At 37.3% G+C, this 59226-nt stretch overlaps 1 protein-coding gene across 1 annotated transcript; it reads left to right on the top strand.

Moving 5' to 3' along the window:
- The first annotated feature begins 3476 nt into the window (after window positions 1–3476).
- RPGR (retinitis pigmentosa GTPase regulator) lies at window positions 3477–56765 on the top strand. The gene is made up of 17 exons (XM_030457679.1): window positions 3477–3671; window positions 5448–5573; window positions 12197–12289; window positions 13755–13817; window positions 15420–15578; window positions 17074–17223; window positions 21621–21779; window positions 28622–28777; window positions 29263–29387; window positions 30491–30673; window positions 32366–32531; window positions 33831–33937; window positions 35753–35818; window positions 53011–53253; window positions 53473–53512; window positions 54821–54909; window positions 56513–56765. Exons 1-17 carry the CDS (start codon window positions 3596–3598, stop codon window positions 56732–56734), a joined length of 2223 nt encoding a protein of 740 aa, XP_030313539.1. The 5' UTR covers window positions 3477–3595; the 3' UTR covers window positions 56735–56765.
- The last annotated feature ends 2461 nt before the right edge of the window (window positions 56766–59226 follow it).

The raw sequence follows: 59226 nt of genomic DNA on the forward strand, positions 1-59226 counted from the left end.
CGAAGCAATTTAATGCTTGTTAAATATTTGTGCAGGAGCACATGGGAGCAGAAGAAGGCAAAAGATTTGTCAGGGTACAGGATGAGTGGGACTTCCCATCCCCGGCATGACCTGGGCAGGGACTGGTGGCCCCAATCTGAGGTTCTGGGCCCATGGGCAGGGCCATTAGAGTTTATTTGTGCCCTCAAGGCCCTGACAAGAATGGAGAAGAAGCACAATTAAAAATGTGTATTTTCCTGGTGGGTTTTTGGACCAAGTTTTCAATTGTGCTATGAGAGCATTAAACAGCCCTCAGTGAGTGAGGCCCAGGAACTGAAATATTGAAAACTGTGTACGTCCTTACGCTAGATTGCTTCCTGTATAATCTGATGTTGGTCAAATGCTAAATACTAAAGTCATTTAATTTGAATTTCTACCTTCAAATATAATTGCCAGATAAGACTTTATGCCACATGTGCTGTAGGTGGTTTTGAAATATGTCCATTATTTTCCCATTTCCTCCTCTGTGTGAGGAGACATGTATTTCTGTAAATCAAGGTGATGGCATATCTGTCAGAGTAGGCAATATTATTGAAATTGCAATGTGAGGATCATATAATTAAAACACATAGAAAAAAACTTCTATAGCCCCTGAAAGAGAGGCTGGTGTGCAAACTCATGTCAGGTGATAGCTCCTGTTGGGATTTGTTCAGGACCCCTGATGCCAAAGCAAACCTGAGATCTTGGAAAAGTGCAGCAGCCTCCAGAGGAAATGTCAGGCATAAGAAAAATCCCACAGAAATTAATGGGAAGGAAATAGAACAGCTAGAAGAACTGCACACAGAGAAGAAAACTGGGTCATGGTTTCCCTCTTGGTTGCCCTTCTCTGGAAAATGATTCCCACGGCCTTCAAGCTCAGCCCCTGGGGAATGTATGTGTCACTAGTGGTACACAGGAGAAAAAAGGAAAGGGGACCAAAGTGTCCAGGCTCCCAGTCTCATCCTGCAGCCCCACAAGGAGCAGACAGTGCCACTTTGTCAGGTCAGCCCTGGACAGGGACTGCCCAGCCTTAGTTCCCATATGGACCATTTCCTTTGTAAGTTCCTCTGAGCCAGCAGTGGCACCAGGCGTGGGAGGAGACTTGGACCAGTAGTGGCATCACTGTTGAAACGATGCAGTTTTCTTGCATTTTGGGTCACAGCAGCACCTCTAGGTGCAGAGCCTTGAGCCCCTTCTTGTTCCTGCTAGCTGCCCTGGGGCTGCCAGGACTCAGTGTGCTACCATGTGAAAAACTGACTCATTCATTTCAACACCATAAAGTGCTTCACCTTTGAAAGCAGGAATGAACTGGTTTGGCACATTTCTATATTCCAAGGCTTTGTTATTAAAAATTAAGTTATAGCAGAACATAGGTTGAGACGCACTGGTGAAGGGAGAATAATGTACTGTAAGGGAAAAGTAGATGAATATAAAGCAATTATATCCATCTAACCATATAATAAAACATAAGGCCTGTTTCCTCTTTAAGCTGGCAGAAGGCTGACCCTTTGTTGAGGGGAAACAGCCCTCATGATGAGTGAAGGCAAGAACTGCATTCACACAGCAGTGGCTGTAGGATCATATACTGAGTACCCAATGCTGCTTCCTTTCAACCTGAAAGAAATACCTTGGGAGGCCAATATTATTTCACAGCTTATCTACTCTCCAGCCTCCTACCCCAAGAAAGGGCCTGGCTTTGGTACCTCCGAGAAGTGTAGGCTCCGAGAGGGAGCAGCTCCCAACCTACTGCATCCCACCATGCCCACAGCTGCATTATCCAGTGGTGCTTCTGCCTGAACCAGTGGGACAAAGTAGTGGAACTGGATCCCTACCAGACTGACCTCTGCTTCATCTGCATGCAGCAGTAGTCCAGAAATAAACCCAATTGCCCACTGTATAAGAAGTTTTTCCCATCCATCCTGCACTCAGTGGTGGTCAGTGAAGACTTCCAGGTTCCCAGGCTGCTTTCTGATGCTGATGCAACTCTGTCAGTAACTCTGTCCTTTCCCTGTCATTCCTTGTTCAAAGACCTTACAAGGTCAACTATCCTGCCAGCAGAGATACTTTTGTCCCATTTTGTGAGGTGGCTCCCATGTCTTCCAACCAGATGTTGATCCTCAAACAGGATACCACAGTCACTGAAAGCAAAACCCTACTGCAGACACCTTCTTCCCATTAATCTTCCTAATTGTTTTGCAGCCAATTTATATACTTGGCAACCACAGTATCTGTTAACTACAGTCTCAGGCTTCACTTAATTGAACAATGTTTTTTCAGTTTTATTTTGGACAGCTTTTGTTGGGCATCCCCTTGCTCCAGATTTAGGAGAGGGACAGGTAACGAGGGCAGAAAGCAATCAGAGGAAAACTGGGGTTCAAAGAGATGAAATCCCTGCCTCGGATAGAGGCAAAAATCAGAAGCACTTTTCTGTTCCCTGTTGAAAACATGGCCACCTTTCTCTGTGTGGCCTTCCATGGGCACCTCATCTTATGCACCAGCAACTGTATTGATTAAAGTCTGCATGAAACATGGCTTAAATTGGTTGTCCAGATGCAGCCTCTGTTGCAGTACATCATCCTGAAAGCAAGACCTTTTTATTTCAGCAGGAGATGACCTGGCATATCTGAAACACACAGGAACAGCTAGAAAATGGAAATCCATAAAATGACCATAGATTTTTTTTTGAGGAAGGCAAAAGCTCCGCCAGGAGTTTGGAACTGCACATTAAATACAGTTTAAAGGCTGTAAGCCCCTGGACTTACTCCAGCAGGGTCTGCACAATGGCCATCACCTCAGTCTCTCTACCTGTGTAAACGATTGAATGTCCTCTTGTGCACCCAATCAGACCATTTTACAAGGATAATCTGGTGCAAGAGAGACCATCAGAGGAAACTTGTCTTTTTAAGAACAGCAGAATCCCAGTGGACGACATAAAATTTCTGAGCTATCTGCTTTCCTTTCACCCGGCTGAGGCGAGGCAGATCCTCTGATCGCTCAGCAAAGCCAGCAGACGTACCAGGAGTCTGGCTCGGCTGCGCTGGGAGCATCTCAAGGCAGAGCCCCAGTGCGAGTTCCGCTGCTTTGGGAGCAAGGGACAAGGCGACAGAGCAGGGAGACGTGACACCCAGGCACGGAGGGACAGCGCCAGGAAAGCTAACTCCTGCTGGGGACAGACACCCAAGGGGCTTCAGGGAAAACGATGCTCCCTCTTTTCAGCCCCGGTGAGCCCCGCTGGGCGCCCTGCGAATATTTTGTGCTTCCCGTAGATGGGCGTAGGGGGGAGAGGGGAGACAGAAACCACCGCCAGGCGCGGGGAGCTGTAAGATGGCGCGGAGTGGGGGCAGCGGGGAGAGAGCAGCCGGGAGGGAGCCGCGGGGAGGGAGCCGCCGGGAGGGAGCAGCCGCCAGGGGGCGATCCGACTCCTCCCCGGAGGGCCACCCGCCAGGGCCGGGCCTCCAGCCGGTGGCGGTCTCGGCGGCGGGAGCTTTGCCGGCGCCGCTCAACTCCACTCCGCTCTCTATGTCGGTTGCCCGTGGCAGGCCCTGTGTTTACTTCCGGCGGCCCGGAGCCGCGCTGCATGGGGCGTGGGGGCGGCAGCCCGCCGCCAGCTGCCATGGCCGACCCCGCCGAGGAGGACGAGCTGCCGGTGCCCGGTGAGTGGTGCCGGTACCTCGCAGCTTCGGGGCGGGTGGGCGGGATGTCGTCCGCCCCCGTGGCGGTCCTTGCCCGCTTCTCCCACCGCGGCGGGGCTGAGCGCCATCACCGGCGCCTCAGCCGGCGCCTCCTTGCTCCGGCGGGCGGGCGGGCGGACGCGGCTCCTGGTCGCCTCGCTCGGCTCTTGGCGGCCTCCCCCGGATCCCTCCGGCTTGCGGCTGCCCGGCGGCGGGCTCCGGGCCGGTGTCTCCCGGCGTCTGGGCAGAAATAGGTGCGGTGTCGTCAGAGATCAGGCGGGGGCAACTTTGCTGGCACGGTGGAGCGCTGCAGGGCTAAGCAGGCAGCATCTTCAATTGATAAAGTTCTGGTCCGTGGTTTAAACTACGGTGATAAAAAAAAAAAAAAAAAAAAAAAAAAAAAAGGTGGAAAAGCTCATTTATGATCTGTGAGATATAATTTTATGAGTTGATAGGGTCTGTAGGGGTGGTGAGATGCTGGAAGAGGTTGCCCAGGGAAGTTGTGGCTGCCCTCTCCCCCCGGCAGTGTTCAAGGCCAGGCTGGATGTGGCTGTGAGCAACCTGGTCTGGTGGGAGGTGTCCCTGCCCATGGCAGGGGGGTTGGAACTGGGTGAACTTTAAGGTCCCTTCTAACCCAAATTGGGGGTTGGAATCTATGATTCTATGGTTCTAATTTTGACACTGACATCTTAGGTTTTAGTTGTGAAATGAATGGGGTATGAAGGATGTTTGTGAATTAAATCGTCTGCTTTTTTTATACAATGAATTAAGAATATATATAAATATACATATTCATATTAACACTTCTGAAAGAAAAGGAAACTAACCAAAGAGCTCTACTTTGGTGAGAATGCCAAAGATGTCACTGTAAGTGTGTTTGGATATTCAGCATGACTGTCTGGTTGGAGAGTAAAACTTTAAAAATAGAGGTTTAGGTTGCCTTTTAGCATGTCTGTGGGTGTAGGTGTGTCTACATAAAATGAGGAAAAACACAACCCTTTCTCTGAAAAGCTTGAGTTTGTCTGTTTGTTTTTAATAAAAAAGTGAAAGTAAATCACATCAAGAGAGAGTTGGTAAATGCATCACCCAAACCTGATGCTTAAAATAGCATGTAATTTCCAAATAGGGGAAACTTGCATTTACTAATTTCAAAATGAATAGCAAGTTTACAGTTTAAGAGGGAACTTTGGGGTTTGCTGCTAGCATACAAACTTTTGGTGATACTGTTTTCATCGAAAGTAAATACATGAAGATATTTCAGTGTTTCTATCAAATGATATGTAATTTTACAAAAGCAGCGTGTGTATTTGTGTTGTCGCAGCTTACTTGTTAACTAAAAGTCTGCAAGGAAAAGGTTTGTTTTTTCCTTGTGTTTTCTTCTTAAAAAAATTATTCTATGCTTAGAGCACAAGGTTTGACATTCTTTCATTTTTAAGACAGAAGGCCTAATTATGCTTTGCCACACTGTCTACATGGCTTTAGCAAATTTTTTGAATTTTAAGTTAAGGTGAGGCTACACCTCAAGTACTTTGAAGGACTAAAGTTTGAACCTGAAAATCAAATGGTCTTGATGTAACAGAATGGAACACAATGCTTCAGTCATTTAAAAAAAAAGAAAAAAAAACCCACCCAAAACCACCACCAACAAAACTATATGAAACTACAATGTGCAACCAAATTAATAGGAAATTACCATTTCAAAATGTATAATATGGCAAAATTTGTTTTCACTAAAATTGACATCCTCTTGTGTTTCAGAATCAGGTGCTATTTTCACATTTGGAAAAAGCAGATTTGCAGAAGATATTCCTAGCAAGTTCTGGTTCAAAAATGATACGCCTGTACTTATATCATGTGGAGATGAACATACTGCTATTGTTACAGGTCAGTACTGCAAATGGAGTATATGATAAAAGGTTATGTATTTGGACAGCTTGTAAGTTATGATTTTTATTTGAATCCCAAGGTAATATATCAAATGAGGTTGTGGAGAGGAGAGAGTACTGTTCTGTAGGGAACTACTGGATGTCTTTGAAGTTAGCATGAGATTATTGAAATTTTCACAAAACATTGCCATGAAATATCATGAGGGAATCTGTAGTATCTGAATGTATCACAGGATTTAAAGTTGACATGACTGTTCAGCCTGAATGTTTCTTATGAATCAGGCAGTGTTTAGTAAGCCATCTTAAATATAGAGGTTTGTATCTTGGAAGTTAGCAGTATCTTTTGAACACAGTCAACAAGTTCACTAGGAATCTGCCTGAAGGAATAAATAAAATTGTACCTCTAAAAGTCTGTATTATTGTTAACTGCCAACTGATAATAAACCTTGAAAGAGTAATTCAAAACCTTCAGAAAATCCTACTAAAAGCAGAAATAAATTGTATAGGCCTTCAAATAAGATCAGATGCAATACAGTGGGCAGTATTAATGTTAGTTCTCATTGCTTTGAAATGATGGAAACAATACTCATTGAAGAATTTGTTTAATTTATTTTACATGTAAAGGACTACTCTTCTGTTGACAAGCATGAGTGTCAATTGTATTGACAATCAACTTCAAATAGAAAAAAAGACTTTGTTGTTATGAAATTTACAGGAATATTTTCAGGAATTTTTTCATTGGAGTGTATTAATTTCTCACCAATGCCCAACTGGTTGTTGCTCACTGAATGATTCTTGATGGTTTCTTGCTATGTTCCCAAGTGTTGAAGACACTGGATTTTGAGAATGAACTATTCCAGGCATGATAAAAAAGTATTGATTAATGGACTGCAAAATATCTTGAGGTGAAATTATACAATTAATTTTTCAAGTCTAAATTAATCGAAGATAAATCATCCATTTGTTTATTTTGAACAAAAGTTCACACTTTTGCTTGGATCAAGTCAGTTCTATTAAATTGACTGTTGCATAAAATTGATCAGAATGTAACCTGGAGAACTTTGTAGTACTTTTTTTGAATTTTATATCTATATATCTATCTTTTTGTATGCCCACACCCAGTTTGAAATAGCACTAGTAAACCTCAGTTTAGACCAGCCAGTTTAAATTACCCCCTTGAGTTCCCTCAGCACAGTGTGCCAACACTTTTACATTAATTAGCAACAGGCCACTGGTTCCTCTGTCACTGTAGTAGCGGCCACTTGGTTAAAGCTTTTGAAGAAGCCAACGTGCATAGGTTTGCATGCAGCACCATTTCCATACTATTTCCCCTTCTCCCTCTTATTTTAGTCTATGCAGCACATTTTAAAAATGTCTCTGTAGCTGGCCTTTGCTGTTGTAGTGTACAGATACATCACCAGGAAAACTTACAGATAATTGGATCTCAATTTTCTCAAAGCTTTTGAGGAGAAGGAACTGTAGAAGCACAGTATAAGAATTGAGTACAAGATTTCTTTGATAGGAAAAGTTTTCTTTTGGACATTGTAAAGTAGAGGCAAAAGTGAGGGTAAAATACTGATCAACGAGCAAAGGCAGAGAAACTGCAGGACTCATACAAAAAAGAGAAGAAGGGAGAGAGAAAATCTTTGTCCCTCATTTGTTCTTCACACCTGTGCATGCCCGTGTGCACCTCGCATTTCTGCTGTTAGATGGAGCTGGATGAAAGTGGAATTACAGCCCTTGGTGAATGACATTGAGCTGCAGTAACACCTGGAATTAAAGCTCCAGAAGTACATGCCAATAATGAGTTTACTGAGAAAGGTACAATCCTTGTGAGAAACCAGGAGCTTCTTGAAATCCAGCTGAACTTGACCTGGAAGAGGTAAAAGGCAAACATCACAGAGGAAGGAAAAGTATCTCAAACAGGTGTGTGTTAATGCATGCTTCATTTTATTTTTAGTCTATATTTACGTGTCACAAAATTCCTCTCTCCTTTTTACATAACCCCCTGGAAGAGGTAGTGGGACCTATGAGGGTAGGGTACAGTGGGAATATGAGGCAGATTAAAAACTAAATAAATTAATCAGTATTACAGTAATACACCTCAACAATTGCACGTAAAAAGTCACCCAAACTGATAACAGAGATTCTTCAAAGCTGGTTTTGGGCAGGAGCAACAGTTTATGTAGCACTGATTCTTGTCTGAATGTGAATGAAGAAAACATACAGGAACAGTTAGCATTCAAAGAAAATAATCAGAAATTTTCATCTAATCCATTATCAGTATGCCCATAAGAAAAGTGTAAAGTAAATATAAACCACTCTGTTCTTCAGCTCTCTGACCAGTGGAAGGACCAGTGATAGCTACTTGCTGACTTTGAGTTAGCTGACTAGCTAGTCAGAGAAACATTTTGTTTTCCAGTTTTAGAGTTTGGGTTGAAATTTCTGTTTATTCATTTGCTCACTATCTTTTGCTCCATCTCCATTCAAATGTTCAAGAAGTAATCTTTTTAAGCAGTTGTCTTCTTTAGTTCTTTAATACAGTCATGAGCACTATATTCTTTTTTTATTATTCTTTTATGTATTTATTAATATAAGGCTGGAAGGGAGCTTGAAGATGATCAAGATCCAAACCCCCTGCATGGGCAGGGAACTTCCCACCAGACCTCAAGGCCTCATTCAGCCTGGTCTTAAACACTTCCAGGGGAGGGGCATCAACAGCCTCCTCAGGCACCCTATTGTTACTATTCTTACCCAGTATCTTACTACTCTCATGGTAGTATCTCATCTTCCAGTATCACTTGTAATATGTTTAATAATGTTTCTTGCCCCATTTCTGTATTTTTTTGGCCCAAGAATACTGACAGTCTACTCCCTGCATCCTCTATAACTGCAGGCTTTGGAAAGCAATTTGTTCATCCTGTTGGGAGCTGGTGTGAAGTAAGTTATGCTACATGTATTTTCCAGAATGTCCTCCCAGTATCTTTCTATTGATTTTTCTTTCCCACAAAATTCTTGAAGCTAACAGCTGTCTTATTGTTTATTTGCCTTAATTAGAGTATCCTAGGCAGCTTGCCCACATTTGATCAGAAAGACTCATCCTGTTCCCAGGGGGGAAAATGGAGATGACAGAAGACACATTTTCTGAACTCAGAGCTTGAGAGAGAATTGAAGGCCCCAATGCAAGAGGGTAGAAGGAAAGAAAAAAGTATCAAATGTAAAAGTAGAAGTGAAAAGAGGTGCCTGTGGAACCACAACGAGATAGGACGCTCATAATTTTAAGTTTTGTTTGGGGATTAAACATTCAACAATTTACACCAAAGAGACCTTGGAATCTTTCCAGGTCTTTCAGCACCAAAGTCCTTCTATTTTTTCCTGCCTACCAGTGGGCAATCAACTGCAGGTGGAAAATGAGAAAGATGAGTACACATTTGTGTTGATATTTTGGTATGTGTAATAGCAAGCAACATACTGTGCTTGTTTTGCTTGTGTGATGCTGAATGTCCTAAGTGTGACTGTTCTTACTGCTCAATAAAGCTTTCATTTTGATAATATCATGACTTGCCTGACAAAACTGATGTCATTCCTGTTTTCATGAGATGTACTTGAATTGTATATGAATTTTAAATTAACTTTTAACACAGTCATTCACAAAATAGCACAATAAAAATCAAACAATCAAACAAAAAAACCATGGCACTTGGCATATCATACTCTGTCCAAAATACTGCCTTTTACATTTTCTCAGATCTAGCTTCTCAATAGAATCTTGTAATAAGTGCTCAAAGTCTGTATATCATCTCCCCATTTGATTTCTTTCCCACATTAATTGATAAAGCAGGAAGGAGAATATGTAAAACATACCCTTAAACATAGGTGGTGGGAATACTTGGCTGCCTGCTTATCCTGAAGGATTAATACTCTGTTGAGGAATTCAGTTGGTATTTCCCAGCTGCTGAATGAATGCCTTTAGTAGCAGTTCATGGAGCAGGGCACAGATGACAGATAGAGTTCCTAGGAAACAGTTGTGGTAGCAGCTACACCTATGAGAAGTGTACTGTTTAGGAAGCACTCTCTTGCTGAAGTCCCTCACAAAACCTCTGTTCCTAAAGTTGTAAACATCTTGTGGTTTACCCAGTAGTCCTGAATTAATGCTGGTGAAGCGTCAGCTGGTGATAAGCCAATGCATGTATGCTTTGGGGAAGTACCCCAGTCTTGCGTCAGGGTGATGGAAGTTCATCTCTGAACAGTCCTAGCAGTCCCTTTCTTCATATCCTGTTGTTTCCTAGCTGCTTCGCAGAATAATAATCTTATTCTTCTGCCTTCTTTGGCTAACCATTCCATCTGGCATGTGGTCACAATCTTTGTATGTCAGCACCAAAGTGGAGGCAAAAAGACAAGTGCAATCTGAGTTTGCAAAGTTTTGAAATACGATCCTTACTTATTTTTCTTCTGTTGAATCAGTTCTCACATCAGTGCTTTGGCAATGATGACTGAAGATATCTCAGTAAGCAATTATGAAAACAGGGCCATTTGCATGCAAAATTCTGTCATGTTTCCTGGCCAGCTTTGATTCTATCATGTCTGTTCCAAAACCTGATTTGCTGTACCCAGAAATGTTGCTTCATTGCAGGCATTTGTTTAGGTTCCTTTATAGTGCCTATTAGTTTTCATTCACTGTCTGAATTACCTACTTCCTGTTTTCCATATTTGCTACACAGCCAAGTGTTGGAAGCATGAAATCATAAAAGGCTTCTGTCACTCAGTTGTAAAAAAAAATTTAAAAATTCCTCTCATGTATTAAGCTTCTTGACTTACAAAGCAATGCCTGAGAATTGAAAGACTGGTATAAGAAACAGCAGCTTATAGGATGAAAGGCATGACCTGTTGGAATTTTGAATGGATAAAAGCGAATGTGCTTAAATTGAATTACAGCAGCATGACATCATGTTCAAATGAGAGTACTACTTATAAAAGCAGTTAGAAGTATAAATCAAGCATACAGGGAAGAATCCTATACCAATATAGGATGCTGTTTGCTAATAAAAATTCTTTCTGTTAATGTGTTTTTTGCTGTCAGTGACAGATAGCTCTGCATGTGTTTTGACATGATTGCATTATGAAAATCAGGATGGTGATGGGGATTTAGATTCTGTTCATAAAATACCACCCAGCTAGAGTTGACCTCAGACTTCCTTTCAACTTTGTTATAAAGACATATAGCCACAGCTTCCAAAAATTGTCAAATCTAACAATTTGATTATACTCTAGACACTAGTTATTATTAGTTGTGGGTAGTTGTTTGGGTTTTTTAAATTCTGTTCTTAGATTTAAGAAAACACATTTCAATATAATATTTCAAAGTGTCTGTAAGTTGCATTCAGAATCTTCACTGGGGGCTGACACCAGTGAAGTACAACCAACTATAATATTTTGGCATTATTATATGGAATTGCTGTCATGCATTGTGATCATGTGATAATTGTTGATGGGTAGGTTGACAGTTTATGTAGCAACCTTGTGACTGAGTCTAGCTCACAAAGACCTTTATCAAAAGTAAAAACCCCCTCCTTTTAACAGCTGAAGAAAGTTGGGTTTTTTGTTTTGTTTTGTTTTGACTTACCAGTCTCCATTGTTCTGCAAAGATTTCTGTTGGAACAAGGGTTTTATCTTTGGATGTGAACTTCACAGGTTTATAAAAGGAAATAGTTTAAAAATTAAATGAAATTAATTAATTTTAAGGTATTGCTAGTAGTCAGTTTGGGTTGTCTAGTTTGCGTACCTGATGACAAAATTTTCATCTGTTCATCACCATGCTCCTAAAAAACCACTGGTTATTTGGAATTGCAACAGTTGATTGTTTTTAATGGTCAAAGCTGCAGGTTGAATGACACATAATACCAGTTTCTGAAGTATAGTTGTAGCATTGCTTCTGCTGAAGATTTGTAAGCTAACGTTTCCATTTAGGTTTACAAAACTCCCTGAATATATGGTGATTTTATGCATTCCCTCTTCCTAATGCAGAGTAACAAGTTAATACAATTTGTAAACACATTTGAAAATTATTAGAATCTATGTTTTGTAGAAGTGCAAATTTGTAAATAATTTTCAGAGAAGACATGTATGTCAGTAAAAGAAATAGTCCCACCTCCCAGCAATAAATTAAGCTGAATATTACAAATTCGTGTTTGTATTAATTATATAGCTGCATTATTTGTTCCTGTCTTTGGGGTAAAAGATGTGAGTGCTCAGTTAAATGTAGGCCTATAGCTACTGTGATTTCTGAACTGCAGGGTCTGTCCAGCAGTATATATTATTTTCTGCAAAGCACTTTATCTGTGCTGTAATTAAAGGAGAGAAAATTTGTTCTGCTTTCTGTTGCTCTTCTGGAATTTCTTACTTAAACAGTGCAATTGCTACTTTTGTACTGAAAAATCACAGAAACATTGATTATTGCTACAGGCACATTAATTATTGCTTATACTGAAGAATTAAATTGGATAATCGTATATCTTACATTAAAAAAGGAAGTAAAAAATAGCATAGTGTGTAAATTACCATCTTGTCTTATATAAGGTATGGAAACACTTGAATGGATTCTGACTGTGCATTTCTTTTCAGGGAATGGTAAACTATACATGTTCGGCAGTAACAACTGGGGCCAATTAGGGCTAGGATCAAAGAATACTGTCAGCAAACCAACATGTGTTAAAGGTTTGTTTAATTTTTATTTTTTTTTATCTTTTTGAAAGGAGTCCCTCGTGAAGGTACTTTGCAAGATGCAGTTTCAAAAATAACTGATTCTGCTGCTTTACTGTTCATTTGTTGCGTCGAACTGTGCAAGTTCATAAAGGTAGCTTAAAAGGATCTCTGGTTGATTGTCCATCAGTGCCAGGTTCTGGGTCATTTTGCCTCTGAAGATTACTTCAGATGTGTAGGATCCTGTCATTTTGGGAGAATTACATTTCATATAATATTTGCATTTTTTGAAAAACTACATCCTCATTGTGACTGCAAAAACATCAGATGCTTGGTCTTTGCAGCCTTGTCTAAGAGTTAGAAATCAGAATTACAACATCGTTGTTTAACCTTTGTATCACTTTTGTCTTAACACCTTTATGAATGAAAAAAAAAAATGTATCAGGAACTTTCTGCAAGTACCACTACGTTTTTAACAAGTGTAAGAGGTACCTGAGAGGTCATAAATGTTCATATAGTTGTACGAAGCAGTAAAATAAATGCCTGTATTCTTTCATGTGTTGTAAAATGTGTGTTTGTTCCGCTGTTATAATCTTGATCTTTCCTAGCCCATTTGATCTTGTCAAACAAAATTAAGTCTATACTTTGCCCCTGTCCCCTTGCTTATGTCAAGTTAGATCCATCCCATCACTGTCACTGGTCAGTAATTGGAGAGAGGATGGAAAATTCAGTGAGAATATTTTTCCTCTGTTTCTGAAATGGAGTTTCTTGTTATGGCAGAAAAGGTACCTCTGTAGTCTCTCTTTTCCACCAAAATAACTATTAATTCCTCTTGCGTACTTCCCTGTCTTTGCATCTCTCTGCAGAGACCAGACTGCAGAGAAGTACATGCGGTGGATGGGTGCACTGAAATTGAGATAGGATGGTATATACAAAAACTTGGGAAACTTCCCTTAGCAATTTAATTTAGTGATCACTAAGAGGGCAGTGCAGAGCAGAGGTCTAGCAAGAAAGGCAGCTGTGCATGTAGAAGGAAGAGGGGGATGATGAAGCAAAAGCATGGGAGGATTTTGAAGATATAACATAGTAGAAAAAGCATAAGAGGGAGTTAAGAATAGTACTGCTAATGAAAACTGAAGACAGCTTCAAGCATGCATTTTTCCCTGCAACTCCATATATTCTTTAAGTCATATCATGTAAATGGTATATTCTGGGGAATGTGGCATTGGGATGAAGTAGCCATCATGATGTTAACCCGAGTTTCATCTGTAAGTATTTAAGGTTCTCTGTATCTTTGTTTTTGAGGGGAATTCTGATTTAACATAATGTGCTAGGTTCAAGCAGGCAACAAATCTTGTAATTGTTCTGTTGGTAAAAATATGAAAAATTCAGAGCTCCCTCTAGAGCACAGAATATTTTGTTGTTGAACCAGCTGTCAGCTTGTTTATAACTTTTCCCCCCCTTTTGTTTTAATTAATAGCTTTAAAACCAGAAAAAACAAAACTTGCTGTTTGTGGAAGAAACCACACTTTAGTTTACACAGGTATGTAACTTACATTATAGGCATATGAAAGATAGATTTCTTTCTGTGCTTTTGTGCAAAATTACATTAGGAATCCCAGGAGTACTGATGAAGCAAAAATAAATTAAAATGGGACTATAAAAACCTGGGATTCTGATATCCAGTTCTTTGAATGCTTCATTTATTCTGAGCCAATGCATTTATAAAATAAAGTTATATAGGCATTTCCTAGAATAGAGAGATGAAAAAAACCAGCTTGATGGCATTTGAGATGTGGTTAACAATTATCAATATTTCATTTACACCCTGTAGAGATATATTAGTAATTTTTAATATATCTGTACTCAAATTTACCTTTGACAAGTAATTTAACTTTAATAGTGTGAAGTTATATATTTGAGTAAATACAGTAAACCTGAATGTTTTCAAGTTTTCAAATTTTGTTGCATTTTGGTTAGACAAGATAGTCTGCTATTTCAATGACAAGTTGCTTTATTAAGCTATAAATAAATAAATTGTAAACATAAACTAAAAATTAAATTTTTAGAGAGACATTATACAGAGAATTGATGCAAATTCTTGCTGTGCTTTTTATTTTATTTTATTTTTATTTATTTATCTTGCTGTGCAATTTATGTATTGGAATAACCATCTTTGTGCTTTCAACTATTTAGCTTGCAGTAATGTTATAAAGAGGACTATTTGATTATTAGGCAGTTTATATATGTGGAGACACTAAGCACTGTATTAGAATAAAACTGCGTATTTTAATAACAATTGAGTATGCAAAAATGCGCAGTGTAAGTATTAGTCACCTTTAGTGTACACCCTAGCTAGATAATTTGTGGCCATTTATATAGAAAGGTCCATTTATTAATTGTTTGTCAGTTGCTTATCACCTTTGTGTCTGGATTTTTGTTATGAACGGACCTTATCTTTTTCATCATAGATGAGCACTTTAAATGGGAAACATACTAAAATTAAAAATATAAATCTTCAAATTCTCTTAAGTTGAAGATATCTATTAGTTTACCTTCAATTCTGAGATTCTAAAACAAAATAAAGTCCTATTCAATTAAAGAAAAACTGATTAAAATATCAAAATGAGTAAAACATTTCTAATAAAAACCTAAGTAAAAATATATTTTATTCACAGTAATCAAAATTCTCAACTTACACATCCATTAACTTATGTAATAATACAACTTCAGTTTTCTTGCCTGTGACATCATCCATGTTTTTAATTTGCATTTATCTTAAAATATACGTTATGTGGAAAAGGAGCTTATTCTGGCTGCCAGAGCTACTAGTAGTCATTTTCTCAGAACTCTTGCAGAACTTAAAATTATGTTTACTTATTAGGTCAGTCTTCAGTATGGTGGAAAATGCAGCCAAAATACATTTAAAATATTTAGAAAGTTCTGATCCAAGCATGTGCTGGAAAGCCTCCTTGCTAGTTCCAGCTAGTGTTAGCTTGAGGATATCTTGGGACAGTTGACTCCAACTTTGCTGCAATGTTTTTCCTCTGAAAATTAAATTACTTGCTCCAGTTTCTCTGACTTTTTACCACTGATGAGAATGTCTTTTTTTTTTTCTGTTTATTACATGTTTTTCTGTCTGCAGAAAAAGGAAATGTGTATGCTGCTGGAGGTAACAGTGAAGGCCAGTTGGGATTAGGTGACACAGAGGAAAGAACCACATTTCATGTAATTAGTTTTTTTACCAACCAGCACAAGATCAAACAGCTAGCAGCTGGATCATACACCTCAGCAGCAGTAACTGGTGAGAGCAATTGCTGATGAAATCTGTGTGTGTCCAGCCTGGTGGTCCAGGCAAACATTAATTCCAGCATTCTGTCTGCATATGTTGGTATATTTTCTATGTCTCCCTGTCTTCTTTTGCTAGCAACCATAGTGATTTTTTGCTAGGCAATTGCCTATTTCAGCAGTTTGGTAATGGGTAGTAGTTTCATTAACTTCCTAGGATTTTTGTTACAGTCGACTTTTTCCATGATTGATGGCCTGCAACAGAAGCTCAACCTGTATTCATTTAGTGGGAGTGCTTGCAAGGAAGACAAGTGTGAATACCCTCAAAATGGGAAAAATCTTCAGCTCATTTCCAGGGAAGCCAACTGCAAAGCATGAATCTTATGCAAACTAAATTTTTCTAATTTACTGCAGCTGTTTTGGTCTGCTGGTACAGACTGTGCAGCTGTGTTATTACTAATTCTGAGAGAGGCCTAAACTCCCTGGTTTTTCCGATGGCAGAACTATACAGTTGCAACATGTTGAAGTCCACAGAGTTCTTACATTTTCAGCCACTGGATGGGTGGTCCTTTATTACCCTATAATCTAATAACTCAATTTTTCCTGTAAAGCATCTGTTTCTGTACATGTTTAGGGTAAGTTACTGAGGCTGCCATTTCGGAATGTGGCAGAGAACGTAAGAGTGTATGAGAGACATGCTAGCCTGCTCGTTTGGTTTGTATTTTTTTGTAACAATTGCTTTCTCCTTTGATTTTTAAGTCAATATTGAATGATTATAGTTCCCAACAGCATCTCAGTAGCACTATAAATGTTACATTTTTTTAATTCACAACTAATTTGCCATCAGATAGAAATAAGTAGAAGAAGACCTCATGTCTTCTTTAAAACTCTAGAATTTTTCATGTTGTTCACTACCTTTGTGTTTTTCACTGTTGCCATTGGTCTTTGTGTCACCAGAGGCTGGCTTTAGTAAACCTGGAACAGTTATTGTGGTAGTTTAAAGAAAACAAAAGGATGTTTGGTAATACGAGAAGTGAAAGATAAGCCAAGAATAAGTGGGACATATACCAAAGTCAGAACAGAGGATAAGAAAATGTTGACCTGCTACTAGAAATGACAAGATGCCTTGAATTCTCAGTACTATTTTCATACTGACCTCTGGCAACTGAATTGTTCTGTATGCTCAATCTTCCTCTTTTTGAAGGAATGCTTTTCCGTTTTACAAAAAGTGCAGGAAAAGTACTGTTGCTACTTATATTCTAATATCAGTTGATGACTAATTGTTCTATGTCCCTTTAAATTTCTTTTAAGTTCTATGTCCCTAAAATTTAAAGGATGCTCTCTTACTTGAGACTGTTCAGATGCATTGTGTTAAATACCATTTTATGTCCCTTACAACATGACAGCTAGTAGTATCACACATAGATTTTATGAAATACTCTTAAATTACTATATTAACTTTTTATTAGTTTTGGTAGTAAATCTGCTAACGATTTGTGTCTTCATTTTAGAGGATGGGCAGCTTTTTGTCTGGGGTGACAATTCAGAAGGCCAGATTGGCTTGGCTGGTGAAGCCTATGTCAGCATCCCTTGTCAAGTGGATGTTGGTAAACCTGTTGCCTCTATATCCTGTGGATATTATCACTCTGCCTTGGTAACAGGTAAGAGAATGGGAATATCAGTTAGAGGAGACAGGCTAGTGGTTCTTAAACTGGTGTCTCTGTGAGGCATTCATTACTTTTGAAACTAGATATGACATAGTTGTTTAAAACTGCCCTGTATCAGAAAGCCAAATATGTCATTGTGTGTCACATTGGGAGATTTTACCAGAGATGGGTTTGGTAATATATGATAATAAGTGATTTATTTGGGAAACTTGCATGTAGTCTTATATGTAGATGTATATTATTCTTGAACTAACAATATTGTGAGAAAAAACTCTATTTGACTCTCTTCATTTTCACATTGTTGTGCAAAAGTATATTTGAAAGACTTACTATCTTGCTACACTTTATTTATTCATGAAGGTTATGACAAATCCAATAAGTTTTTTTGATTATTTCTTTTTCTGGTGATCAAATAATCATCTTCATCTTCTCTAGAAATGTAAATTTTTAATAGACTTACTATGTTTTGAGGGAAAATTAATCTCTTTTGCTGGCAGTGCAAGAGTGTTGTCAAAGTTTGATGTTATATCTTTAAGTTTTGCAGTCAGTTAAGCAGGCAGTATATAATATGAGGAGAAGCATATCCTAGAGTAAGTTGGTGTCTGATCTCTAACCCAGTTTTCTTGCTTCTCACCTCTCTGTTGATTTCCAAAGTGATGATGCCCTGCATTTTTTATAATGCCAGTGTGGGTGAATATATTAGTCAGTATGGTGCCATTAGATATGAACATCCATTAATTCCTCTCTGCCATATAGATCTACTTTATTAAGTTTTACAGTTTAGTCCCCACAGAATAAGTAAAGATTTCAAAGGATCGTATAGTTTTAATTGTAAGGCTTTTAATGAGTACCCAATAACTCTTTAGTCAGGTACTTTTCTTAGGTTTATTAATAGATGTTACTTTTCCACGTACAGTATCTATACAGCTCTCTGAGAATATGATGTTAAGAGAAAGAGAGCTTGTGGACAAATGCTTATTAGGTGTTATGCTGCTAGTGTGCAATTTTTATTACAGGTGTTTCATTACAGTAAATGAATGAAGCTTGTGAGTGATCAGGGGCTCAGCACCTGTTAGGAAATCTACAACATAGCAAGACAGATAATTGTGGAGCATTTGGAACATGCATATTACAGGGATAGGATTTTTTTCCCCAGATTGCCCATTGGACATGGAATTATACCTTCAAGTATGTTTAAAAGTTTGCCTAGCGTAGTAAGTTTTACATGTACTTTTATTGTATGGTTTTATTTTGTATAATACAGAGTGATTAGTGTTAGTTTTAGTAAATATTTTTGGAAGAAATATCTGGAAAAAAAAAATGAAATTGGAACTGTTCATGTGAGTGTATAATCTGTATTAGTTCCCCTCAATAAAGTAAACCAAAACTTTTTTTAGATTGTGGTTGTTGTTACTATATAAGAAATTAGAGAAACAATGTTAATGGAAAGCTTTCAACACCAGTAACTTATCAGTTATTAGAATACTGCAGAATTACTGTATTTTGACTTTTTAAATATGACTTGTACATAAAAATCATCAAATAATGTACTATCCTTATTATAAAAATATTAATTAATAGAGCTGCAGGATGTAAGACTTGATACATGTTGCCAGGCTGAACTGCTGAGTATGGCACTGTATGGTTCCCTTTCTTAATATTTATGTTTGGCATAAGCTGGATACTGCCTACAATAACTTTTAGGATCACAGGGATATGGGGGTTAAAACTAAAAGTTGGTTAATGGAGATACTAGAATACATGGTGTGGTCACAGAGTGCCCTCTCCAGGGCAAGGATGTTCATTAATAAGAGATTGTTGAGAAAAAAAAACTGGTGAAATACAGATTTTAGCTCTTGTTTCTTTGAAATAGCTGATTTTATTTAGGTTTTTTTAGCAGTCATTTGTGTTTAAGGAATTTAACCACTGTAAAGCCAAGTGCAATGATAGTTAAAATGGAGTGGAATCTTGACGCAAAACTTTAGCACATAAAACCATGTTTTTTGGAAATTGCACAGTATTCAGTCACCTGAATTTTTACTTCAGTTCTGCATTCCTCCCTTGGCCCCCAAAGTTCCTCAAATCTAGTAACTCCAAAAAGATGATTTGCCACTTTTTTTGCTGCCACTTTTTAGAATGCCTTCCTTGCAGATGATAAATCAACAAGTAAGCATGTCAGTTACCTGACAGGTATGTGTTGGCCTCACTGATGGCAAAAGCGGTTGTAGAACAGAAGAAGAGAATATTAATATTTTAAATAAAGAACACTTTTGAAATTTAGACTGGGCACAAGGACAGGCAATGGCTAATTCATTTCTGTACACAAATTTGGAAGCTGGCCTGGTTGCTCAAAATGCATTTGAAAGATGATTGTTCCCTCCGTTTTCTTCTGACTTTATTTTCATCAATGAATTCAACCAAAAAGAAGTTTCTAATTTCTATTTTCCGGACTTCCTGTGGGCTTTTTCCCAGTATCTGTTTCCTTTCTTTTTGGAAACTTGGGACCTTGGGTCCCAAACTGGAGGTATGCCTTAAACAAAGGAACAAAGTAAAAAAGAGCTGAAAATCTGTAGCAAGTATTTTGAGACTGTATATGTATCTATATATCTTGACTAATCTTTGACTGCACTCACTTAGGAGGGTACAGTTTTTCAGAAAGCATTAATCCTGGCAAACATATACAGCTCATTTGTCCTCTGGAGGAGGCGTTTTCAACCAATTTGGTCTTGATTAAATACTCCTAATTTTTTTCTTCATTTATCTGAGGGATTATAGAGTGATTCTTCTGTCTACTGCCCTCATTTTACATTAGCCAGGTCTTCTGTCTTCTCTCATCTGCAGTACACACATTTATTTGCCCATGAGGGGCAAAGATAGTTTTCCATTTGCTTGCTCATTTCTTTGACTTGCTCCTGTGACCTAGAGTTTATAGCAATACAGAAAATGTGCCAAACTAGGGAAGGCTGAACATGTGAAAATATGACTCTCATGAGAGAAGAAAATGCAATAACCAGGCTTCATTGTGAACAGAATGTCCCTAAAATACAGATGTACTGCATGCATACTGCACTCAAAATGGATCTGGACTTGACTGGATTCTTTAATGCTTGATAGCTATTCTTCATATTGTTTGCCTTAAAGGGATGTGTAATGTATTCAAAAATTGCTTTAATAAGTGGGTTTATCTTTGTTAGCTAGATTATTAAGTTGAAAAAATGTAATAAACTTGATTAGTTTGGGAAGTCTGTGGAAGCTTGGCCATTTGAATCTCTAATCCTATTAATTAGATTGTGATTGGATTAATATTTGCAGTGCAGCAGTGTTTAAAAAGAAATGCTTGTCTCTTCAAAGAGAACTGCATAAGCAGTTAACTCCCAAGTGCTTTGGGGGATTTATCAGCTCGTTTCTAGAAATATATGGCAGATCCAAGAGTACTTACGTTCCAAAAAATGTAGTTCTTTTTTTTATTGGGTTTTTTTTCTTTTCACTTAGAACCCCTAATAAAGTATCTTTTTGTCAATTGAATGTTTTGGTTACAGAAAGTCTCACATTGTAGTTGAATTTTTTGTCACTTGGGCTACTATTTTCGAATAGAAAATTGATGCTGCTGCAGATAACCATTAAGTATCAGCCTGTCAGAGTATTTCTACAAGAAGTATAAGAATAAAGATCATAATTAAAACAGTAAAACAAACTGAGCAAAGAAGCCTAAACATAGTCTACAGTTTAGATATGAAAGGCAAAATACTTTGCAAAGGCAAAATACAGTGGAGATAATTTGCTATTTCTTGAAAAACACAGAGATTGCAATTATTCCAAAGCACTGCTTGGAAAAGAAGTGTAGAAGAATGCAAGGTGGTGATACATACAAGTAAACGAAGTTACAATATTACTGGTGTAGTTTGTGTGCACAGGAAAGAAAATTTCAGAATGAGAGAAAAAAGTAACAGCATCTGGGAAGAAGAGCTTACACCTCTGATGATGATAGCTGGAAAACACAGCCACTGTCCTGTTCCATCATCTTACTGAGGAGAATGTGGCTCTCTGAATAAACTGTGGATGGCAACTCTTAATAACCTGAGCCCTGTGAAACCCTGCAGGAAGCTCAATATTAAGTAAGATTACGTTGTCATTCCCTGGTTGCTTCTCTGTGCAGTTAGGGCATTCAGTTAAGATACCAAGTCTGGCTGGTAGCCTTAATGGCCCAGGAGCCTGGTACTTGGAGAACCTGTGCTGTTGTGAGGGGGAGAAGTGATCTTGGAAAATACAGAAACCATATGCAGTAGTCTGATTAAGGCTGTCCTACTGGTTTGTGTCTGCAGCAGTCTTAACATCTCAGCCCTGCCTCTGAGCACATGCTGGAAGTCCCTCTCTCTTCTGTATTTTCACAGGAGATGGTGAGCTCTACACGTTTGGAGAAGCTGAGAATGGGAAACTGGGATTATTGCCTGAACAACTGAAGAACAATAGAGTCCCACAGCCTGTACTTGGAATTATGGAAAAAGTTAATAAGGTTGCTTGTGGTGGAGAGCACACAGTGGTGCTGACGGGTACGCAATTTATTTTAACCACACCTTAATCAGTAAAATTAATTTACTTTAATTTTTTTTTAAATTAATTTACTTTAAATAATTTACATCCCACTGAAATGTAAGATGTTTTAGTGATCCCAACTGGAGAACCGATGTCCACAAAGGAGGTAGGAATCTATGTAACAGTTAACCTAAATGCAGGCCTGTGCTGTGTCATGCTGTGCTGCACAAATGGTTTGACACTGACTGATGCCTGGGCTGCACATAAGCCTTTGCTGCAGGATAAACTTTGCCAGCTAGTTGTAACAGAGGAGCTTACAGACAACTTCCAGTGGTACCAGTGGTTACACCACCTGTATGTCCTTGTCTTTATCTCAGACTTCATCAGCAAGTTCCCATGCGAATGTCCTTTTTCTTTGACAGTAAAAATGAGGAATAGAGTTGTTTTGCTTGTAAGAAAATCCTCTAAGAGCTAAAGTGACTAAAATAGGGTAGCCTTCCATGGTTGGGATCTGTGTTACACGCTGTGGATGGCTGAAGACCTATTCTATTCCACACAGCACAGAATTCCCATCTTCTGAAGGGATGTAATATTATTGATACCATCTCTCTTTTTATAGTGTTAGCTCCAGTAAATCACATTTTAAGATATACTTGACAGAGCCTGAGTGCCTTTCTTACTGGGACTGTAACAAGCCAGTGCCTACTAAAGCAACAGAGATGATTTATGTTCCCTTGGAGGAGCTTGAAAGTTGTACTGTATTTAGAGAAAATCTTCCATTCTGTAGTAAATGTAGATGATCCCAATTCATCTGTCTGTTAATAGCGATGGAGATACACAATCTACTGGAGACATGAAGGAATTCAGTATCTTTTTTGTGATGCATAATTTGCCTGTGATTTGAAGCAGAATCTTTTACATCCATGTAAAGCTGATAGCAATACAGGCATTCAACATATTATACAAGTTATAAAATTCAGCAAATACAGCTGTTAAGTATTAGTTCATGGGTTTGTATGTATAGTACTTGGAAGATGATATACGGTGTATATTACTGCACTATTAAATAATTGTGTTCCAATAGTAAATTTGCTTTTCAAAGAGATACATGCAAAGTATTGTTAGCTATTAATTTCCACAACTTCTATCCTGAACTCCTGTACTGTAGAAGCAGGAAAGGGAATTTGACTTTGTTCATAGATGTTTTTAAAAATACCATCTTTAGCTTGTAAAGAATTCCACAGCTGTATAATATGCCTCTAATAATCTCCTACCACATGGAAAAATTATAAAACCAAAGAGGTTGTATAGGTAGAATTCTTTAATCTGTATTTTGAAAATGCTGAACTCATCTGTTGTCAGTCTGGAGGAGTGCCTTTAAGCTTACATAGTCAAAATTACTAAAATAGAAATTGAAAATCTAACAGATATTTTAAGTAATAGGATGGTGTGTTATACTGTGAGCTGCTAGAGAGAATAAAGGTTGAAGTGATGTTTTGGGAAGGTTATGTGTACCGACTAGTCAAGCTGCAAGATTCTTGGGTAGGTTAAAATATCTTTGGGAGAAGTGTGAAGAGGAAATAACAGTGCTGATCCAGGAAATAACTGCAAACATTTGTACATGTTTTAATGCCTTTGTGTCTTCTGCCACCGACATACAATATTACTCTGTCAGTGTCCTATGTCATAAAATAAGTTTCTTTATATGAAATCAGATTATCATTATTCAGGAAAAAATTACCATAAGTTTGGGGGGCAACAAATGTATAAATTGTATCATTATTTTATGGGTTATAAAATTAAGTTCTGCAGAAAATGTGATTATCATTATTGCTTATTTTTCTAACCATAAATCTGAAGCCAACCAATAGATATTTTGTTTTAATGGTATTTCATGTGATAAAATTTCATTGTAACAAATTACTGCTACAGAGATTTAGTAGGAAGATGTAGACATGAATGACATGAGCATTATAGTGAAATAGGTAGAAGAGCTGGAACAAAGAGGCAAAATATGAATGCCAGAACCCAAATACACTGGAGAAAACACCATAATAAATCAGTGTCTTAGTGTTTAAGATTTATTTGCCAATAGAAACAGATTCTGTAGTAGATAGCAATTAAGATATTCAGTCTTGGCATAGCTGACAGTCCATGATCCAAGTGCTGAATATGAGAATATCGAGTTGAGTCAAGAGAAGAGGAATACAATATCCTCCAACAAAATACATTTTCCTAAAGATTGCTGAAGTGAAGGATCAGATTGGTATTTTTTTCATGTAATTCAGCTATTATTAAGTAGACCACAAGTGTGCACTTCTGGTGCACCTAAGATATTCTGAACAAAAGAGTAGAGGATAATGGAAATACTGTCTCAGATAAAAAACACTTTCAGGAGTGTTAACATACAGAAATGTTTTTGACCCCAAACAAAATTGGGAAAAGAATTGGGAAAAGAAAGAGATTTGGACATGTAATAATTTGAAAAAGTGAGCGTATCATACATGCATTATAGGCTTGGCTCTCAATTTTAATCCAATACTGAAGTGTGTATTGCATATTGTGATGAAGTGGCATGACCACAAATTAAGAATCCTGATCAGGAGTATGTCATTAAAGAGGAGCAGAAACCCTTAACACCTTTTAAGCTTATTTTTCTAAAAAAAGAATGTAGTACAACTTTGAAGAAATTATGAATTTAATGTATAATCTTCCATGACAATGCGTAACAGTATATAACAAAGTGGTTTCCATCTTTTCAGGGTCTTCCCAGTTTTTCAGGGTCTGCCATTTAAGTCATAAAAACTAAAAGTGAGTGACTATCATATATTACCCTATTTAATTTATGTCATTTAACATAGGAATAAGATAGGAGAAAATGTTACATGGACAAGTTGCACGTCTTGGCTCATTTCTTATAATCATTTCTATTTAAGGCTTATCAAATTAGAAGAAAGAGTAATCCAGTTATCTAACTGAGTACAAGGCAAGTTTCTTCCTGACTCTCATACATAATTAATCTATTCCAAAGCACTAAATTTGATTTCTTTCTTATAACTTTTCTATCTATCTATCTATCTATTTATTTTTGAGGGTGGTGAGACACTGGCACAGGTTGCCCAAGGAAGCTGTGGCTGCCCCCTCCCTGGCAGTGTTCAAGGCCAGGCTGGATGGAGCTGTGAGCAACCTGGTCTGGTGGGAGGTGTCCCTGCCCATACAGAGGGGTTGGAACTGGATGATCTTAAAGATCCCTTCCAACCCAAATCATTCTGTGATTCTATATTATATTGGCAATTTTTTAATGGTAAGAACTACTGTTATCTGGGTTATTAAATTAAACTCCTGTTTAGAATGGCACTAGCAAGTACTAGAGTAAATGGTAGAAAGTATATGTTGAAATAATTTTTTTTCCTCTGAAACTTCAAAATAGGAAACTCAGATTTTTTTTCCAGAGAGCACAAAAAGTAACAGCAATGGCAGCAATGATTAGGCATAGAACATTTTAAAGGTGAAGGGTTTTAGAAATATTGAATATGGTGTTGGAAACCCTTCACAAGTCATTGCTACTTCTGCCTTTAATGTTTGTAGAATGAGTTAAAAATTATATCATACAAAAGCTTTTGCTCGCGACCTGTTCATTCCATGACAGTCTACCAGTGAGTTCACAAGGATTGTATCCTAATACCAGATGACTTCTCTCCAGCAAAAAAAAACCTGCATCTGATGCCTATAATTCTTCCAAATGTTTACAACTGAAAAATAGTCTGAAGCAATCCCAATTTGGTTACTTTTTCAATAAAGCTTTTTAAAAGATTGAATAACAAGAAATTGTGAACCTAGAAACTGGAGAAGAAACAGATGGTTAGGAGTGGTCTTAATATCTTCCATTTTTTCAGATGATAGTTCCTCTGGGAATAGTCCTCCCTGTGAAAGGATATATTACCTTCTTTATTCTCTGAAGGAAGGGAAAGCAAAGATATGCCTTCAAAGGAAAAGTGAAGCAGTCTTTTGAGAATAGATCATCTGACATAAAAATACAGGACATCGATGTGTCAGTATGTAAAATGTTATATTTTTCATCTTCTTTCTCAAGATCTTTTAAAAGAAAAGAAAGACAAGATAGCCTTTAGACAGAGAATGAAAAGGATGAAAAAGGTCTACCTTTTCATGACAGAACTGACTATTCAAACCACACAGGATTCTCTGGATTTTTCAAGCCATTTTTAAGTCTGCATGCTATTTGTACTGAAATCCCCAAATCCAGTTACTGGCTCTGGTAAAACCGATTATTGCGTCAACAGCTTATTTTTACAGTAACATTTTTCAATATGAACTGTTTAAAAATAAAGCTATAGTAAGCATGAATAGTCTATTGATGTAACAGTAGAAGTAGTATTGCTAACTAATAATAATATTTATAACAACAACAACAATACTAATGTTGAAGGGAAAGGAATCTATGTGGAGAGAAACAAGCATACCTCTCTGTTTCTTGTTTTCTTCTGTGGGTTTTTAAATTTGTCTTAAGCCTTAATTAAATACGTAGCAAGAATGCATGAGTCTTAAAAACACTCTTAGAGATCACTCAGTTCTTTCAGCAAAGAGCATGTATTAAAAAAAAATCTGAAAGTTATATAGAGTTTTGCCAAGAACTATTTTATTGATAGTAAGAACAGTTCTGGAGATGAAAGAGCTGTTATATACTCCAGAAGATGCCTACAAAAGTGGAAGATAGGAAGTTACAGGGAAATATGCCTGTTCATATGAAAAAGAAAATGTAGGAAGGGGAAGCAGTCCCAGCTCTCAGGTGCTGGAATTCACTTGGAACAGTGTAGCCATTGGTTTCTGTGCAAGCTTTGAAACCACTTCTCTTCATCCTCCAAGAGTTTTTCTTAGGAACTTCCTTCCTGGAAGCCAAGGCAGGACTTTTCTTCAGGTTCCTCTGAGTGCTGTTGATGTCTGAGCCTTCCTCGTGACTGACTGATGCTCTGGAGGCAGCTCTGCTTCCCTCGTGCTGCTACAGCCATCTCTTTCCTCTCCCCACGGACCACTCTGGTGCTGACTTCACCATTCTACAGGAAGCTAATATCAGAAAAAAACCCAAAATACAGCTTACTGAGCTTATCTGGATCAGCAAGTAGCCAGGTTGACAAAAGAGACAGTGCAAATGAGGACTGAAGAGGAAAAATGGGCGAACAAAATCTGCCCTTTTGCAAGCAGAGTGTTTTATTTGTTTCACTCAAAAATATCATTGCTGGGACTGAAGACAGTAAGAGAAAGGTGACTTTAATTTGCCCAAAGAAAACTCTTTTAGGAATAGTTTCTTGATTTTTGTGCAAAAAGTCTAGATTGTAAAAAAATTTCTTACCATTTTCCTTTCCAAAGATTTCGAGAAGGTTTTGGTTTCAAGCTCTGAAGTTTCCAGTAGAGGGAGCTTTACTAAAGCATTTAATAATAATAAACAAAACAGCTTTTCTCAGTATTTTTCATCTACCATGAAAACGTGTGAGACCATTGGGTGTTTTTTTTTTTATGGCATGAATTCGTGACATCTTAATATGTAACATTTGAAAAGGGGCAGAAAGGGCCTGTCCTAGGAGGAACATTTCCATACGTCGTGTTACAGCATTTTATTATGGTTCCTCTGAAATAAAAATTCAATGTAAGTTAGTATGTGTACTTTGGTAGGAATAAGGAATCTGGTCTGTTCTCTGATTTCTTTTTCCTTGATAGTAGGGAAGGATTTTTTTCAGGGAATGGTAATGCTATTGGATTTTAATACCTCTCCAGTTTGTGGCTCCTCTGAGAACTTGTTGGCAAGTTCTGAAACCATTATAACTACTAAATAAGCTACTTCTGTAGCACTAAAACTTACTTTGGTGTTCCAGTGACCTGCTTTCCTTTACACAAAGAGGTTCTCAAAAATCAAAGATTCTCCATTCATTGTTATTCCACACATTCAGCTGCAGATACCCACTCCTTTCTTGCTTTAGAAGGTGGTGAGATTCTTGATCTGATGGCATCTGTGCAGCAAGAGCAAGCATGCTCTGCACCCATATAAATGACAATGATATAATGACATTGCTCCCAAGTCTCAGTCCTTTTTGCTTGTTGTAGAGTATTTTTTGTCCCTGAATCTTTTACCAGAAAAGAGGACAGGGAATAAAATTCCAGGAAAACTTGTCCTTTCCCCCAAAGAGTATAAATCTTTGAATTTCCCTATTTAAGCACGATCTCATCAAGATTTCCAAGTCTTCCCCTGTTGTGGTAGAGTGCCAGGGATGGACATACCAAGAATCTTTATTGCTTTGGGCAAGTTCTCATTCTTTTTCCTGGCAAAAAACCCACAATCCATTAAATGAACAAAATATAAATGTGGAAATATTATTCTGTCAGAAGATAACAATTGCTTTGTGTTGTCTGTATTTAATGCAGGGGCTGGTTTGTTAGCTGAACAGAATACTGAAACCTATTCTGTTATTCTTCCAATCTCTTCTTGCACACAAATTGAAAACACACAAATATAGAAATATTGCAGTCTTGTGTTAATTGCTGTAAACTCCCATCTATTTTTTGTTTGTTGATATTTTGTGAACATGTGATCAGTGGATTATTTTGTCATTATGTTACATAATTTATTGCACAATGAACCATTCAGAATTATTTTCTGTATACATTTTAGTGTCCCATTTTCTAGTTTTTATTTTGTTATGAATTGATAAATTTAAGTTGGTAAATTTTTTAATTGATAAAATACTGCTTTTTGATGTGATGTCATTTGACTTTTACTCGGCTAATAGAAAGCAGATTATAATGTACATATCAGCATATTTGTTGTTAACTGCCTGTACCTTTTCAGAAAGAGATGTGTATACTTTTGGACTTGGACAGTATGGGCAGCTGGGACATGGTACTTTTATTTTTGAAACTTCAGTACCAAAGTCTGTGAAACACTTGAGGAAGCACAGAATACGTAACATTACATGTGGGGAAAATCATACTGCTGTAATTGCAGGTATGTAAGTGAAAAAACCTGAAATGCAATTCCAATAACTCTGTTATACTCTAAAAACTTTTCACTTAAAAAGAGCAGTAGAAGAAGACATATGCAGACTTACTAGTTCTAAAGGTTAAGTGAGCTCCTGAGAAAGCCAGATTTGACATTCGGAGTTTTTTATTCACAGCCCTCCCATGCATAGTTCTGCCTCTCTAACAAGTATTGTTGTTTAGAAGCCTTTGTTTTGCTATACTATTTCAATCTTAATGTTTTCTTGTCATTTTTTCCTCCAAATTTTCTGGACTAACTCTTAACACTCAAAAGTATGTTGTCTGAAGATACACATATTTTCAGATCATAATGTCTGCTGAAAATTCGAAATTAAGTATTCAGATTTTACTTCAGGAAGAGAAATATTCCTTACTTACATGGCCTGTTACTTTGTAAGGGTTTTGTGCTGAGTCTTTGTTATTAATAGCATCCTTTTTTTTTCCTTTATACAGAGAATGGCCTCATGTTTACTTTTGGAGATGGGCGACATGGCAAGTTAGGTCTTGGAGAAGAGAATTTTACCAATCAGTTTGATCCCACTCTGTGTTATAATTTCTTGAGGTTCACAGTCCTTTTGGTAAAACCTCTGTTTATGCTTTTCAGACATCAAAATGTTGATATATTTATGAAATTAAATACTGATTAATGTGTTATTAATGAGAGTAGAGATCTTACTATAGGATTATTTTTTCCTACAACGTTTAGTTAATAGACAACACAAAAGAAAAACAAACTGTATTTACTTATCACATTGTTAGTTCAGTTTAAATGTACTTGGCATGGACTAAACATATAGACTGCTTTTTAGTGTTTTATTCAGTAGCACTGTGCTGTAGAATTGGTAGTAGCTTGTAAAATAGAATGTGTGTTGCTTTTAGCTTGTTGACAGTTGGTGGAAGCTAATAACTTATTCTGTAAACACTGGAGTGACATCCTTTTTATTTTGACCATTATTTGTACAGTGAGATATTTGTAAAATCTTAGTTTGAAGAGCTGCTTTTTGTAATCCAACTTAGATCAGAAAGGATAATACAGTTGTCTTTTATGGGCATCGTTTTCATCTGTTGCCTGTGGTGTACAAGAAGTAAATATCACAGACTTGCCAGCATAAAAAAATGCAAACAAGACTCAGGACTGAGCAAAATCTGGGACAAAAGCCTGTGGCTCACTTCTGTTTGTTTACTGGACTTGGAGTTTAAGGGAGTTTTATCAGAAGTGGTGAACAATTTACACTTTGTATAAAGTGAAATCTCTGATCTTCACGTAATTATGCTTTGTCTATTGGAGGGTGTAGGACTTTGCCTAGCATTTTGTGATAAAATACCTGGGCTTATATTACTGAAGTTATCAGTGTTGCCTGCATTTGACTTGCATCAAAATAATTAGCTCCAGTCCCTTCAAAATCAGCTGAAATATCTTTGCTTTCTCCTGTATCTATAATTTGATAGACATATCCTGTGTTCTGTTCAATACAATATATTGAACAATAACATATGTTGTATTTAAGTAAGAAAAATTAATATAGATCACTAGATCACTAGTCATTAATAACTGTAACTATGTACTTTTTATCATGCTGACACAATTAGGAGCTAAACTTTAAGCCATTTAACATCTTTACTATGTTTTTCTTGTAGTTTAAGTCCCTAGAAATAAGCAGACCTTTTTTTGGTGTTGTAGGTTGCTTGTGGTGGTTGTCATATGCTAGTTTTTGCTGCTCCAAGAACGAAAGGAGCTGAAGAAGTACTCTTAGAAGATTTACATGAGAGCCATTTGACTTCTACTATCTCTAAAATGAGTGAAGACTCCCAGATAACAAACACATTACAACTCACATCAGCACGACTTCGACGTCGGGAGAGGGTAAATCCAGAACTGTTTTAGAGTTGTTAGCCTTGTTTTAGGAAAGAAAATAACTGTTTTAACTAAAATTATAGGAAATAACCAGCAGATAAATAGATATATATATTGGAGAGGAGATGGACAATCCTTGTGTCTTTCTAAAGTTGCTCCTTCCTTTGCTTTAAAGTATAGTTAATGGAGAGTGCTGACTTGGCTGCCTTTCTTATCAAATGTGGGATATAGGTCAAGGCTATATTGAAACAATCAACTAATGAAATTTCTTCCATTTCATTTACATGTATCTGAAAGTAGAACCTGAACCTTTTCTTTCTACAAATTACATATTTTCTTTTTATTTTTTTTTTATTTTGGAGTGAAAAGTGTATCACTAGTGTTTAAGAGTTCTTTTATTGCCAACATAGAGACTACAGTAGGCCGTATCATAATTCATGTGTCCCCTTACCATACCTTTTGCAGCCCCAGTGTCCCAGGACCTGGAGGCTTTGTGGCTCCCTGAACCCCAAACTTAACCCTATTTGGAATTTGGGGCTGAGGGCAGGTCCCTAGCCCCATGGTTGGTCCAGATTAGAACTGTGTGGCAGGAGCAATGTTGGTCCAGTCCCATGCTCTCTGAGGCATTTCTTTTGCAACACCAGTGGACCTGGAACTGTACACTTTGTGGCTCCCTGAACCCTAACCGTAACCCTACTAGGATTTTGGGGTTGAGTCACCTACACCATGGCTGGTGTAGATTAGAAAGGTCCGGCAGGAGCTCTGTTGGTGCAGTGCCGTGCTCCCCTTAGGATACATTTGTCAGCTGTATGGTCCATGGAGCTGAGAACTTTGTGGGTCTCTCTAATCCTAATCCTTGCCATAATTCATAAATAGAAGTATGGGTATCTACCCTCATCCCAAAATTGATGCAGGGAAAATATAGATATTGCTCAGATTTCAGTTATTTATTTTTGTGGAGAAGTCTCGGGGGTTTTTTGTGTGTTTTTTCTTTGTTTGTTTTGAGGTTTCTTGTGGGGGTTTTTGTTTCTTTTGGTTTGGGGTTGGTTTTGTTCTTTATTTTTCAGTTTTCTTTTTTTGTTCTTTTTTATATAGAACCTTTTCTGTTTTATTTTTGAAAAATGTCTTGGAAATTTTTTTTAAAGTGCAACATACTCTTCTTGATGTTCCCTCTGTGTCCTTGAATAGGTTAAGCAAGTTCATAGTTTATAAAAGCAAAAAGTTTCCCCAATAACCTTAAAATGATCCTTTGATTCTGTAGCTACTGAAAATAGTAGTTTCTTCTCCTTGATTTCCACTACACATTCCTTGTAATTTCTTTAGCAGCACAATGGGTTGGATCGTTTTACTTACCCTTCTGAAAATTAACTTCCACAAAACCACATCTGTTTTATACAAATGTATATTTGAAAAACTAGCATTTTAATTTTAATTAAAAATCAAAATTCTTTTTATCCTTTGTTTGTATTTTAAAAGACATCCTTACGTCTGTTACATAGAAATGTCCTAAAATGCACCCCTATTTGTCTCCACTTTTTACAATTAATTAAAATACTCCCTAACTTTGGCTTGTGCTTTGCATACTAAGTTTAAACATTGTATCATTAACTAAAGGACAATGCTATTCCTAAGTTAAAGAGCTAGCTTACATTTTATTCTTTTACTCTTACTCTTAATTTTTTGTTTTTTAATTTTCTAAAGGAAAAGTCACCAGAACAGTTTATTCGAATGGCACAAACTCTGCCTCCACTGGGAAAAAGCTTCTTAAAGTCTTCGTTGCCTGTGACTAGCAACACTACCCCATTTAGTTTTTCTGCAATAAGTGTCCCTAAACCTGGACCTGTGGAGAACAGAGACCATGAAAAAGGTGAAGTGTCCTTACATGTTGTAGCTGTTTTCTGAGAATTATTTAGCTTGCCTCACATAATTCATTAATAAATGCTCAGTTTGAACATGCAAAATACTTTAAGTTCAGTCTTCCCTCAAGAGATTTTGGTAGAACACAGAAATGAAATTTGAGAAATGCATACAAGAATTTGCCTCACACGTGGTTCATGTTTGAAAAGCATGCTTAAAGATTTAGAGGAGAACTGAAAAGAAAAACAACTTCATTGTACCTGAGTTTCCTCAAGCCTGTAAAAATCATACTTCACAAAAATACTATAACACTAGTAATTATTTTCTCCACTTTCACAAAAAAAAAAAAAAATACAGAAAAATAATAGGAATAGTTGTAAAGAGACAGGAAGTCATACAGAAGACCTTGAATAAAAAGGATTCTTGTAATTCTTATAGGAGTTTCCATCTTCTTTTGGAATTACAAAAGTACTCTTCACTCTCTGTTATCTATGATAATAAGGATTTGCAGTGTTCTAGCTAATGCAAAAGCCTGGATATCAGTGATAGTAATACCGTGCTGGCCTTCTGCACAGATTCGCTGGAGCAGTTCATTCAAACCCTCCATTTGGGTTCCTGGGTGTGAATGATTTCCTGGGAAGAGCAATGCTGTGTTAAAGTTAGCTCAGATTTATTGGACAGTCAAATCCAATTTGAAAGTAATTAATTCAGTTAGAATGGTGATGATTATTTGTAAAGCTGCCAGCATGCATGTCCATTAGCATTTCTGGTTCGATGAAAGCGATGCAGTGAAATTTTAATTGCTTTACAGTCTTCTGAGGCCTAAAACTTCAGGGGTATTGCCATATGAAGCTGGTGATATACCTGATGAACCTGAGGTGAACCTGAAAATTATGTAGGTACATATTTATAGTGCTGCCTTGGAGTTAAGCCTACTGTCTCTCCAACCATTCCACAGATAATGTGCAATGTACAAAATATGACTGCAACAAATTTAGTCTATTTGGTACACTGTTACTAAAGAGATTATAGAATAATAAGTATGTCCCCATTTGTACTTAGAAAGCCTGCAAAAATGGTCAGAGATCTACAATGCACTAAGGCCAGGTTGCTAAGTTACCTCATAATGTAATTAATGTAATGTTAATTCTGACAAAAAGGAGGTGGAATTCTGTCTCTTAGTCTGAAGGATTAAGGAATCTCAGGACTCAGTCCTGTGTCAGTACAATTGAGATTGTCTTTTTTACAGGATTGAGATGTTCTCTTTGCTTGCTCCTATTTCATTTACTTCCCCCATTTTACCTTACAGAAGAGAATAATCAAAAAGATAAACCTGGTGAAAGCTCTGCAGAAGAAGATTCAGATAATGAAAATGATGACAGAAACCTTGGGGATACTACTGACGTCTTAAATATGGTAATATATTCCACTAATGAATCTGTGATTCCATTTTTTTTTTTCAGGAGGAGAGTAAAGCAGGTAAATCTTGTTTAAAGTTCTAGTACGGAACTCCTTTACAGAAGTCCTATCCCAGAACATCATATGTGGCATGAAGAAATGTTGACATACTGTTAAATGAGCATGCATTTCATATCATCACTTGTAATGTTTATTTTCATTTTCCAAATATTGGTGTAATATCAGATTGAAGCAGTCCACATAGTGCAGCCCCTCCCCACACTTCAGCTTTGCATATGCGAAAGCAAAGGAGAAGGATGCTGGATGCCACATGGTGATCTTTGTCTCTGACCTTCCTCATCTTGATGATTTCCAAGAGAAGAACTGCAGGAAATGAAACAGAGAGCTGTCTTTTCCTGTTCGTTGAAGAGTTTTTTTAGTACAGGTGGATCATATTAAAGGGAAAACCAGAATGCAGACATTTTTATTATTTGGTGATCCCCAAGCATGTTCCTACGTATTTCTTTTATTTAAGAAGTATGTTCACCTTATCACTTGTGCACCTTTCCAAAATATCTTTTTCTCTTGGCAGATAGGGTATGTCCTGGCCTTAATGCAGTGTTCTTTTGTTTTCTGTCTTGTCTTTTTCTTGTTTTTTGTCTTTTTTTTAAAAACTTCAACGGAATGGAAACAAATTAGTTCCTTACTGCTGACTCAGCTCAGGATATGTTGTCACTTGTGCCAGAGGGATTGCAAAGATTGCAGGAACTGTTACTTGTTTTTACTTAACAGAACTTAGTAATTTCACCAGCTGTTTGTGCGTACTATGTAAAACTTTTTTTCATTCATAGGAAAAAATGTTCTTTCAGACGTGACACGCATGGCCTTCATTAATTTACTGACTTGTTATTTACAACATATTGAACACTTTCTGTGCTAGACTTACTTCTTTCTGTTTTAGTACCCGTTACAAATTGGTTTTAGAACACTTACCCGAGTGAAACAGCAAATTTGAGAAAAATCTGTCGAGCAAACCTGTCAAAATACAAATTAAAAATTATTACTCTTCTTGAATCTGAATATAAATAATGTTACAGCATGGTTTCAGTTTTTCTACCCTGTGACAACATAAATCTTATTGACAAATATGACAAGAGGAGGAGAAATTTTTAGTGTCATATTGATGATACAAGTTCTTGGGAGTCAGAAACCAGAACTGTTGAGAAAGAGTTTGGTGGTCACACTATAAGCAGTTAAAAAACAGAAGCAGAGAAGATTAACTTGTCATTTTCAGTATATGAGGAGGGTTGGCCAAAATCTCACTGCTTGCCCAGCTAATAGTATTTTACATTGCTTTGCCTTTTCTTTTTTTGATTTACGTAGAAGAGATACAGGCATTAGACTCCAATTAAAATTTGTGCTGTACAATGTTTCAATGAACATGTTCTTTCAGGTCTGTGGAATTAAAATGGATGTTGAGGGTAGGGATGATAATAGAGTAAGGTGTTACATTTGTAGCAACAACTTCAGGGTGAGTGTAAGGTGGATCTAAAATGTGCTTGTGGGCTGTACTAGGAGGAGGAATGTAGCTTTGAGTCTTTACAGGCAGTGTAGATGTTGATATCTAAGCTGGTTACCATCATTTACTGTAAGAAGTAAATGAGGGAGTGGAAGTGAATTAGAGGATTTAAATGATCATACAGATTTATCTCAACCTAACTGCAATAGTATTAATATGTTCATATAATTTGTAATAGCTCTGTTTAGTTGGTCTTTGCTGCTGCTTTCCCTATTATTTTTTTTAATGTATAACAGAGATCTTATTCTTTGCAGACACATGTGATGAAACTGAATCCCAGTGACCAATCCTTAAAATTGTCACCGCTCCAAAAACAAAAGGTACTGTAACTAATTATATATGCATGTATACTTATATTGGTGTTTAAAAGATCTACAATTCTTGTATTATCCTTGAATTTGATTTTTTTTGCTTTGAGTTCTAAAAAAGCTCAGCAAATTTTATCTGTCTTCTCTTGCTAATTTTCTGAGTATCCATGAGGTAAAATTCTAAGAAACAGACAAAAGTCAGAGTGAATTTCTTCAAGCTCATAGAACTCGTCATATCCAACATAGCTTGAAATGAGAATATATAGTACTTCACCATTGTAAGAAAAAAGGCTATCATATTCACTTTGTAACTTATGCTGATAACATACATTTCTACTAGTTTATTGGTATTAAAATATCTTCATTGGCTTTGGGGACACAGTGTAAATATTTTATTTACAGAAATTCACCGTGGATTATATTTAAAGTATATTTAATACTGGTTTTAATGTTGAAATTAATATGCTTTTTATTACCTTTTCTATTTCACTCCTAAAGTAATATGAGCATTTCAACATGTTGGTATTTTTCATTATAACTTTATTTTATATTTTAAAAAATGTAAAATATTTTTCAGGATTTATTTAATAAGTAACAAATTTAAAGCAGAGAGGCAACAGATTTTCAGACTTACAGAAAAGGTATAACAGTGAGTGCATCAGAACACCTCCCAAGGGGAAAGGTGGAGGAAGGTGTAGTTCTTTCCTTCTTTTGGCACAGCCTCACACAGTCCATGTTCATGAGCTTATGGGACATGATATTGGCTGCATAGTTCTTCTTGCATTCACTTCGAGTGCTTGGATAGTGACAAAGGAGTTATAGTACATTTATCACCAACAGAAAGTTACGTTCTTCTAATTTATGCACTTCTTAACTCATGTTTCATGTGAAAGACTGTAGCTTTTATTCTGTCTTTTAGTCTCCTCATACAAATAGTTTCTTTTCTTGTTTAGATGTTTTTGTAACCTTTTTCTTTTGTTGTCATTTGTCCTTAATGCTTTCCTTCTCTCTTTTTAATTTTCTGCTTCTCATGTGGAATAGAAGAACAATAAAAATGTGAAACTGAAAAGAGATGGTAAGGGTGGGATAAAAAACAAGGATTCTGATTCCGTGAAGAAGGGCTCAGATTTAGACTTTGACTCTTTACAAAAGCAGCCTTCACTTTCAGAATTACTGGGACAAGATTTAGAAAAAAGTAGTGCCTTTCTAGAGAAGCCTGTAACCAAAAGAATTACAATAAAAGCAAAATCTGACCGAGCACAAAATGTCAACACTTTGAAAAGGGATGTTCAGCAGATTACTAGGGACAAATGTGGATCAGTGAAAAGGGAAGAATCATATGTGCAAACCCCTCAATTTTTCAGAGAGGAAGTATCTTACAATCTTCCCACTGAAAACCAAATTCTGACTGAGAAGGCAAATTCTTCCGATAAAAAGGCAAAAACTGTTAAATTTAAGCAGTCCCTTAAAATACAAGTACTTCCTTCTGCATCCAGGGATCAGCCCCAGACAGAGTCATTAATTGTACAAAATTACAGTCCTGTTAAAAATCAAGGAAGTCAAGAAACAATAGAATGTCAAAACATAATAAAGGATGTTGAAAAATCTGATAAATGTGGAAAAAAATGCATTGGAGGAGAAGAAAGTAGTCAAGAGCAGAGGGGGGTTAAAAAAAAGGATCATTTTTTTAAACAAGTAGCTTTAACTATGTCTTCATTTTCATCTGAGGAAAATAGTAATGGTCTTGGAAAATACATACACAAGATTAGGGAAAAAGAAGAGGACTACTGTGAAGACAGAGAGATCCAGAAAGCAATGAAAACTGAAAATGTGAAAGATTTGGACCTAAAAAGAGAAGAGAGTGAGATTGAGGAGATGCAAGCTACAAACAGTGAGAGAGGATATATAGAAGAGAGTGATATAAAAAGTCTGAATGAGGGAGAAACAAACTCTGAAGCTAAATCTGATGGCAACAGGCAGTTAGAAATTAAGAATGAGGAGGAATCTAATCAAGAGCAGGAGAGTGAAGGCAGTGAAAAGGGTGAAAGTCAAAAGGAAAAACTAGATGGAAATATTGCCAGTGAAGGTGAGCTAGGGGAGGAAGAAGAAAGTGAGATTAAAGATAGAGGTGAAATTTCAGGAGAAAGAGGTGATGATGAAGAGGAAAAAGAAAATGAGGAAGAAAATGAAGAGGAATCAAAGACTGAAAGAGACAGTGAGAATGAGGGTGGAGAAAAGACTGGAGAGATTAATCAGGAAGATAGCAAAGAGCAAGGAGCTGAGGAAGGCAGGTTAATGGAGGAAGAAGAAATGCTGAGTGAGGGAGAAGAGGATGTGCAGGAGGAAGAGGAATATGCAAAAGGTGAAGACATGGAAATAGAAAAGGAGCAACAGGTTAAAAGTGGGGGAAATGAGAGTGAAGAAGGAGGTGAAGCTGGAGAAAGGGAGGAAGAAAAAGAGGTAGAGGTAGAGGTAGAGGCAGAGGAAGAAGGAGAAGGAGAAGATGAAAAGGAAAGTCAAGAAAAAGAAAGAGAGAGTGAAAAAGACCAAGAGGGTGAGAGGGAGGAAGAAGATGAGGTTGAGGCAGAGGAGGAAGGAGAAGATGAAAAGGAAAGTGAAGAAAAAGAAAGGAAGAATGCAAAAGACGAAGAGGGTGAGAGGGAGGAAGAAAATGAGGTTGAGGCAGAGGAAGAAGGAGAAGATGAAAAGGAAAGTGAAGAAAACAAAGAAAGCAAGAATGAAAAAGACAAAGAGGGTGAGAAGGAGGAAGAAAAAGGGGTTGAGGCAGAGGAGGAAGGAGGAGATGAAAAGGAAAATGAAGAAAAAGAAAGCAAGAATGAAAAAGACAAAGAGGGTGAAGAGGAGTTTGAACAATCATTGACAGAGGAGGAAGAAGAAGAGATGTCTGCAGAAGAACAGGAGGAGAAAGATGCAAATAGAACTAAGGAGGTGGGGGACGTTGGAGTCGAAGAGGGGGAGGCTGGGTTGGAAGAAGAAGAAGAGGGGGAGGCTGAAGCAGAAGAAAAAAGTGAAGAGGGTGCAGCTGGAGTGAAAGGAGAAGAGGAGGAAGACAGAATGGAAGAAGAAGGAGAAGAGGGGGAGACTGGAGTGCAAGAAGAGGAGGAGGACAGAGTGGAAGAAGAGGAGAAGGCTGAAATGGAGGAGGAAAGAGATGAGGAGGAGGAAGAGGAAGGAGCAGAGTCAGAGGCAGAAGAAGAAGGGGAGGATTGGGAGGAAGATGAACAAAAGGAAGAAGAGTGGGAAAATGAAGAAGAGAAAGAAGAACAACAAGATGAAGTAGAGGGAGAAGGGGTGGAAGAGGAGGAAGAAGAAGAGGGAGAAGATGGAGAAAAAGAAGAGGAAGAAGAGACAGTTGATGAAGAAGAGGGAGAAGAGGGAATAGAAGGAGAAGAGGAAGAAGAAGAGGGAGAACAGGGAGTGGAAGAAGAAGAGGGAGTAGAGGAAGAAGAGGAGGAAGAGGGAGGGGAAGAAGAAGAGGAGGAAGAGGGAGGGGAAGAAGAAGAGGAAAAAGAGGAAGGGGAAGAAGAAGAGGAAGAGGGAGGGGAAGAAGAAGAAGGGGAAGAGGTAGAAGAAGCAAAACAGGAGGAGGAAGAGGAGGAAGGGGACATTGGAGAGGAGGAAGAGAATGAGGAAGAGGAGGAAGGAGAGGAAGAGGAAAAAACAAAAAGTAAAAGAAAAAATAATAAGCTTCCACAAAAGAAAAGCAAGACCAGGAAGCCAGAGAAGACAGAAAGTACTGCTTTACCAAACAGTTCTAAACAAAAAATTAAGTCCAAACAGCACATAGGAAATGGTTTACATAATTCAGAACAGTTTTGGAACAATGTACTACCTCATTATTTAACACTGAAGTAGCCTAGACTACTGGAGATAATTTTAATCCTATTCAGCAAACTTTGGAACTATGGTAAATTGATTTTTATTACTTAAAAGAATTGTTTTTAATGTAGTCAAACTGTAGTATTACGCATACACTTTAAGTGCCAATTTCTTAAAAAAAAGAAATTAAGAAAATGTTTAGATTTGGGAAGCTTTTATGAGAGGAATGTTATAAATTGTTGATAAAGTCATTTACACGATCATCTTTATCATGGATGACACAGTTAAAAAAATAATTGCTCAACAGGTAAAGTGTTTTCCTCTAAAATTATAATGTCATGCTGACAACTTGAATTATACATTCTAACTGTAATCTTCTTTGCCTTTGAATCAGACTTCACAAGGTAATGCATCAATTTCAGCTGCACAATAACTTATAAATGTGCCTTATATGTGAAAGAAGTGTCAGTAAATCATCAAAGGTACACATTTGTTAAATTTTGGTATCACTCTGTATTCATTCTCCCCTACTCATCTTCTGCTCTTGTATTCATAAAATGTTTGTGTACTCAGTGTAAATTAACAAGTTGCCAAATTTGTTGGTAGGTGGGAAGTAAATAGAAATGCAGGCCTGGCTAAATGTTGGGTTGGGCTTTTTTGAAGGCCTTAAGGCTGTCTTCTTATTTTGGTGCCAGCACACAAATATGTGCAAAAAGACAAATACAAGTCTCAGAATCTGGCATGGTTTACATTAGTGACAGACTGCATCTGCTTAGGGTTAATTTTTGACTGCCACATTTGGTGATTAGAAATAATGAAGAATTTGGAAATACACATATGTAAAGAATTAATTATTTGTGTATATTGTGCAATAAGCACAAGATTCAGTATGTACTAGCAAGAGACTAAATTAGTCATCTAGCTCCAAGGTTCTCAAGGGTGGGAATACACTTTGTTGCAGTGTGAAGTAAATGTATGTTTTCAGGGTCAGAGTCTAAGCTTCTTTTCATTAGAGAAGATTTGTAGTTTTCTCTCCTAAAAATTACCTCTGTGATCTCCAGAAAGAGGATGATGTAATAAACTAAGAAGCAGATGGAATAGTAGAGAACATGGCATGAAAATATGAATTCTTTTTGTAGAAGTATGTTAATGCTTCTGGAGTTTACTTAAGATATACAAACAAATCTTGCAAATTATTTTTGTGACTCTGTAAAATATTGCATTACTTTTTCAACTATTAATGGTTAAACAAGCAAAAGAAGGGACAGGGACTCATCAAACAGCATTTTTATTTAAATTCTATGGGTGGGCTGAGAAGTTTTTGTAAACAGATCTGAGTATTGACATTCTCTAGAAAGTTACTTAAATCCTATTTGAAAATGAGTATGGGAGAAGAAGCGAATCAAAATTAATAAATGTCATTCAATAAAAATGTTAATGGAATTAATATTTATGTTGAGAATATGAAACATTTTAAATGTTGTTTTGTAAGATTAAATTACCTTTGACACAATGTTTCCAGAATTTATTTTCTAAAAAGGCTGTGGTAGATTAATAGTTTGCCAGTAGATTGTAGTTTAATTTGATCCTTCTTAACTCAGTCACCCCTTGCATATACCACATTTGGAGGTAAGGTCTCTTTCAGTCATGTGCCATATACCCAGCTGTAACAAACATTCAGTCCATTGACTATATTTTGTCTCTGTGAACTTTGTTTCAAGCTTTGGGATTTTCTGGAATACAATGACTTTGCATCAGCACGTGTAAGTCTTTGAAAAAGGGTAAATATCCTCATGTTCTGATAGAGTGGAACATTTTAACCATTAAATGCAGGTCACAAGAAAACAGCACTCTATACCAATGAAGTCCTCAGTTATTTAGCAGAAAACACTGCATTATCACAGAGTGCCATGAAAATACTCTTGGAAGTAGATGGAGCTCAGCTGTGTTATTTTATCTTTCTTAGGAAACATTAGGATTTTACTGTAATTAAACTTAGGGTTACATTGAAAAGTATTTTGTAGACCTAAAACCATATTTCTTGGGTATGACCTGTTTAGTTAGGATTCTAGAATTCAGCTTTAGAAAAAAAAAATAGTGCCGCGAAAAAAAATGTGTTGTTTCTTATGAAAAACATTCTAGAGGGAAGGGGGAAAAGTGAGAGCACTTTGAAGCAAGTGATTTCTGTTTTCATATAGGAATGGTTCTTCATTTAGCATTTGGCTGTAGCTTTTAATGCTTGGGCACATGGGTATCATTTGCTGTTCCTCTCTTAACATGCGCTGATAGCATAAGGATTCCTGGGAAAGTAAAGGAAGCCAAGTTATGGGCATCTCCCCTTCTTTGTTTTGTCTGGATGAAAATTCATTGAATTGAGGGCTAATTTTACATTGTTTTGTGGATCATTCCTGTGGCAGGGGAAAAGCAGAGCATAACTGCAGGACTTTGAAGGGTTTTCCATTGAATCATTACATAAATTGTGCACTGTGCCAATGTTTCTGGGTTTAGGGGGGATTTTGGAACTCCATTAGCATAACGAGTGGAATTTTATTTAGTTTGACTCATACTGGTTTATGAAGTATGGTACTTGTGGTTTTGTGGAAATTCAGTATGTCCTTGGTATTTATTATGGGATACAAAAAGATTTATGTGCAGTACTTAAGCAACATGGCAGAAGTACTCCTGAACTGGTTTTTAGTAGAGAAAAATAATTCTGCAATAGAGAAAACAACAGACAGCTGCTCAGATTAAAGATCTGTCTAGTTCAGTATCTTATTTCCTACCAGTGGCTACTGGTGAATACCCATTTAGCATATTCTTAGCTTATTTTACACATTGTCTGAAAAAGTAACTCCTTTTTTTTTTGTCATGAATCTGTTTTTTGGTTCCTTCATTTGATGTCTCTGTGGTTTTTGCATTAGAAAAAAAAAGAGAGCATTTATTCCTTTTCATGGTGTATTCCCTCATGATTGTCACATGGAAAAGCTGTTCAGCTATGTGGTTTAAATCCAATCAAGATCGAACTGTTTCATTGATTTATTAATAACAGTTAACCAGCAATCAACCACAACACATTCAAGATCAAGAGTGGCAGTACAGAAGCTAACAACAGCACTAGACATCCATAAAACCTTAAGAAGACCCTGGAACTTTGTAAGCATCCACAAACTTTTAAGCAACCTTCTGTAGCTAATCTCAGAAGTTTTAATCCCCCTGCCCACTCTCACATGACCACAGAATGACATAGGCACACACTGCCTTTTATAACAGGCATGAATTACAAGCAAATACTGTCAAGGGGCAGACTGCAAGTTCCTGTAAGAGATGAAGGTGCTCTATATTCCTCCTGAATATGCTGTAGCACAACTTTTTTCTTATGCCTGTAAAATTTCAGCAGGTAAATTTTCTATTGTATCTGAAAATATTTATTCATATAATAGTCCTCTTTGTATGATTAATGCTGAGTAACAAAAAATTCCAGGTTTTCATTCAGTTTTTTTGTCCCCGTGTCTTATCTAGATAGGTATATGGTTATTCTTTAGAATAGTGCCCTTAAGAAACACACAGAAGATGATATTTAGGTTTTTTTTCCATTGCTTTTAGGTTTTTTCCTCGTCTTTAGTCATCCTTCAAAGATAAACCTTTTAGATTTACCTCTTGGCATAGCAAGCAGTCTTATTATTAACTGGATTTGTGGTGTCAATCTAGTCATCTGACAAATACTCTAAAACAAAGAACAGTGATTAAAGGCAAGTACACTTAATCACTGTCTTAAGGATTTATGATAGTGCCCATTTCTTTCCTTGGCAACCTCAGGCTATAATAATTAAAAAAAAAATACTAATACCCTTACCTCAGAACCCCATACTTACAAAAATATTTATTATCAGGGCTTTGAAACATTAACTGTAAAGATTATTACCAGTCTGGCTTTCATAAATGTCCCAATGCTGAAAAATCAGACAGGACTCTGCTCTTTTCTGCCTGAGGTGAGTTGCAGGGCAATCTGCTGGAATGTCCCAAGTTCAGAGTAGTGCATTTACAGCTTTATAATGACTCGTTTGTACCCCACCTTTCACAGGTGTTAAATGTTATGACTTTGTGGTTTCATACTGAGAATGTGAGAGAGAGAGCTAAACAAAAGTAGCTCTAAGAAGAATTTTCTATCAAGCAAATCCTTTATCTGCACCTATGCCTGTGAGGACGTCGACCACAGTAGTACTGAAGAGTTATATTTCCTTCCCCTGTGTACCAAGAAGAATATAAGAGACTGTGCTGTTCAACTGGCAACTCAAAAATAATCACCAGTCTGATATGAGTTTGGTATTCGGAGCCAGCCCAGCAGAGACTGTTTTGGTTTTTTTTCACAGGAAGTTTAAAATAGTTTCACTATAGAAAGCCAGGGCACAAAATTACTCTCATAATTAAAAACACAGTATCAGAACATCTGCAAAATTTAATCTGCTTTAATAGGGAATTCATTGTTATCTCTGAGGCGACAAAAGAATGAAGCAAACTTGCGTGTGTCTCGTATCAAAAGAACAACAACAAAAAAAGTTAAGCAGCATTTTAAAGCCAAGCTTGCAGTAACTGGGGTAGAACTTCCCTAAGTGCCAGCATGACATGGAGAAACAACAGAGTGGGGAAACTGGTGGGACTTGTGTTATTAAGGTGGGTTGAAAAATCTACCCATTCATGATGAGAATGGGTTTAAATATTCTTGATGGTTCTACAGAAATTGCCTTATCTACATCGGAGTATTTTGAAAAAGGGGATCCCGCTTGAGAGACCCAGTCTTGCAGGATGTGGAGATTTCAGCAGTGTGTCACAGGGCATCCTTTTTAGGAATGTATGGAGAAAAGACTGTTGTGAAGAACCTACCTGCCTACTGTGCTGTTACTGGTGAAAATTTGCCTTTGCCCACACTTTTATCTGTGTACTGAATAATGATTAGCGTGACTAAGGCAGGATTTAAACAGAAAGAATAGAATTTTGGAGAGACATGCAATGCTCCAAGCTATGTGGCACAATAAAAGTAGAAAGAGCTTGTGTTCACTTGCAAATACATGGGAGTTGGATGACAAACTCTAGACATTCAATATTTGTTTTATAAAAAATCAGAAAAAATGCACAAACTGTATGCAAGTATAGGCTAACATTCCCTAGTTAGTTTTTCTCTCTGTCCATTAGCATTAAGAATTCATTTTGCATGCAGCATAACACCTTCCAGAGACACATTGAGTTTTTGAGATAAGAACAACATATTCTGATATCTGGGGTTTCTCATTATATTTCATCTGTTTTGCTTAAGTACCAAGGAGTTATTTTAGTATGGTGTTTCCAAGGGACTGACTCTTAGAGGGTGGTTCTGTTGACGTAAATAGCCTTCAACTTGTTTTGTGATTCTTCATTAAAAAATTCTCTATAGTTACAGGAACACCCTATAGATGGCTTTATTTTGAAAGTTAAAATTTCAAACGTGAATGCAGAGGCGTATCTTTCTCCAAGTAGAACTACAGCAGCAAGCTGGACACAGAATAGTTGCACCAAAGCCAACTGAAATAATCTTTAAAAATCAAAAGCCTTAATCCTTAATTGCAAGTGTAATGTTTACCACCATGTAATAAATATCAGTGTACTACCTCTGAATGACACCTGAGTTCTCAATTAATAAGTGTAATCATAGTAATTCTCTTAATGCAAGGTATGTGCTTGGCCAGCTTGTGACAGAAGTGCAGAGATCTAAACTTTTAGATCCTTATGGTAGGCTTTTGATAAAGAAAATACATTGTGTGGTAAAGTACTGGCAGAAAAAGACTTATGAGGACAACAATGAAAAGTGAGTGTTCAGTTTCTAACTCTATTATTTACACATGTGTATTCACTGTTCTGACACCATGCTGTTGAAGGATGCAACTTTAGTATCACAAGTACTATTGTGGTAATCAGTCATCATATAGTCAGGGTAATCAGTGTATCACTGTGGTGCCATTTATTACTTTGAAACATTTTGTTCCATCATATTTCCACAGAGGAATGACTACCTTTGAGGTTCAATTTTTGCTTGACATGTAGCAATGGAAACTTATGCCAGCCATAAAAATTACTTCAGATTGTTTCACTGTCTGCATAGTGTGCTGGAAATTATGAGTTCAGCATTGCATTAGTACTCTAGGATACTTAAATGACAGATGCATCAAGGGACTGTTATAAGTATCAGGTAATACATCTCAAGTGCTCTTGACATCAAATTGTACAATTAAGGAACCAGAATAGCCTAGTGGAAGCCTAGATGTTAACTTTCAGACAAGGTATGGTGATGGGCTTGTCCTTTTACTGAAGATTCCCTTAAGTGTATTCAGCTCAGCTCTTCTGTTTTTCTCCGTTATAATATCTAAGGAAAACCCAGTTTGTCTTGTTGAGCACCTTGTAATTGAAAGAATAAGCTTTTAAATCTCATTTGAATACTTACGTCTTTGAATTTGTCAGTCATCAACCTGGACAGCTCTTTGTCTAGCAAGATTTAGAGTAGCTAAGGTAGTAATTTTTCTGTATTAATAGCTACAAAATTAGAGCCTAGTTTAAATTCCCAATGACAAATAGCTAGTTAAGATGTTAAACTTTCACTGTAACAGCTATATAAGAGAGCAAAATGATAGTGGAGGATATGATTCTTCCTCCTCTTTTCCTCTTCAGTCCTGCATCAAAACTGAAGGATGGTCTGTAGAAATGCATTTTGTAGTTGTCTTTACCACTACTCTACAAAGGTAATGTTGTTTTGGTCCCACATTACATAATTCTGTACTGTGACTCATTGACCAACCTTGGACCTGATACTCACCTCCTAAGAGTCTTCTACTTCATAGTGAAACTCCTACTTTGTATGAATTCCATTCAGTTTTTTTTACAGGCATGTATGAGAGCCATGGGGTGCTTTGGGGCATCTGAAGGCAATGAGCTGGACACATAATGGGAAAAACCTGTTCCTCAAATGATTAGTAACTCTTCTAAGCCATTGCTGTTTTATGGATGCTTGGCAGAGCAACGCCAAGGAAGAAGCATGTAGCTAACTCCCTCATTCACAGTTCTCATTAATAGTCTTCTCTGTGGATTTTAACAGTTTCCAGAGCAACGAGAAATGGAAATACATATTTTCTGTTAACCAGAGCTTCCCAGAATTCTTCATTTCCAAGTGGCACACATAGTAACTAGAGACTTCTCTTAATCACTGAGTTTTCACGAGATTTGTAAAAGATCTGCCACTAAGTTTGTTTAATTGGTGGTTTTGCGATTTTTCTAACCTAGAAACATAAAACTGTGGTGGCAAACAAAAAATATTTTGACTTCTCAGGGAAGCTTGGAAGGATACCATAAGCTTTCCCTCTCAAAATGCTAATTATGATCATTCTGGCTGCCAGAGCTCAGTTTCCATAAACTACTCAGGCGGGATCCACAATGAAACAGTTAATGCAATATAGAGAAATCTGGTTCCCAGTTGTCATTTGAGCAGTGTCCACCACGAGACATGTCTGCAGTTTTCAGTCAGACTGTCTTCCAGGAAGAGCGTAACACCAGGTATGGGACAGAGTAAAAACTTTTCCCCTCTCTTCTGTAGACATAAGACCTCATTTGTATAGAGCATTTAGAAAAGAAATGTCTTTATTCTGTATTAGTCTTCCAGAAGAAAAGCCAGGTGCAGACATCTTAGCTGGAGAAAACATTTATAGCCAGTGAGGCAGTATTTTTGCCAAAATTGTAAGGTCATTTGTCCCCTAAAGCCCGAGACAGCAAATTTATCTTTAAGAATGTCTCGTTATGAAGGTCTGAGTTTACAGGGAAACCAGTGTAACTTTGCAAAACAACTGAACAAATAAAATCTGTATAGTGTGTTAAGTCTGCAAGGTCTTTTGAATTTTTCAAGACTGCTGTTTTGCTGTACAGATTAATCATACTAGAGATACAAAATGTTTGATGTTTCATAGTCAGCTTCTCTGCTATCTTTAGAGGTGAAACTATGGAACGTATTCCTACAGCATTCTCTTTCTATGACTTGAGAATTAAATGAGAAAATAAATCTAAAGCATGATAAAAGAGAATAATGCAGACTTCATATATATATAAATATATACATATAATATATATGCATATATTATACATATAGTACACACGCATGCATATTTGCTTTAATTTAGTAGCCTGAGATTCTTCAGATACTGTTTTTAATAGCCAGATGATAAATCTTTAAAAATGAAAAACTTTTTTATTTCTTGTTTACTACTATTAGTAAAACCCCTCCAGAACATGCCTATGAATTGGCAAGTGACAATAATAAAACTGTGCTATCAGATTTATCTTTCAAACTGGTTTAATATAGGAGTTGAACAGATAAGGTGACAGCCAGAGACACCTGTGCCAAGAGGGAAGGATAATTAGTCTGGGAAGCTGTTCTGTTTAGAATCATAGAATCATAGAATTGGCTGGGTTGGAAGGAACCTCAGAGATCATCGAGTCCAACCCTTGAACCACCGTTGCGGTTGCTAGACCATGGCACTGAGTGCCACATCCAGTCTCTTTTTAAATATCTCCAGGGATGGAGAATCCACTACTTCCCTGGGCAGCCCATTCCAATGCCTGATCACCCTCTCCATAAAGAAATTCTTTCTAATATCTAACCTAAATTTCCCCTGGCACAACTTAAGACCATGCCCTCTTGTCTTGTTGAAAGTCATCTGGCAAAAGAGACCAACCCCCACCTGGCTACACCCTCCTTTCAGGGAGTTGTAGAGAGTGATGAGGTCTCCCCTGAGCCGCCTCTTATTTAGGCTGAACAGCCCCAGCTCCCTCAGCCTCTCCTCATAGGGTCTGTGCTTGAGTCCCTTCACCAGCCTGGTTGCCCTCCTTTGGACCCACTCCAGGACCTCGATATCCTTCCTGAACTGGGGGGCCCAGAACTGGACACAGTACTTGAGGTGTGGCCTAACCAGTGCTGAGTACAGGGGCAGAATCACTTCCTTGGACCTGCTGGCCACGCTGTTCCTGATACAGGCCAGGATGCCATTGGCCTTCTTGGCCACCTGGGCACACTGCTGGCTCATGTTCAGCTTCCTGTCAATCCAGACTCCCAGGTCCCTTTCTGCCTGGCTTAACAGCTGGTTTAACAGCAGTGGATGTCATCTTGGGGTAAAATTAGTGTCTTTCTTAGCTTCACCAATTGTTTTGACGAGGAGTCTGGCTCAGTTGCCTAAACAAACACATCTTGTGTAGTTTTAGGTGTTGTGGAGTATCCTCCCTAGCTATGTGTTGGGGTGCAGGATGATACAGATCCCCATAAGCCGTGTAGGAATGTCTTAGCCTCCTAGGGGATCTGAGCAAGGCTTAGTCCATGGAATTCCACTGAAGATCTCTCTTAACTGCAGTGGCAGCTTAAGTTCTATCTCCTTTCTGAAGACCTGCATTTACATACCTTTTTTTTTAGGCTAATAGGAAATATGGTCTTCATTACACAATCCCAACTTGATACAGAAGTTCACTGTCAGCAGAACCTGTGCAGTAGTACAGTAGAAGTTGAGCCATTATGTATCTGAAAAAGAGAAGTGATTTTTGTAGGCACAGGAATTGTTTGTAAGCCTTATAAATGGTATAAGGCTGCTGTAGGATCTTGGTATATGCTTTCTGAAATGCAGTAACTATGTTTATATAGATAATAACACACTGCTTTTTTCATTCAAGTGTGCTAACTTTACTGCAGTAAAGTCTGTCCAATCTGTAGGCCAATTCTATTATTCTGACGTAATTTTGTACTTAGTTAAAACATTGATTTATTCTTAAATTAATGCTATTCTAAGTCCCATCATCTCTATAAAGAACCAGAAAAACATCTTTTCTTGATATTTTATGATGACTTCATGAAACACTTGTAGCATTTAGTTCTTCCTTCTAACGTTTTGGTTTTTTATTTAATTTAGCACTAAACTGCTTCTAGGAATTATTTATAAAAAACAACAAGTTCTGGTTTTCTTGCTTGCAGTAGTTTTAGCTGCTTAATGAGAATTAGTGATGTTCCACATTAGACACCTTACAATTAGTACAAGACAAATAGTTTTCAAAGGAAATAAACTTTCATTTCTTAAATTAAATTTTGAATGTTTAGAAGAGGAGGGAAACAGTTGTTGGTAAATAGAGAGCTGGAGATAAATGTGCCTAGAGATGGGGCTTGAAGTGCAGCTCATTTCTGAGATTGGGTTATTTAATTGAAGCAGTGAGGACTGGAAGAAAAGCTGCTTTCATATCAGTTTGACTTCAGGGCTGATTTCCAAGTAAGTGTGTCATGACCCTTAGGAAAAGTTCCTCCCTCAGAAATCGAATCCTAACTACTTTTACTGCATACACTACATGGGACATCAGTATTTTATTGTTAACTGCTTGATCTCCATATCAGCAGAGGTAGAAATACATGTAATTGTAAAGCAGGATAAACATTTTCAGTAGTTCAGAGCTGGGCTAAACTGTTACTTTATGCTTAGCTATCTTTACACATTTTTCTGTGTTTTGTAGTTGCATGCTACATAGTGTATAAATGCCCTACCAATCTAAAATTTCTCCCAGTGTGAAATGGTTGAATCCCTTCCATGAGCCATAACTGTGCTAAACATCTGTAAAGACTGTTTTAATTTTAAAGGAGCCCAAAATAGAAAATTCTGGCTTTCTCACAGATTTCTAAGTAATTCCATGTCTATCTGATGCTCCACTGGAAAACTGAGTGTCTGTTTTTTCCAGTGGAGGTTTTTTTTACATTTTTTACAAAATCAGAATCCCCTACATGTGTTATCTGAAAACACTTCTGTAGTGACTGTTGCAATGTACCCACAGTAGCACCATTTGAGTCTACAGATATCCTATACCAGTGATCAATAACACCACTTCCAAAGGAGTTGGAAGATGAAAACATCCTCAGTCTTTATTGTTCATTGTTCCTCAGATACGCTGATCTGTAAGAATCAACCTTTTAACCTTTATCTCATCATAGATGCCAGTATATATTATAGAAATGTCAAGTTTGTAAAGAGTTTATGTTTAGCTCCATCATCCCTGCTGCCAGGAACCAGCACCAGGGCGTGCCAGGGCACACACCCAGCTGGTGATACGGCACGGTGGGCTCTGCCCTAAGTGTTACTGCGTGTGCCTGCTCTCTGGGTGAGAAGAAATGAGCTCACTGAAATATTCTGCACCTACTTTTCTTTTGTTGGAGATGAAAGCAGATTGCTTTTTTCACTCTCGCAGTGAAATTCACAGTTGCAAAGCCAGGCTGGAAAACTGATTTGAAGAAGACTCGGTTAAGGAACACTGGAAGACATCTATGAGGAGAAGGTTTTTTCCTTGTTGTGCGATCTGAAGTGCTTGCTCATCTGTTGCAAAATGCTGGTTGGTTGGATCACCATTGCACTATGCTACAAAAGAGACTTTCTACCAGTGATTTCTGCTTTTCTCTCATTCCTAATATTTCTAGAGCTGGAGTGTCTGGCTGGCAATATAACATATTACTGAGGTACTTTCAGTTGCCCAAGTGCTCTCTGTAGCATCTGTGAGTGGTTAATGAGGAGCCTGAACTCCATTTCACAGCGGTCCTGAGAACATGGTGTGTGCTGCATGGATACGAGAGACTGTGGAGAACCTCCACTGACTGGTGTGCATGGGGCATGCCCAGAGAGGCTTTTTATCTTAAAGTTTAAAAAATTGGTCTTTGACGCTGCAAAGGGCAGCAAACAAGCCTGTGGACAATGGGGCAAAAGAGAACAATTAAAGTGGTACAAGCTGAATGTCTGTGGTATTATTGATTCTTAATCCCAGGTGTGCTGTTGTGCTTAAAGTGGAATCACAGAATCATCTGGGTTGGAAGGGACCTCAGAGATCATCAAGTCCAACCCTTGATCCACTGCCACTGTGGGTACCAGACCATGGCACTGAGTGCCACATCCAGTCTCTTTTTAAATATCTCCAGGGACGGAGAATCCACTACCTCCCTGGGCAGCCCATTCCAATGTCTGATCACCCTCTCCATAAAGAAATTCTTTCTAATATCTAACCTAAACCTCCCCCAGCACAACTTGAGACCATGCCCTCTTGGGTCCAAAAATACTTTGCTACGCAGTCGACTCACACTGATGAGTACAGCCCAGGAAGCAATCAACCTATTGAGATTTTGTATACCTTTAACAGTCTTGGCTAAGCAGCCTTCTGTTCCAACCTCTAGTAACATTTGCTAATGGTCTTCTCTTGACTAGAAAGTTACCTTCTGATGCACATGAAAACAGTCCTTTCAGAAAGAGCAAGCACAAGCTAACAAAAAAATAAGAGGAAGTAAGTAAACATTTACAAAAGGTAAAAGATGGCATTTGGACCCAAGTATACAAAGGTGTATAAATAAAACTCATTCCTCTAACACATTTTAAAAAGAGTATGCAGATTGTTCACACCAGTTCCCATTATGACCTCGGCTGCTGTGGAACAGAGGTGGTTCTTTGTTCATGTTTCTTTAACAGAAAATACTCATTCAATACCTGTATTTCAATAAATCACAGAAGAAGAGGTTCAGAATGCATACATGAAGTAGTACGTCAGGGCAATATGATGCAATGATAAAGATTCACTTGATTTGACATAGGAATTCCATCTTTGACTTAGGCCTTTACATTTCTGCTATGGGAGGGACAATGTTTGTATTTAAAACCTTGTATTTCAGGCTGTTATAAATACAAAAATGGATATCTGATTGAATAGAGTAATAAGGATATAGCTGGTGCTTTTTTCTACATATTTTTACAAAAGCAACATTTACACTTTAAAAAGCATTTTACAGTACTTCTGACTATTTTATTTTACTATACTGAAGTTTTATCCTAGTCTGAAACCAACTTAAATACAAATTACAGTGTCTATATTGAATCAGATGAATGAGAACTTTGTATCTGATATTGTTTTATTAATTTTCTTGAGAAATACATTTTAATTTTTTCAGTGTTGGAGTTACTACTGCTTGTGTTACTTAATTTAAAACATTTAAAATAAGTCTTTTGTTTAAAAAAAAAAGTTTGTTTTTATTTTTTTTCAGTAAGGTGACATGTTAGCAAAACCTAAAAGTCAGCTACAGTCCTAGTGTTCACTGGAGTTCTGTTTTTTTAAAAATCTATTAAAATAATGAACCTCAAATGAGGGCTCCTGTGTTTTTCCATACTCTGTCTTCTTCTTGGAACATTTTCTTTTGAGTTTTCTTGTTCATGATGCATGATAAACTGCTGTAGGATGAGGACTATGGTATAATTGTGCAGCATGAGTTTCAAAATTACATTTTGGCCATTTTGTCTAAGGAACAAAATTTGTATGGAGATGAAGATACAGATGATGATGACGATGATGATGATGAAGAAACAGAGGAAGAAGAAACAGAAGAAAAAGAAGAAGCACAGGGAGAAGAAGCAGAAGGAGAAGAAGCAGGTGGCAGAGGGGAAGGAACAGATAAAGAAGATGAAATAGAGGAAAATCATGGAAAAGAGAAACATAGAACATCTGAGGAAGAAAAGAGCAGTAGTAGTGCAGTGGAATCTATGGAGGTAAAAGCATTTACTCCCATTAAGTTATCAATCTCTGAAATAATTTGGTTCTATAAGGTACATTAGTTTGAATATTTGTGCAGCTATATTGGAAATGCAGTTGTTGTTTGGTGTGGTCTTGGCAGAGAGAGGAACAAATATGTAGGTGTTAATAGTTAAAAAATTAATTTTTCTTAACAAATCTGAACATAGAGATTTGACTGCTTTATCTCTCTATAGACAGCAGAGACTACTCAGAAAGAGACCATCATTCAGCAAGGTAAGAAAGCAGTTCCCAAGAACTGGATAGTTACAGAGGTTCCAAAATAAAACAAAATGAAAAAATCCAGAAGATAAAACTTTTCTAAATAATCTCTATTGTTAAAATACTGAACGATATAGTTATTATCAGTAGCTGGTAAAACAGTTCTTGAGAGGTGATGAAATTCAAGAGGCAAAAAAATTATCAGTTTTTAATGATTTGGAAGAAAAAAATACACTTCTCACTTTTGCATTTAAGGAAGTCCATGAGAAGGACTTTCTTCTATCAGGAATATATATTACTTACTAAGAATAGTTTTAGTAGTGGGGGCACAAAGTGATCGTAATTGAATTCTCTCTCAAGAAACTTCTTTACATGCCATCATGTTTCTTCACTTCAAGAGAAGCTTGTCAAAATCTTTGTCATCTCTGTCAACTGGCATGTCCTCATTACGTTCACAGATTATTTTAGGTGAAATGCGCTGCTTACAGAACACTGTTCAGAGATGCTGAAGATGAATGTCTAGATCTTGCTCGTAGTTATGATTACAGTTTCACTGAACTGTATATTCTTTTAGAAAAGCTGGGGAGCATGAAGCTGGGTGCTCTATATGCAAGACAAGTCAAAAATTCTTTTTTTGTAGAAATTCTGGAATAATCTAAAATTGTTCTTTTGAAAGTAGAAGACAAATGTGGTATAAATAAGACTATTGCCTTAATAATAAAGAAACTATGTCATTTTCAAAAATTTAATGGAAGTAGTTTGGCCAGAATGGATGCTTAAAAATGTTTCCAGCATCCAGTGATCTGGAAGTTTCAATATAAAGCTCTAAATTTATATCATGCAGACAGGGAGTACAGGAAAAATTAAACACAGGAACATCAACTCGGATGGAAAGTTTTTCCTTTCCTAGAAATGTTTATATGGAATAAAATCCATGCTGAACCATAAGTCATGCCCTGAAAGTAATCTTTTCCAAATTAGAATATACTTTCAAAATCAGTGTGCAAGACATTGTCTTCTGTTAGCAGAGGAAACTATGAGTGTCAAGTCAAAACATCTTATATAGTGTCGATTCCAGAAGTGTTCTGTTCTTTAAAATCAAGCATTTGAAGAATCATATAGTGCCCTTATGTAGAGAAATTTTAAAAAATTAAAAATTCTTGTCAGGATGGACATCAAGGACTGAATATTTTGGTTGCTTTTTTTTTAAGATCCACATTTTATTTAGTGGCTTTACTTAAAAATAATTTGAGGAACAGTTTTTTCTGCTCTTATTATGAAAGAAACAGAAGGAAGTTAATATAAGGGTTTATGTTACTGTAGAAAAAGAAAGCACTGACAATCACACTGTGAACAGTTCTTCAGAGAACACTGCTGACCAAATAACTGGAGGAACTGTTGGGAGAAAAAAGGTACGTTGTGTGATTTGTCTTTCCAGTGTTACCAAATACTTCATTTTACCTGTTCTGCATAAGCAATTAAACTGCTGAGCAACCTGTTCCTTCTCTTTATGATTTTATTTTATTTGGTGATAAAACCTAAAAGCATCCAAATAATTACCCTCTTAAATCAAATCACAGTACTTCTGTCAGTTAGAAATGAGATAAAGCCTGTTATTACCTGTTCATGTATAGCATGCTCATATAAGTCAGGCTGTTAATTACATCACATTTTGTGAGGCAAAAACTTACGGATATGATTCCTATGGGATGTTATCTAAAAAAAACATCTATCATATTTCTCTCAAAAAGCAGCAGCTGAACTAGTTGACCTTATATCTGCAGTGAAATGAGGCAACCAGGTGCCACTAATTGCCAGGTAGTGAGCATGAGCTTGTGTCAAGCCCACCTGTGCCTGATTAGGGTGGGCCCCCACTGCGCATGAGCAGGACCAGGGGGCCAATAAAAGGTGAGGCTCAAACTCACAAGCTCAGCTCAGGCTGGAACTCAACCTCGGCATGCTTGGCTTTTTCTGCTTCTATGAGTACTGTGCTAACCTGACTGTGCCCCTGGAGCTTTGTCTCAGCACCGCACTAACTTGGTTGCACCATCAGAGCTCTTCACCATTAGGGTGAGGCTTGAACCCACAGCCTCAGCATTGCTCGGGCTTGCTGTATAAGTACTGCGCGCTAACCGGCTGCGCCACTCCAGCCTCACCCTGGTGGTGAAGAGCTCTGATGGCACAACAAAGTTAGTGCGGTACTGAGAGAAAGCAACTAGCCCTCCTGCTGGCTCGCTCAGAATGAGCCAAGCCTGTGCTTCAAGCTTCACCCTCCTTTTACCTTTTATTGGCCCCCTGGTCCTGCTCATGCCCAGTTGGGGCCTGCCCTAATCAGGCACAGGTGGGATTAACACAAGCTCATGCCCACTACCTGGGAATTAGTGGCACCTGGTTGCCTCATTTCACTACATATATCCTTCTATTACATACACTGGTTTGAAGAGTGTTTTTATGGATATTTATATATATGCATGTTGAGGAGTAGCTTATATGGAATTTCTTACAGGTTTAGGATCCAAAGGCTGCTGTGTTTCCTTTTCAACAAAGACCTTAGGGACCAATTCACTTTGAGCACATGTGTAGTCTCACTGACACAGAAACACATTGTCCTTGACTCTGGTGGGACTACACTGATGTTTGTAATGAAGCATATTAAGCATTTACTGCTCGGAGGCTTTGCAGATCTGAACCTGTATTTTTGGACCTTGCCTTCTGTTTGAAAGAAGCTCAAATAGCTGCACCATTTGCAGTATTTTGTACAAACTGTACAGTGTGTAATTTGACAAAATTTGATTCGTGTGTGCCATTTTTACACATTTCAAATATTGCAGCAAAATATTTTTATTTCATGTTTTTTAAGTAGTCATTTTGCTTTGAAAAAAATTACTGATTTTACCAAGGAAAAAATTGCAGCCTAAATTGACCTTGGTATATACAGAAAACTTTGTAGGTTTTTTAACCTTTAGTTTCACAGCTAACTTTGGGCATAATATTTACCTGTTTTTTTTACTTCAGTTTTCCCTGTTTAAGCGAAAGCCACCGACAGGCCAGAAGAATGTATGTAGCAGAAAGGAAGATAGACCTGGAAAGACAGTAGAGAGTGAAGGAAAAGAAAAGGAAGATGCATCTGTTGAAGACAGTAAAGATGAAAACCAGAATCATACCTTGGAGAATTCTGGAGAAACTGTGACTGACCAGGACAGAAGGATAAAATCTTCTACTTGTATATTGCTCTAATACTGTTAGAATATGTAAGAATGTGACAGACGTAAAGCACATGGTAAAATTCCTACTTGAAAACAGTTACAACTGACTAGATACGTTTATGGTTGCTTTTTTGATTGCTGTGATTTTAAACATGCAGACAGGTTTTTTTGATATTTATTGGTAATTTTCGTAGTTGTTTTTCACTGATATGCTCATCAGCACCTTGCTGGAGTTCTGTGGCCTTAACTGTTAGTGTTGTAAAACAAAATATATTTTTTTATGTGAAAAGTTGCATACAGATATTTCATGGGTTTTGCTAAATAATTTAATTCTGTTTCAGTCTGCAGAGTGCCATTTTCAATATGATATTCTTGTAAAATTGTATTTGATAATATTATTTGGTTTAACAACATAGGTAAGAATATGGAAGCTCATATTTTGAAGAAGGTACTCAGTTACTTAGAAATCCATGTCTCTTTCTGTTTTGACTTAAAAAACTAGCAATAAGACTTTCAAGGTAACATGTAGGCTGTTACTGAGGCAGTTCCTTAAGTATGTGCCTCATTTGACATAGGATGGTAGTTCAGGGGAAACAGTACCTAAGAGTGGTGGGAGTATGTAATTAAGTCTCTCCTGCCAAACTGGGACTTGGAGAAGCCTTTCCTTTCTTTGAGATGCTGAACACCTTCTGTCCTGCTGGAATTGCAGTAAGCTGATGGGACTCCCTTCTCACAGAATGATGCCCAATAAAAAATGGACATCATTACTGCTGTTTCAATTGCATCCTAATCCTATACTCTTTAAACCATACCTTAATGAGTCTCTAGTGAAGCATTTCTTACAGGAAAATCATGTAACCAGAGTTACTATGGAATATATTGGTATGACAAAGAGATTGTTGTGGGCTAAATATTCAAGTTTTTCTCAGGCAACCTGGCTTTTCCTCTGATGGAGACTGAGCAGCAGAAATAATGAACCCCATAACTGGTATGGATAAGCAGAATGGTTGATTTTCAATTAGTCCAAGAAGCAGGAGTGACAATCTGACTCTTCTAATTGCCAGCATTCTCTCTAAATGAAATTTGACTTCTGAAAATTTAGTCCAAGTGAATAAGAAATATAGCCATTACCAAGATTAATCTTGATAATTCAGGTTCTGAATAATCTGGCCCTTGCTAGAATGTATTCAGGTTTTTATAAATATACAGAAACTTTAGTATAAATAAAAATCAGAGAATTATTTCTAAGCCTAATACTTTTCAGAATACTTTATAAGGGACAGCTGATCACTGTAGAAACACAGGAAAAAGTTACTTTATTTCACTGACATGCAAACACACTTTAATATGCCTTTGCCATATTTTGCCTTTGGATTACCAGTTTTCCTAGTTTTAGAGTTGTTTAAATTGTATTTAACATAGTCTAAAGTGTCTTAATTTTGGTTTTGATCTAGAAGTTGATTCAGCTGAATGCTTTGTCCATATAAGTATGGCAGGTGCCCAGTTTCTTTCAGTGCACTTCCTCTGTGCTGCCATATGCATCACATTAAAACTGGATGCTTGGGTCATCCTTTGCTAGAGTTCATTAAGAACCTTTTGTTTCTGGTTTTGTTTTTTTTTTTTTTATATATTCATGTATTTTCTTGTTTTCCTGAATGTGCATGTGGTTTCTGTTCTACTTGGCTGCTGTTGTGAATAGTAAAGGATTGGGAAAGGAAAACAAAGTAGTGTCCTCATTAATTTAAATAAGCTTAATCATTTTTAAGATGAGATCAACCACAGAATTTCTGGTTTTAAAATGTGAATTAGTTTAGAGAAAAATATTAATTTAAAGCAGGAATTACCCTTAAATCTAACACTACAGAAGTTTATGTACTGGATTTGAAACTGCTGTATATCAGAGGAGTTTCAGGAACTTGTACATTTATCTGATCTATACATTCCACTTAAGAAGAAGTAGGAGCAAATTAATTGGTTCTGATGTCTTTTTTTATGTCTTCCTTGATTAAAAAAAAAATTAAACGAATAAAACAAAGTTACATATACATGCATATTAGTTTAAAGTGTTTTTTTCCAAATGTGTCCACAATCTCTATGATAAAAGGTGGGTTTTATTACTGACCTTATTACTGCCTTATTTGCTACTGAACTGTTGAGCAGTAAAAAGCTGTAAAAACATTTAGAGTCCATTTTTCTCTGGTTTCGCTTACTTTCCCACAGATAACTGTATCAACATAAAGCTTCATTTCTGGATTTCACAGCTCTGTATACAGCTGCGATTGCTCTTTAGAATTGCGGATTTTCTGCCATTTCAATGCAGCCACTAGGCGGGGGTTTTGCTCTTCCGAAACTGGAACTCCCTCATCCCTCCCAGCCCCGGGAGCTCCGTGTGCCCCTGGTGCCTGAAGAGCAGTTAAAGGTGCACATGGTCTGTATCCAAGTTCCTGAACCAAAATTTTCTGAAAATTATCTTTTCTGGTGTACTGCTTTTGGCTTGAAAGGACTCTGGTATCTTGACGTGTT

This window comes from Calypte anna, chromosome 1 (assembly GCF_003957555.1).
Source record: "Calypte anna isolate BGI_N300 chromosome 1, bCalAnn1_v1.p, whole genome shotgun sequence".
NCBI classification, from domain to species: domain Eukaryota; kingdom Metazoa; phylum Chordata; class Aves; order Apodiformes; family Trochilidae; genus Calypte; species Calypte anna.

Bases quoted from the DNA above. Each gene is read 5' to 3' on its own strand.
- RPGR (XM_030457679.1), top strand. From the start codon at position 3,596: ATGGGGCGTGGGGGCGGCAGCCCGCCGCCAGCTGCCATGGCCGACCCC. The intron at 53,513-54,820 runs GTAAGAAAGCAG...ATGTTACTGTAG, and splicing joins AGAGACCATCATTCAGCAAG to AAAAAGAAAGCACTGACAAT. The intron at 54,910-56,512 runs GTACGTTGTGTG...TTTTTACTTCAG, and splicing joins GAACTGTTGGGAGAAAAAAG to TTTTCCCTGTTTAAGCGAAA.